The following is a 72,089-nucleotide window of genomic DNA, read 5'->3' as shown; positions in this document are numbered from 1 at the left end:
ACAAGGCAGGTGCTTAAATGGAAGGCACCACTGCCTGCAATACCTTTCTCCCAAAAATAGCCTCCGAAGAAGCAAAAGTATCAAATTTATAGAATTTTGAAAAAGTATGAAGCGAAGACCAAGTCGCCGCCTTACAAATCTGTTCAACAGAAGCCTCATTTTAAAAAACCCATGTGGAAGCTACCGCTCTAGTAGAATGAGCTGTAATCCTTTCAGGAGGCTGCTGGCCAGCAGTCTCATAAGCTAAGCGTATTATACTCCTTAGCCAAAAAGAAAGAGAATTTGCCGAAGCCTTTTGGCCTCTCCTCTGTCCAGAGTAGACAACAAACAATGCAGATGTTTGACTGATCTGAATGAAAAATGAGATAAGGGGAATCACATTGTAAAGCAGATAACTCCGAAACTCTTTGAGCTGAGGAGATAGCTACTAAAAACAGAACTTCCCAAGATAAGAGCTTAATATCTTTGGAATGCAAAGGTTCAAAAGGAACCCCTTGAAGAACCTTAAGAACTAAATTTAAACTCCAAGGCGGAGCAACAGGTTTAAACACAGGCTTGATTCTGACTAAAGCCTGACAAAACGCCTGCACGTCTGGAACCTCAGCCAGACATTTGTGCAAAAGAATAGACAGAGCAGAAATCTGTCCCTTTAAGGAACTCGCTGACAAACCCTTCTCCAATCCATCTTGGAGAAAAGATAATATCCTAGAAATCCTGACCTTACTCCATGAGTAACCCTTGGATTCACACCAATGACGATATTTACACCATATCTTATGATAAATTTTCCTGGTGACAAGCTTTCGCGCCTGTATTAAGGTATCAATCGTTCAATCTGCAAGCAGTCAGCCGCAGAGAAATTAGATTTGGATGGTTGAAAGGACCCTGAAGTAGAAGGTCCTGTCTCAAAGGCAGAGTCCATGGTGGAAAGGATGACATGTCCACCAGATCTGCATACCAAGTCCTGAGTGGCCACGCAGGTGCTATCAAAATCACCGATGCTCTCTCCTGCTTGACCTTGGCAATCAGACGAGGGAGCAGAGGAAACGGTGGAAACACATAAGCCAGGTTGAAGGACCAAGGCACTGCTAGAGCATCTATCAGCGCTGCCTTGGGATCCCTGGACCTGGATCCGTAACAAGGAAGCTTGGCTTTCTGGCGAGACGCCATGAGATCCAGTTCTGGTTTGCCCCAACGTTGAATCAACTGTGCAAACACCTCCGGATGGAGCTCCCACTCCCCCGGATGAAAAGTCTGTCGACTTAGAAAATCTGCCTCCCAGTTCTCTACTCCTGGAATATGGATAGCTGATAGGTGGCAAGAGTGAATCTCTGCCCAACTAATTATCTTTGAAACCTCCAACATCGCTAGGGAACTCCTTGTTCCCCCTTGATGGTTGATGTAAGCTACAGTCGTAATGTTGTCCGACTGAAATCTGATGAACCTCACTGCCGCTAGCTGAGGCCAAGCCTGAAGAGCATTGAATATCGCTCTTAGTTCCAGAATGTTTATCGGAAGGAGAGCCTCCTCCTGAGTACACGACCCCTGAGCCTTCAGAGAGTTCCAGACTGCCCTCCAGCCCAGAAGGCTGGCATCTGTTGTTACTATTGTCCAATCTGGCCTGCGGAAGGTCATACCTTTGGACAGATGGACCCGAGATAGCCACCAGAGAAGAGAATCCCTGGTCTCTTGATCCAGATTTAGTAGAGGGGACAAATCTGTGTAATCCCCATTCCCCTGACTGAGCATGCAGAGTTGCAGCGGTCTGAGATGTAGGCAGGCAAACGGAACTATGTCCATTGCCGCTACCATTAAGCCGATTACTTCCATACACTGAGCCACCAAAGGGCGAGAAGTAGAATAAAGAACACGGCAGGAATTTAGAAGTTTTGACAACCTGGCCTCTATCAGGTAAATCCTCATTTCTACAGAATCTATCAGAGTTCCCAGGAAGGAAACTCTTGTGAGAGGGGATAGAGAACTCTTCTTTTTGTTCACTTTCCACCCATGAGACCTCAGGAATGCCAGAACAATGTCCGTATGGGACTTGGCAATTTGAAAATTTGACGCCTGTATCAGAATGTCGTCTAAGTAAGGGGCTACTGCTATGCCCCGCGGCCTTAGGACCGCCAGAAGTGACCCCAGAACCTTCGTAAAGATTCTTGGTGCTGTAGCTAACCCAAAGGGAAGAGCCACAAACTGGTAATGCCTGTCTAGGAAGGCGAACCTGAGAAACCGATGATGATCTTTGTGTATCGGAATGTGAAGATAAGCATACTTTAAGTCCACGGTAGTCATGTATTGACCCTCCTGGATCATAGGTAGGATGGTTCGAATAGTCTCCATCTTGAAAGATGGGACCCTGAGAAATTTGTTTAGGATCTTGAGATCTAAGATTGGTCTGAAGGTTCCCTCTTTCTTGGGAACCACAAATAGATTTGAATAGAAGCCTTGCCCCTGTTCCTCCTTTGGAACTGGGTGGATCACTCCCATAACTAGGAGGTCTTGAACACAATGTAAGAATGCCTCTCTCTTTATCTGGTCTGCAGATAATTGTGAGAGGTGAAATCTTCCTTTTGGGGAAGAAGCTTTGAAGTCCAGAAGATATCCCTGGGACACAATTTCCAACGCCCAGGGATCCTGGACATCTCTTGTCCAAGCCTGGGCGAAGAGAGAAAGTCTGCCCCCTACTAGATCCGTTACCGGATCGGGGGCCGATCTTTCATGCTGTCTTAGAGGCAGCAGCAGGCTTCTTGGCCTGTTTACCTTTGTTCCAAGCCTGGTTAGGTCTCCAGACCGGCTTGGACTGGGCAAAATTTCCCTCTTGTTTTGTATTAGAGGAAGCTGATGCCACGCTCGTCTTAAAGTTTCGAAAGGCACAAAAATTAGTTTGTTTGGTCCTTAATTTGTTGGACCTATCCTGAGGAAGGGCATGACCTTTTCCTCCAGTAATATCAGAAATGATCTCCTTCAGTCCAGGCCCGAATAGGGTCTGCCCCTTGAAGGGAATGTTGAGAAGCTTAGACTTTGAAGTAACGTCAGCTGACCAGGATTTAAGCCATAGCGCCCTACGCACCTGAATAGCAAAACCTGAGCTCTTAGCCGTTAGTTTAGTTAAATGAACAACGGCGTCAGAAACAAATGAATTGGCTAGCTTAAGCGCTTTAAGCTTGTCAAGTATATCATCCAATGGGGTTTCTACCTGTAAGGCCTCTTCCAGAGACTCAAACCAGAAGGCCAGAGCAGCAGTGACCGGGGCAATGCATGCAAGAGGCTGGAGAATAAAACCCTGTTGAATAAACATTTTCTTAAGGTAACACTCTAACTTTTTATCCATTGGATCTAGGAAAGCACAACTGTCCTCGACGGGGATAGTTGTACGCTTAGCTAGGGTAGAAACTGCTCCCTCCACCTTAGGGACCGTTTGCCATAAGTCCCGTGTAGCGGCATCTATTGGAAACATAGGGGGAGAGAACGGTACACCTGGTTTATCCCATTCCTTAGTAATAATTTCTGAAAACCTCTTAGGTATTGGAAAAACATCAGTGTAAACAGGCACTGCATAGTATTTATCCAATCTACACAATTTCTCTGGCACTATAATGGTGTCACAGTCATCCAGAGTAGCTAAAACCTCCCTGAGCAACACGCGGAGGTGTTCAAGCTTAAATTTAAATGTTGACATATCAGAATCAGGTTGAAGCATCTTCCCTGAGTCAGAAAAATCACCCACAGAAAGAAGCTCTCCTGCCTCAGCTTCTGCATATTGTGAGGGGATATCAGACATAGCTACTAAAGCGTCAGAGTGCTCTGTATTTCATCTAGCCCCAGAGCTGTCCCGCTTTCCTTATAACCCTGGTAGTTTGGACAATACCGCTGTAAGGGTATGATCGATAACTCCCGCCATGTCTTGTAAAGTAAACGCCATGGGCGCGCTAGATGTACTTGGCGCGCCTCTTGAGCGGGTGTCCCTTGAGCGGGAGTCAAAGGTTCTGACACGTGGGGCAAGTTAGTCGGCATAACTTCCCCCTTGTCAGTTTCCTCTGGTGATAAATCTTTTAAAGACAGAATATGATCTTTATAACTTAAAGTGAAATCAGTACATTTGGTATACATTCTAAGAGGGGGTTCCACAATGGCTTCTAAACATAATGAACAAGGAGTTTCCTCTATGTCAGACATGTTTAAACAGACTAGCAATGAGACCAGCAAGCTTGGAAAACACTTTGATAAATGTAAACAAGCAAAAAATAAAACGGTACTGTGCCTTTAAGAGAAACAAAAAATGTCAGAAATTGAAAAACAGTGATAAAAAGCAGTAAATCTTACGAAATTTTTACAGTGTGTATAATAGACTAACAGAGCATTGCACCCACTTGCAAATGGATGATTAACCCCTTAGTTTCAAAACCGGATCAAAAAAACGATATAAACGTTTTTCAACAGTCACAACAAACTGCCACAGCTCTGCTGTGGCCCTACCTTGCCCATACAATGACTTTGGAAGGCACAAAAACCCTTTAGAGAGGTACTAAGTGTTCAGGGGACTCCTTCAGGGAAACTGGATGTCTCAAGCTGCAAAATCTAATGCGCATTTTTAGGCGCGAAAATAGGCCCCTCCCAACCTGTTTTCACAGTGAGAGGGCCTAACAAAACTATCCCTAGGCAAAATCTAGCCAGCCATGTGGAAAAAACTGGGCCCCAATAAAGTTTTATCACCAATATGTATAAATAAACGTTTAAACACTTCCAGCAAACGTTTTTTCAGTAATGTGAGAAAGTAATAAGAATATTACCCTTTACAGCAAGCATGATACTAGTCATTATTAAATCACTGCAATCAGGCTTACCTTAAATAAATCCGGTATTAACAGCATTTTCTACATATTCATTTCTCTAGAAAAATTTAAACTGCACATACCTCATAGCAGGAGACCCTGCACGCCATTCCCCCAGCTGAAGTTACCTCTCTCTTCAGTTATGTGTGAGAACAGCAATGGATCTTAGTTACAACCTGCTAAGATCATCAAAGACCACAGGCAGACTCTTCTTCTACTTTCTGCCTGAGGCTAAAATAGTACAACTCCGGTACCATTTGAAAATAACAAACTTTTGATTGAAGATAAACTAAATAAATTCCCCACATCTCTCTAGCTACTTCCTTTCTTGTCGAGAGCTGCAAGAGAATGACTGGGAGTGGCAGTTAGAGGAGGAGCTATATCGACAGCTCTGCTGTGGGTGATCCTCTTGCAGCTTCCTGTTGGGAAGGAGAATATCCCACAAGTAATGGATGATCCGTGGACTGGATACACCTTGCAAGAGAAATATGCCCACATTAGATCAGCCCCCCGGCACACATAGTGCAAAATATCAAAACAGAGGCGCTTACCAGCAGTACCTTTTGCAGGCCAGCATTTTTCATCGAGTGCACAATATCCTGCGTAGCAAACTAACTCCTGGGGTGCCTAGAGAACACTAACTCATGCTCATTTGGTCACTGGCATCTATAAATTAAGTTTATAAAACCATTGCAATTAAAAACAACAGTCACTATATGCTGGATAGTAATGCCTTTCACCAAATCCCCCGCCCCACGTTGGCAGTCCTGGATACTACTGTTGCGCATGGGGGTTAATAGGGTGTGCCCAGGCACTCCGGACACACCATGTGCACACATCTATGTGCTTAATATAAAATCAATAATCCACGTCACACAAAGGAAGTAAGACTGTGTGCTAAGCACACAAAACATAAATTATGCTTACCTGATAATTTAATTTCCATCGTGGGGAGGAGAGTCCACTGCTTCATTCATCACTTGTGGGAATTAAGAACCTGGCCACCAGGAGGAGGCAAAGACACCCCAGTCAAAGGCTTAAATACCTCCCCCACTTCCCTAAAGCCCAGTCATTCTGCCAAGGGAACAAGGAACAGCAGGAGAAATATCAGGGTATAAATGGTGCCAGAAGAACAAAAAATAATTTAGGTCCGCCCCCCGGAGAACGGGCGGGTGCGGTGGACTCTCCTTTCCACGATGGAAATTAAATTAACAGGTAAGCATAATTTATGTTTTCCATCTAAAGGGGAGGAGAGTCCTCTGCTTCATTCATCACTTGTGCGAACAAATACCCAAGCTCTAGAGGACACTGAATGAAGAAAACGGAAGGCTAAAAGAGGCGGATCCTATACGGAGGGCACCACAGCCTGCAGAACCTTTCTCCCAAAAGCTGCTTCCGCTCAAGAAAAAATTTAAAATTTGCTAAATTTTGCAAAAGAATGTAAGGATGACCAGGTTGCCATCTTACAAATCTGCTCCATAGAAGCCTCATTCTTAAAGGCCAAAGAAGAGGCCACAGCTCTATTTGAGTGAGCTGTAATCCTCTGAGGAGGCTTGTGTCCCGATGTCTCATAAGCCAGAAGAATCATATTGCGCCTTCCAGAATACACAACGAATAAGGACGACGTCTGTCTGACCTCCTTCGTGGCTTGAAGAAAAAACTTCAAGGCCCGAACCACATCCAGATTATGAAGTAACCTCTCCTTCTAAGAGGACGGGTTAGGACACAAGGAAGGAACTACTATTTCCTGGTTAATGTTACGTCTTGACACTACCTTGGGAAGAAATCCCAAACCGGTTTGCAGAATGGCTTTGTCAGCATGAAAAACCAAATAAGGAGGCTCAAATTGTAAGGCCGCCAACTAAGAGACTCTGCGTGCCGATGCAATAGCCAATAACAACAGGAACTTTCATGAGAGAATTTTAATGACCAGGGCATACATAGGCTCAAATGGAGCCCTCTCCAACACCTTAAGCACCAAGTTTAAACTCCAAGGAGGAGCCGGATTCCTGAAAACCGGTCTAATCCTAGCCAGAGCCTGAAAAAAGGACTGAATGTCAGGAAGCTCCACAAGCTTCTTATGCAACAGTACCGATAAAGCTGAGATCTGTCCTCTTAGGGAACTTGCGGCAAGACCCTTATCCAGACCATCCTGGAGAAAAGCCAAAATCCTGGATACCTTGACCTTATGCCATGGGTATCCTCGTTCCACACACCAGGACAAGTAGGTCCTCAGCACCTTGTGGTATATGCGTCTAGTGACCGGCTTCCTGGCCTGGATGAGAGTGTCTCTCTCCAAAAAACCTCTTTTGGCTAAGACTAGGCGTTTAATGTCCACGCAGTCAGCCTCAGAGAATTGAGATTTTGATGTAGAAAAGGACCTTGAACTAGCAGATCCTTGTGACAAGGTAACGACATCACCACTTGATCCGCAAACCACGTCCTCCGCGGCCACGACGGTGCAATCAGAATAGCCGAAGCTTTCTCCTGCTTGATGCGGGCCACTACTCAAGGTAGAAGAGGCAACGGTGGAAATATGTAGATTAGGTTGAAGTCCCAGGGTACCGCCAAGGCATCTATCAGTTCCGTCTGGGGATCCCTGGATCGCGACCCGTACAACAAAACAATTATAGGGATCAAATGGGTAGAGGGCCTTGCCAAGAGTTGCACTGTGTAGTCAGCTCTTAAGAAGGTGATCTACAAACAGCTGGACTCTTAGGCTTACATGCTAAGGGGGTTCAGGGGATAGCAATGGAGGAGAGGAACTGGTATAAAGAAAGGTTAGCGTAGGTTGTATGCATCCCTGAACAGTAGAGTCTTTAGGGAGCACTTGAAGCTTTTAAAACTAGAAGAGAGTCTTGTGGAGCGAGGCAGAGAGTTCCACAAGATGGGAGCCAGTCTGGAGAAGTCCTGTAAACGGGAGTGTGATGAGGTGACAAGAGAGGAGGAGACTGTAGGATGTCGTGAGCAGAGTGAAGGGGACGGGAGGGAGAGTATCTGGAGACAAGGTCTGAGATATAGGGGGGAGCAGTGCAGTTGAGGGCTTTGTATGTCAGAATGAGAATTTTGTGTTTGATCCTAGAGGTAAGAGGAAGCGCCAGTGAAGGGATTGGCAGAGAGGTGAAGCAGATGAAGAGCGACGTATAAGGAAGATGAGTCTGGATGCCATGAGATTTATTTCCGGCGTCCCCCATCTGGTGCAGATCTCCGCAAACATCTTGGGGTGGAGAGACCATTCCCCTGGATAAAACATCTGTCTGCTCAGAAAATCCGCTTCCCAGTTGTTACACACCCGGAATGTGGATCGTTGAGCGAATAACTGTGAGTCTCTGCCCATTCAAGAATCCGAGATACTTCCCTCATTGCTAGGGAGCTTCTTGTCCCCCCTGGTGGTTTATGTAAGCCACAGAGGTGATGTTGTCCGATTGGAATCTGATAAATTGGAACGACCCCAGAGGGGGCCAAGACTTCAGAGCATTGAATATCGCTTGAAGTTCCAGAATATTTATAGGTAGACTAGATTCTTCTCGAGTCCATCTGCCTTGTGCCTTTCTGGCACCCCAAACGGCTCCCCATCCTGATAAACTCGCATCCGTGGGTACAATCTCCCAGGATGGTCTCAGGAAGGAAGTCCCCTGGGACAACTGGCCCGGTCGGGTCCACCAAGAGAGGGACTCCCTCACCGGTCTGCCCAGAGATATCTGTGGGGACAAATCTGAATGATCCATTGTCACAACATGCACAGCTGCAGAGGTCTGAGATGAAACCTGGCGAATGGAATGACATCTATGCTGGATACCATGAGCCCGATTACCTCCATACACTTGGCCACAGATGTCCTGGAGGATGTCTTCAGGGCTAGACAGTTGGACGCAAGCTTGCAATGTCTCTGGTCTGTCAGAAATATCTTCATCACAGAAGAATCTTGTATCGTACCCAGGAACTCCACCCTGTTGCTGGGGACCCATGAACTCTTTCCTTTGTTTATCTTCCACCCGTGGGATCGAAGAAGAAGAAGAAGAGCTCTCGAATGATCCTCCGTCAGACTGTTGGACGGAGCCTGGACCAGGATATCATCCAGATACATGGCCACTGCAATCCCTCTGGCTCACTACTGCGAGAAGAGCTCCCAGAACCTTTGTAAAGACTCTTGGCGCCATCGCCAGACCAAACGGAAGGGCCACAAACTGGAAGTGCTGGTCCAGGAAGGTGAACCTTAGAAATTTCAAGTGATCCTTGTGGATTGGAACATGAAGGTAAGCATCCTTCAGGTCTATAGTCGTGATGAATTGCCCCTCCTGAACCAGGGGCAAAATTGACCTGATCGTCTCCATCTTGAACGATGGGACTGACAAAAACTTGTTTAGGATTTTTAGGTCCAGAATTGGACGAAACATTGGGACCACGAAAAGGTTTGAATAATACCCCAGACCTCTTTCTGCCGGAGGAACTGGGACGAATACCCAGAGAGATGAGAGGTCCCTCACATAGCCCAGGAAGGCGTCTCTCTTTTTCTGGTTTCGAAGAGATGTTTGACGGGAAGAACCTGCCTCTGGGCGGATACAATTTGAAACCTATCCTGTACCCCTGGGCGACGACCTCCAGGACCCAAGGGTCTGTAACGTCTCACCTCCAGGTCCCCACAAAATGAGATAGTCTGCCCCTTACCTGGTCCAAGGACGGGTTGGGGGCCGCCCCTCATGCCAACTTTGACTTAGCAGGCTTCTTGTTCTGCATGGACTTATTCCAAGAATTTGCTGGCTTCGAAGATCCGTTGGATTGCTCAGATTTTGAGAAAGGCTGCTGGCGCTGAGACTTGTCTGCACGAAAAGAACAAAAAGTAGATCCCTTAGGTTTGGCTTTCTTATCCTGAGGTAAAAAGGCGCCCTTGCCACCCGAGACTGAAGATATGATAGAATCCGGTCCAGGCCCAAACAAAACCTTCCCCTTGAATGGTAGGGAAAGCAAACAAGACTTAGATGTCATGTCAGCAAACCACGATTTTAGCCACAGAGACTTGCAAGCTAAAACAGAAAACCCTGATGTTTTAGCATTCAGGCGAATAATCTGCATGTTAGCATCACAAATAAACAAATGTGCTACCTTAAGGCTTTGATTCGATCCAAAATGCCCTCAATGGGGGTCTCCACCTCGACCATTGCTGATAGTGCGTCACACCAATAGGTAGCCGCACCAGCCACCGCAGTGACAGCCGCCACTGGTTGGAAAACAAACCCCGTCAGTTGGAACATCTTCTGCAACATGGACTCCATCTTTTTATCCATAAGTTCCTTAAAAGAGGAGCTATCCTCAAGCGGAATGGTTGTTCTCTTAGTGAGCGTGGAGATAGAACCCTCCACCTTAGGGACGGTTCCCCACAATTCAAGCTGAGGAGTCGAAGACCCCTGAGATGGATTGCAGTGTCGTACCTTCCGCTTCTGCTTAGTAGGACGAGGCATCGCATTTATGGCTGCAGAAGCCGCCGTCTGCAATTGATCATCGTATTCTGGAGGCTAAAGGGCCCCTCAGTGGGAGGGTTAGTAGTGCCCTGGGGAACTGCTTGTGTAATCGGAGATGCTTGTAGGGGACGGAGAACCCTCAGAGGTGGACAGCTCAGTTGTACTAAATACAGGGCTGTAATGGCGGTTCCACCGGAACCTCCTCACAGTATACACAGTAAGTAGTTTTAGATAAGGAAGGAGTATCATCCAACATATCAGAGTCCTCCATAGCTTGTGCCTTTATTACGGACTTGATTATAGATTAAATGGCACCTTTATATCCCAATGGCCGGGGCACTCACCACCTCCTATGACCCAAACTACAAGAAACAGCTTTTGTCTCCTATGACCCAGACTACAAGAAACAGCTTTCATCTCCTCTGAACACAGTTTGAGAAAGAGGAAGTTACTGAGGCCATGCAGGACCCCTGCCCCTGCACTGACCGAAAGAAGCGCCAAAAAGCCCGCCTCAAACTTGCTCTACCTGTTCCACATTGACAGAGCCTCATCTCACACAAGTGCAGCAAAAAACACAATAAACATTATAATGTATATTAAAATCCCCCCTGATCAATAACCTCCACCCGAGGGTATTACCCTAGATTCTATACAGATAAAAGCAGTCACACTGTGACCGTCTTCTTGCATCATCACATATATATATATATATATATATATATATATATATAATGAAACAATCTTACCAGAATCAACGCCCTGGAACAGGAACACGGCCCTTCAAGTGTGACAGGCTAGTAGCATCGCTCCTGACATGGACTTGAGAGAAGAAAAGCATGCAGCGAAACTCATCAACGCTGATTGCTTAAGGAGCTGTTAATATGAGTTGGGATGGTTTCGCAGAAGAACTCCCCGTGCATCTCCGGACTCTAACTTTCACCCATGCTCTCACTGAGAGGCTGATAGGACTACTTAAAACTCCAGTCCCATTGCAAAGAGTACTACCCTCCATAAGAGACTACTTCGAATCTTCCAACACTTCTCTGCCAACCTCCTGTGACGAAAGGCAAAGAATGACTGGGGGATGAGGGAAGTGGGGGAGGTATTTAAGCCTTTGGCTGGGGTGTCTTTGGCTCCTCCTGGTGGCCAGGTTCTTAATTCCCACAAGTAATCAATGAAGCAGTGGACTATCCTTCCCTTTAGATGGAAATAAACAATGTTCTTTTTAACAGAAATGGTCTTATAAACTCAATTCATGGATGCCGGTGGCCAGGTGTGATTAGAACATTTTCACTTTTCCTATACACCTGCATACATAGGCCTAGATTACAAGTGGAGTGCAAAAATACTAGTGCTATTGAGTGCCAACATAACACTAGTTAAATTAATAGTGCTCCTATTGTTGTGCCCATGTTACAGGTTGAAATTAAAAAGTTTGTGCATGAGTGAGACTAAGGCTCGCTAATATCTGGAGGTCGGATTGAGCAGCCACACTGACTCCCTTTCCCCACATACTTCTATGGGGCTACAAAAGATTGCTCTGGTTTTTGCTAGTGCACTAACCCAAAGGTAAGTAAGGCCAACTGCATAACTTTTAACTTGTAATGTGAAATATACTTAGCTCAGTTGCTCTATCAATTGAAAGTATAGGGCACCGAAAAAAGGATGTGGGCAGCACTAAACATTCTCTGGTTATTCATTTTTACCATGAACTTGTAATATCAGTTAACATAAAAATATGCAGGAATGAAATGTTTTGTTAAGGTGAATTAAAAATCGTAACAAAATTCTTTGCTAAAAATTATATTTTATCAATAATGTAAAATGTAAATGTAAAAATTTTAAATTTGTATGTTAATTACAGAGAAATAAATCGTATTAAATATGCACAACATAAATTGTAATTTAAAGTGAAGGTAAACTTTGATGAATGAAAGCCCGTTTTTTAAAAATACTATTAAAAACAGGGGCACTTTTATTCGTCAAAGTTTAGAAAGCAGCCTCAGGCAATGACTCCACTGGGGGGAAAGCCGTGATTGGAGGAAGCCGGATTAGTCATTGCGGACGTGTGTAGAGAGGATCTTCATGTGGGGAAGCTGCTCTGGCTGTAAAAAAATAAAGGTAAGTTTTTAATCAAAATGGCTGCTTTCTAAACTTTGATGAATGAAAGTGCCCCTGTTTTTAATAGTATTTTTAAAAAACGGGCTTTCATTCATCAAAGTTTACCTTCACTTTAAGTACACTGGATGTGCAAAATCACCTAGAAATTCATATTTATAAGTACAAAATACCAAAGCGTAACTATTGTTTTTTTCCATAAAATGTGCTGAACATATTGAATCATTGCAAAATGAAGGGAAAGTTCTTACAGATTATCAATATATGTTATCAAGAGCTGTACTCCCTTACAATTTCAAATAAATATCAGTGTGAAGACTTGGATTATCTATCCAACTCTTACATCTGAACTAACTGAAACTATGAACTCTCCTATCTCTGAGGCAGAAATAATGACAGCAATCCAAGATCTTTCTTCAAATAAGGCCCCAGGACCAGATGCACTACCCAATAAATTCTATAGGATGCTTTCCACACTTATTGCCCCACATTTGAGTAAGTTTTTTTAATGATATGTATATTGTTAACAATCTGATCTCTCCTTACTTTACTGCTTTATATACCACTTTAATTTTTAAGCAGGGGAAGGATCCCAGTAAAAAAGAATCATATAGGGAGCGTGCCCGAGCAGCGTACCTAATAGGACGTTTTCACTATAAGCTCTGAAAGAACACTCTATAATCCGCGGATTTATGAGCATTCAACAACAAAACCATCTGTATATTTCTACATACAACAGTCACTAGAGAAGTGGTGGCTATAATATATCTCTTGTTTGCTGTTTTTATGATTTTAGAGCTATAATTCGGGCGAACAAGACCTGAGGCGGCGGCCTATTTGCAGGTAACGACCTCCCCCGGCTCCTCCGGGTTATCAGTGCTGGCAGCAGGAGTCTGCCTTACTGACTTTATCAGTTATAACACATCGAGTTTTTTCTTATTAATATACTACCTTTTGGACTAATACTGTACAAGTGCATTTCAAAAAATTGAAGCAAAAACAACATAAGGGATTAAGCACTGCGCAGTTAAAATGGCCGCTGTGGGAGAATTTGATAAATTTCAAGCAAGATGGTGTAAACTTGAATCTCTGTTCCAGCAACTTATCAATAAAGCTCCTTTTGACACCCTATCAATGCGCTTCACATTTGATACTGCTGATAACACTGAGGTGCTCTCTATGGACATATCTAGCACACAAAATGAGCCCTCAGAAAGTATTTCACTCTGGGAGCCGCATCGGATTAAGCCGATGCTGGAGAATGCAAATGGCCCATACGCTATAGTATCGGAGCAGAAGAGCCCAACGAGAAATAAGACTTTGTGCTCACCCGGCAAGTTGAGCGAACTCCAGCGGATGAAGGGGCATAACCAACCGAGGATGGCTGCGGGGGTTCTTTGGGGGGAACTCCAGAAAGTCATGACAGAGTTGCAATTGTTTTCTGTGTGGGCGACCACGCTTGGTAAATATGATCAACCCCATCTCTCCTTGGAGATACCCCAAATAATACAGAATAATCACCGCAAAGGGTATGAACTGGGGACTACACATTTAAATCTCTTCCTCCCCCGGTGCCAGTTTCCTCACGCTTTACCTGGAGACTCGTGCAGCTCTGTTGGGACAATTCCAAACGGATAAACTAAGCCTTGGAGACAAAACGTAACTCAGAAATCCAGCTTGTAAAGTATTAATATTTAATCCAGTTGATTCTTTGCATATATTCCAGTTTCTTGTTTTTTTGTTATAAATATAATTGGTAATTGTCGTGCTTTGCAGGAATCCACAGGATTGTATCAAGAAACCTCAACGTGAATTTAGCTATGTACGAAACCATGTTATCGACACTAGTCCTGCAGATAATATTCATGTTCTAATAATACTTTGCTTGTTTGCCTGTTTCTACTGGGGGTAAGTGGGGGGCTCCTAGGGGAACATTTTGGACAAGGAAAGCACACACCAGGACAATATTGCATGTACCCACGATATGTCATAAAATATATTCGCTTGGTGGCCTGCGGCCGAGGCTATGGGCGAAGCAGGATAAACATTAGCTTTTAATACAATGACACGGGATTTGTTATAGATAATACTGGTCTATATGTATCACTATGTAGATAGTAATCCTTAAATATAGGTCCTTCCTGTGGAGTTTTTGTCACTCACGTATAATACAAACTTGGTTGTCATAGCTAAGTCCTTAAGTATTATCTATAATTTTATTGGACAGAGATGGAATAAATAGCACAATAACTTCTCTGCCATGTATAGTGCTATGCTTTCCCTCTAAACACAGAGTTTGCACTTCATATCCTTTTTCAGAAAGATATTTGAAAGTTTAGTCCAAGCATTTCTCCTTAAGGTCTCACTCTTTGTGTGTCTATTATACCTCTTTGTTTTTTCTTTTGTTTTCGTTATTATTGTTATCTTTATCCTGTTATACAATGGTCCCCAACATTATTCTAACTTAAATTGCAAGGTCCAAGAGTGACCTGAATTGTATCACTAGGGGCAGAAATTATAAGCAAAAAAAAAAAAATGTACATGTATACTATACAACATCTGATTTATCATTTATCATTAATGTACATTTTTTTAAGTATGATTGTTTATTGTACCATGCAGTTCCTCAATAAAAAAATATGAAAACAAAAAAAAAATAATCATATAGACCTATAGCGCTCTTGAACTCCGATGATAAGATACTTACATCCATTTTAGCAAAAAGTTATAACCTCTTCTTCCTAATATTATACATAAAGATCAAGCAGCGTTCCTTTACAAGCGGAATTATTCAGCTAATATAAGGGAAGTTTTGGTAACTATTGACTACTTTAAGACTCTGGAGAGATCAGAATCGGAGAGGAGAATAGCGTTCCAGATTTAGCAATTATTTGACTCAGTTCATTATGATCATTTACTATTTTTATTTTCTCAATTCGGTCTTAAAGGTAAGTTTCTTAAATTCATCAACAACTTGTACAATAAACCACATACAAAGATGATAGTTAATAATATTGTATCTCCAGAGATAATCTTAAATAAAGGAACACATCAGGGATGCCCTCTTTCTCCTCTCCTTTTCAATATCTATATTGAACCCCTGGCAATTATGATCAGACACAAACTGGAAGGTATGAAAATAAGTAAGAAGGAACTTAAATTAACTCTGTACGTGGATGACATCCTTCTTTATCTAGCAAATACTAGAGTTAATATACCAAAGCTCTTATCAATCATTGATCAATTTGGATGCCTTTCAGAATATAGGGTTAATGCCTCAAAGTCTGAGCTACTCTGGATTAGGAAGAATGAGGACTCCTTGCTAAATATACACTTTAAAATAGTCTCTTACTCATTTAAATATCTCTATATCACTAATATATTTGTTTAAACTTTCCCTACCTAGAAAGTATGTGGGGTGCTTGCACTACCAGATTTGCATATATATAATTTGGCTTTACTTGCGCGCATAGTGGCAGATTTTTACTAGAGATTATTTTACAGATAATGAACTGGAAAATAATGTACAGTAATCTATCAATTTATCCCTGTAGCTTTGATTCATTGTAACCCTAAAACATTACCCCAAGAAGTGAAAAGACTTAAATCAATTTATAACCCAATACAGGCATGGTGGAGGATTTGTAAACTCCTAGCACTGGACTGTAACATATCCAATTATCTACCACTCTTGGGGGATCCTATATTTCAAGCAGGTATGCAATCGGCATTATTTCAAAGATGGCACAATCTGGGTCTTGATAATGTCTCTCATCTAATAGATAAGGGTAGACAATCTGTCAAAACTTTTGGTACTCTCAAAGGAGAATTCAATCTTTCTAATAAGGATTTTTTTGCTAACTTTCAAGCAAGACACTTAGTTCTTAATCTAATAAATGAATCTGGCTTTAAATGGGGAACCTGGAGAATGGCTTGTTATGGTTAAAAATGGGCATATGTCGACCTCCCATCCTATCAAGTATTAAAGGGACAGTAAAGTAAAAAATAAACTTTTCTGATTCCAATAAAGCATGCAATTTTAAACAACATACAAATTTGCTTCTGTTGTCAAATTTGCTTTGTTCTCCTGGTATCTTTTATTGAAGAGTAAAACTAGGTTGGCTCCTAGGAGTTTAGGAGTTTGCATGTTTCTTTAGTACTCTAAGGCAGCAGTGTTTTGCAACATTGTATAACCAAGCTACAGATAATGTTGAAAAACACTGCTGCCATAGAGTACTATAGACAAAAGCACACTCCTGAGTTCTTAAGAGGCAACCTAGTTCTACTCTTCAATAAAAGTTACCAAGTGAACAAAGCAAAATTGATAACAGAAGTAAATTGGAAAGTTGTTTAAAATTGCATGCTCTATCTGAATCATGAAAGTTTAATTTTGACTTTACTGTCCCTTTAAGCTCCCTAAAAGGTACATTTAATCTAGAGAAGATAACTCAGGGTTGGAATGTACTGCTACCTCGAAATAACAGACACCAGTCCTATTCAAGCTTCTATTTCAAAAGCTATGTATGTTACTTTATCTACAACATGGAGAGAATCTCATATAAAATTACTATATAAGACATACTATACTCCTGAAAAAGATGCGGGAACTCTAATTTTAATAAATGCCCAAAATGCTCTCTTCCGTCAGCTAACCTTGTACACATGATATGGGATTGTTCAACAATTAGACAATTGTGGCTGAAATTAGAATACTGGATCAATAAGGCATTGAAGATCTCCCCTCTGGTATTTTCACTGTTCCATGTAGTTGGTTTTTTTTGGAATGCAAAGGAACTTCAGTCAAATAATAAAATTATCAATATGATTATCTTAGCTGCCTGCCAGGTATTTAATCTTCAAAAAATGGAAAGAGAAAACGTTTCCTAATATACTGGAGATTAAAAACTTCTTCAATAAACAATGTATTTTAGAACAGATAAATATTAACCTGAATGATGATTGAGACATTGGCCTCTAGTTATGAAGCTCCGTACTTACCTGCCTTCGCCGGACCCAATACGCTCGCCTAATTTCGCCTCACATCGCCGCCACGGACCTGAATACGCTCGCCAAAGTTATCAATAAATCTGTCAAAAAGCTGCGCACCAAGTACTGGGCGATGAGCAGCGGACTGTGATAGTTATCAATCATCAATCTCGCTGCTCTTCGGCTTTTTTACAGCCCCATCGGATGAAGACTTCGGCCTGGCTGGATGAAGACGACTCAAGGTAGGGAGATCTTCAGGGGGTTAGCGATAGGTTTATTTAAGGGGGGTTTGGGTGGGTTAGAGTAGGGGTATGTGGGTGGTGGGTTTTAATGTTGGAGGGGTTGTATTTTTTTTTACAGGCAAAAGAGCTGATTACTTTGGGGCAATGCCCCGCAAAAAGCCCTTTTAAGGGCTGGTAAAAGAGCTGGTTACTTGGTAATGTAGAATAGGGTAGGGACTTTTATTATTTTTTTTTATTATTATTTTATTAGGGGGCTTAGATTAGGTGTAATTAGTTTAAACTTCTTGTAATATTTTTTTTTCCTGTAATTTAGTGTTTGTTGTTTTTTTGTAATTTAGTTTAGTTTATTTAATTGTATTTAATTGTAGGTATTGGTAGCTAATTTATTTAAATAATTTAATTATAGTGAAGTGTTAGGTTTAATTGTAACTTAGGTTAGGATTTATTTTACAGGTAATTTTGTATTTCTTTTAGCTAGGTAGTTATTAAATAGTTAATAACTATTTAATAACTATTGTACCTAGTTAAAATAAATACAAAGTTGCCTGTAAAATAAATATAAATCCTAAGATAGCTACAATGAAATTATTAATTACATTGTAGCTATCTTAGGGTTTATTTTACAGGTAAGTATTTAGTTTTGAATTGGAATAATTTATTTAATGATAGTGTAGTGCTAGGTGTAATTGTAACTTAGGTTAATTTTTATTTTAAAGGTAAATTTGTCTTTATTTTAACTAGGTAGCTATTAAATAGTTAATAACTATTTAATAGCTATTGTACCTAGTTAAAATATATACAAAGTTGCCTGTAAACTAAAAATAAATCCTAAAATAGTTACAATGTAACTATTAGTTATATTGTAGCTATATTAGGGTTTATTTTATAGGTAAGTATTTAGTTTTAAATAGGAATAATTTATTTAATAAGAGTTATATTATTTAGATTTATTTAATTCATATTTAAGTTAGGGGGGTGTTAGGGTTAGTGTTAGACTTAGGTTTAGTGGTTAATAATTGTATTATTGTGGCGGCGGTGTAGGGGGGGCAGGATAGGGGTTAATTAATTTATTATAGGGGGGCAGGATAGGGGTTAATAGGTATTATGTAGGTGGCAGCGGTATAGGGGGGGCAGGATAGGGGTTAATAAATTTATTATAGGTGGCGGTGGTATAGGGGGGGCAGGATAGGGGTTAATAGGTATTATGTAGGTGGCGGCGGTATAGGGGGGCAGGATAGGGGTTAATAGGTATTATGTAGGTGGCGGCAGGGTCCGGGAGCGGCGGTTTAGGGGTTAACATATTTATTATAGTTGCGGCGGAGTCCGGGAGCGGCGGTTTAGTGGGTAATAAATTTATTTAGTTGCGGAGGTGTAGGGGGGCAGATTAGGGGTGTTTAGACTCGGGGTACATGTTAGGGTGTTAGGTGCAGACATTTCCCATAGGAATCAATGAGATATCGGGCAGCAGCGAACATGAGCTTTCGCTATGGTCAGACTCCCATTGATTCCTATGGGATTCGCCGCCCCGGATTGAAATCCAGGTACGCTGGCCTGGAATACTGGCGAGCGTACCTGCTAGTAGTTTGATAACTACCAAAAGTAGTCAGATTGTGCCGAACTAGCGTTTGGAACATCTGGAGTGACGTAAGCATCGATCTGTGTCCGGCGGATCGAAGCTTACGTCACTAAATTCTACTTTTGCCGGGCAGTAGGGCTCGATAACTAAAGCGAATCAGCCTCGCCAGAAATACGCTGCGGAATTCCAGCGTATTTGCGGTTGACGGCTTGATAACTAGAGGCCATTGGGCGGATTTATAAAAAGTGGTCAGTGTTTATTAAAACTCTTTCACCTAATGAGATAGACTATTATGGTACTGTTAGGGATCTAGTGATATATACAGTATCTCACAAAAGTGAGTACACCCCTCACATTTTTGTAAATATTTTATTATATCTTTTCATGTGACAACACTGAAGAAATGACACTTTGCTACAATGTAAAGTAGTGAGTGTACAGCCTATATAACAGTGCCAATTTGCTGTCCCCTCAAAATAAATCAACACACAGCCATTAATGTCTAAACCGTTGGCAACAAAAGTGAGTACACCCCTAAGTAGAAATGTCCAAATTGGGCCCAATTAGCCATTTTCCCTCTACGTTGTCATGTGACTCGTTAGTGTTACAAGGTCTCAGGTGTGAATGGGGAGCAGGTGTGTTACATTTGGTGTTATCGCTCTCACACTCTCTCATACTGGTCACTGGAAGTTCAACATGGCACCTCATGGCAAACAACTCTCTGAGGATCTGAAAAAAAGAATTGTTTCTCTACATAAAGATGGCCTAGTCTATAAGAAGATTGCCAATACCCTGAAACTGAGCTGCAGCACGGTGGGCAAGACCATACAGCGGTTTCACAGGACAGGTTCCACTCAGAAAAGGCCTTGTCATGGTCAACCAATGAAGTTGAGTGCCCATGCTCAGCGTCATATCCAGAGGTAGTCTTTGGGAAATAAATGTATGAGTGCTGCCAGCATTGCTGCAGAGGTTGAAGGGGTGGGGGGTCAGCCTGTCAGTGCTCAGACAATACGCCGCACACTGCATCAAATTGGTCTGCATGGCTGTTGTCCCAAAAGGAAGCCTCTTCTAAAGATGATGCACAAGAAAGCCTGCAAACAGTTTGCTGAAGACAAGCAGACTAAGGACATGGATTACTGGAACCATGTCCTGTGGTCCGATGAGACCAAGATAAACTTATTTGGTTCAGATGGTGTCAAGCGTGTGTGGCGGCAACCAGGTGAGGAGTACAAAGACAAGTGTGTCTAGCCTACAGTCAAGCATGGTGGTGGGAGTGTCATGGTGGGGAGCTACAGTTTATTGAGGGAACCATGAATGCCAACATGTACTGTGACATACTGAAACAGAGCATGATCCCCTCCCTTCGGAGACTGGGCCGCAGGGCAGTATTCCAACATGATAACGACCCCAAACACACCTCCAAGATGACCACTGCCTTTCTAAAGAAGCTGAGGGTAAAGGTGATGGGCTGGCCAAGCATATTTCCAGACCTAATCCCTATTGAGCATCTGTGGGGTATCCTCAAACAGAAGGTGGGGGAGTGCAAGGTCTCTTACATACACCAGCTCCGTGATGCCATCATGGAGGAGTGGAAGAGGACTCCAGTGGCAACCTGTGAAGCTCTGGTGAACTCCATGCCCAAGAGGGCTAAGGCAGTGCTGGAAAATAATGGTGGCCACACAAAATATTGACACTTTGGGCCCAATTTGGACATTTCCACTTAGGGGCGTACTCACTTTTGTTGCCAACGGTTTAGACATTAATGGCTGTGTGTTGAGGTATTTTGAGGGGACAGCAAATTTACACTGTTATACAGGTTGTACACTCACTACTTTACATTGTAACAAAGTGTAATTTCTTGTATATAGTTTGCACATAGCAGAATATGTTCTATGTATTTCTAAATAGATATTCCTATATATTTGTATATGGGCCAGATTAGAAGTGTAGTGGTATTTAATGTCGGAGTACCACTTGTATTACAAGTTGAAAATAAAACGTTTTAGCTCATGCACTAACCCGATGTGTGCAAAAAGCTGAACTTAGGATATTGAGCGTGCGTTAACGTATTCCCCCATAGAAGTCAATGGAAAAAAACACCCTACTCGCGCACAAACCCAATTGCATATTCTCAAGTGCACTAACCCGACATGAAAATGTTAATATTTTACATTCCAATGTTCTTCACATAGCAAAATATGTTTTATTTATTCATAAATACAAATTTCTACATATATCTGATGGTATGTTGGTACTATATATATATATATATATATATATATATATATATATATATATATATATATATACAGGTGACCCTCGGTTTACAACGGTTCAATTTGCACCGTTTCAGAATAACAACCTTTTTTTTCAGTCATGTGACTGCTATTGAAAAGCATTGAGAAGCAGTGCATTGATTAAAATAGCCAGTAGGTGGAGCTGTCTGCTTGTGTTGCAGCAAAGATATGCAAGCCAAGCAAGCTAAAATTAATCAGTTTAACCAGACCTGAGCTATCGAGCAGCTTGCAAAGGAACAAGATCTTCCTGTTTATAAATCAGTCCAGATTGGAATGCATAGAAAGAACTGTTTGCAGAAAAATGCAAGTAAAGTCTGTGTTGTGTGATTATTTTATTAGGTTTATAATGCTGTTTAGCTAATTTTTTTGCTCATTTAACTTAGTTTAATTATATATTCTGTGTTGTGTGATTATTGTATTAGGTTATAATGCTGTTTAGCATTTAAAGTCTTCATTTCAAAGCTTTAAAAATATTGTATTAGGTGTTACTTATGACAATTTTGAGAGGGGCCTGGAACCGAACTCCCTCACTTCCCATTGACTTACATTATAAACTGGATTTCGATTTACAACCATTCCTTCTGGAACCTAACCCCGGCGTAAACTGAGGGCTACCTGTATATCTATACATATTATATCAGGACAAAGGAACGCACTCGCCGGGTCTTATGTGCATGGTATTTTTTAATACATCAAGAGGTTACTTCTTGATGTATTAAAAAATACCATGCACATAAGACCCAGCGAGTGTGTTCCTTTGTCCTGATATAATTGTTATTTTATTTTTTCTCATGCTAGAGTGAGTAAGTGATACTGTGACTTAAACTACAGATCTGTATCATTAGGGTACATTAAGCATTATAGTTATATATATATGCAGAGACTTTGAGGGGTGATAGGCTGTGAGGAACAACCAGAAGAACTAAGATATTAAAAGTATTAATTATATAAGCAAAAAATAAATCTCACAGAAACATTAACTCAAGTATGTATTCAGAATGACCCAAACATGCAACTGACCTAAAAATGAGAAAACAAGTAGTATATGTTCATATCCAATTGTTACTTATCAAAGAATTATATGCATAACAATACTTATAGTGAATTGGCAATACCTATATATGTTATGGAATATGACCATTATATAAGTGATACCCAAAAGAGAGGAGCATGAAAAATGTCACATTGCAATAAGTTAGGTAACGCTTATCAGGAGCATATGAGGGTTTAATTGTATACCCCATAGTATAGATAGGTATTAGTAATAGGACCATGTACATGAAACGTTTACTGGTAAATGTAGAAAAGGTAAAAGCTGCAAGTTTTTTTCTACACATGAGGGGTAATAAAGTGAATCATATATTCAATAAATAAGAATAAAGCTGGTCAGACTGCAACACGTCTAATCTAAATTCAAGAGAGTTCTGGAGGCCATAACAGGATCCTTTTTAGTGGGCACGAAGAGCAGCTTAAGTTTATCCAATACCTCTTCTAAAGCAATAGAGGACAGCATGGTTCGTCAGTCGCTTTCTTCTGGGTTCCACGACTAAAATCTCTAACCTGTGAAACTTTATGGAAACGTTGGCAGCTGTTTAGCCGGATTTGCGCTGAGCTTTAATGAAGATCTCAGGTTAGCAGGGTGGTCGGTCTCTGTTAGGGCTAACAATGGCGAAGCATCAGAAAGCCTGGCTGGTAACGAGGAATTTACCGTATTAGACAAGGTAATTATGCGACAGTTAAATTTATGCTTCGGGTCTAGGAGTTCCTGAAGTCTTGTAGATTCTTGGGAGTCGGCTTTATGCTGTCGGGATCCGTCAGGAATGTGAACTCCGTGGTTTGTTCCCATGGTAGGTAGAGTGATTGCCGTCTTGGAAGTCTGCTCAGGCTTAAGTAGGTTCTCACCCGATGGTATAAGTTGGTCAGCCAGATCATGATTAGCTAGCTTCAAGAGTGCTGTGATTTCATTGAAGTTCTCCTCCATCCGCCATGTTAGATTTTCTAGCAGGGACTGCACCATAGTGTGGAAGTCTTCGATAGGTATAAGTGTCATTTTTGTAGATGCGGTCAGTTTTATGGAAGAAATTAATATAAAGATAGTCCAAACGACAAACTGTTACTAAGCCTTTAGAAATTGCAGCTGAGCTCTGTGACCTCGTGGCGGCTTCGAAACATGTAATTCGAGGTAAAGTTCCTCTCTCTTACTGCTAAGCCTAAATCATTACTCAGTTTCTAAAATGAGCTTGTAGGAGACCTTGTTAGGCATTTTGGGTTTTATAAAAATTATCGATAGTCCCTCAATAATAGGATTAAGAGCCAGAAGCTCTTGCTATATGCGTCCAGTCCATAATTGTTATTTTGAATGCACCCCGGGCAATTTGGATATTGGAAAGTGCGTGCAGGGCCCTGGTCGTTATTTATATATCTATACATATATATATATATATATATATATATATATACTGTACACATATATTATATATATATATATATATATATATATATATATATATATATATACACACACACATACATTATTATATATAGGTACATATATATATATATATATATATATATATATATATATATATATATATATATATATATATATATATATATATATATATAGGAAATTCTATTTAGAAATACTTAGAACATATTCCCCTATGTGAAGAACAAATATTTACAGTAAATACATAGTAAAACACTTTATTAAATATGAACATTGCATAACTATCGGCTAGATTTAGAGTTTTGTTGTTAAAGACCCGAGTAGCTAACGCTGCTTTTTTTCCCAGCGCACCCTTAAGACAACGCTGGTATTTAGAGTTGTCTGAATGGCTGCATTAGCCTCAGAAAAGGGTGCGTTGAGCCTAATTTAGCTCCACATCAACGCTTAATACCAGCGTTGCTTACGGTAGCGGTAAGATGGCAAAACGTGCTCGTGCACGATATCCCCATAGGAAACAATGGGGCAGTTTGGGCTGAAAAAAAACCTAACACCTGCAAAAAAGCAGCGTTCAGCTCCTAACACAGCCCCATTGTTTCCTATGGGGAAACACTCTCTAAGTCTGCACCTAACACCCTAACATGAACCCCAAGTCTAAACACCTCTAACCTTACACTTATTAACCCCTAATCTTCCACCCCCGCTATCGCTGACACCTGCATTATACTATTAACCCCTAATCTGCCGCTCCGGACACCGCCGCAACCTACATTATCCTTATGAACCCCTAATCTGCTGCCCATAACACCGCCGACCCCTATATTATATTTATTACCCCCTAATCTGCCCCCCCCAACGTCTCCCGCCCGCACTGTCTCCGCTACTATAATAAAGTTATTAACCCCTAAACCTAACTCTAACCCTAACCCTTACACCCCCCTAACATAAATATAATTTAAATGAAACGAAATAATATTCCTAAAATTAACTAAATTAATCCTATTTAAAGCTAAATACTTACCTATCAAATAAACCCTAATATAGCTACAATATAACTAATAGTTACATTGTAGCTATTTTAGGATTTATATTTATTTTACAGGCAACTTTGTATTTATTTTAACTAGGTACAATAGCTATTAAATAGTTAATAACTATTTAATAGCTACCTAGTTAAAATAAGTACAAAATTACCTGTAAAATAAATCCTAACCTAAGTTACAAATACACCTAACACTACACTATCAATAAATTAATTAATTAAATAAATTACCTACAATTAGCTAAATTAAAATACAATAAAATAAACTATTCTATAATACAAAAACCCCCCACTAAATTACAAAAAATAAAAAAGAATTACAAGAAGTTTAAACTAATTACACCAAATCTAAGCCCCTTAATAAAATAAAAAATCCCCCCAAAATAAAAAAAATGGCCTACCCTATTCTAAACTACCAAAGTAATCAGCTCTATTACCAGCCCTTAAAAGGGCTTTTTGCGGGGCATTGCCCCAAAGTAATCAGCTCTTTTACCTGTAAATAAAAATACAATACCCCCCCAACATTACAACCCACCACCCACATACCCCTACTCTAACCCACCCAAACCCCCCTTAAAAAACCTATCGCTAACCTCCTGAAGATCATCCTACCTTGAGTCGTCTTCACCCAGCCGAGCCGAATTCTTCATCCAAGGTGCACAGAGGAGGTCCTTGATCCGGTAGAAGTCTTCATCCAAGCGGGGCAAGAAGAGGTCCTCCATCCGGTAGAAGTGTTCATCCAGGCGGAGTCTTCAATCTTCATCATGATCGGAACAGCCAATAGAATGCGAGTTCAATACGATTGACTGATTGGATCAACCAATCGGATTGAACTTTAATCTGATTGGCTGATTGCATCAGCCAATCATATTTTTTCTACCTTAATTCCGATTGGCTGATAGAATTCTATCAGCCAATCGGAATTGAAGGGACGCCATCTTGGATGACGTCCCTTAAAGGAACCTTCATTCGTCGGGAAGTCGTCGGTTGAAGAGGATGGCTCCGCGTCGGCTCCTTTGAAGATGGCTCCGCTCCGGATGGATGAAGATCGAAGACGCCGTCTGGATGAACACTTCTACCGGATGGAGGACCTCTTCTTGCCCCGCTTGGATGAAGACTTCTACCGGATGAAGGACCTCCTCTGCGCACCTTGGATGAAGAATTCGGCTCGGCTGGGTGAAGACGACTCAAGGTAGGATGATCTTCAGGGGGTTAGCGATAGTTTTTTTTAAGGGGGGTTTGGGTGGGTTAGAGTAGGGGTATGTGGGTGGTGGGTTGTAATGTTGGGGGGGGTATTGTATTTTTATTTTCAGGTAAAAACAGAATTTATGTTTACCTGATAAATTACTTTCTCCAACGGTGTGTCCGGTCCACGGCGTCATCCTTACTTGTGGGATATTCTCCTCCCCAACAGGAAATGGCAAAGAGCCCAGCAAAGCTGGTCACATGATCCCTCCCAGGCTCCGCCTACCCCAGTCATTCGACCGACGTTAAGGAGGAATATTTGCATAGGAGAAACCATATGGTACCGTGGTGACTGTAGTTAAAGAAAATAAATTATCAGACCTGATTAAAAAAAAAAAAAAAAAAAAAACCAGGGCGGGCCGTGGACCGGACACACCGTTGGAGAAAGTAATTTATCAGGTAAACATAAATTCTGTTTTCTCCAACATCGGTGTGTCCGGTCCACGGCGTCATCCTTACTTGTGGGAACCAATACCAAAGCTTTAGGACACGGATGAAGGGAGGGAGCAAATCAGGTCACCTAAATGGAAGGCACCACGGTTTGCAAAACCTTTCTCCCAAAAATAGCCTCAGAAGAAGCAAAAGTATCAAACTTGTAAAATTTGGTAAAAGTGTGCAGTGAAGACCAAGTCGCTGCCCTACATATCTGATCAACAGAAGCCTCGTTCTTGAAGGCCCATGTGGAAGCCACAGCCCTAGTGGAATGAGCTGTGATTCTTTCGGGAGGCTGCCGTCCGGCAGTCTCGTAAGCCAATCTGATGATGCTTTTAATCCAAAAAGAGAGAGAGGTAGAAGTTGCTTTTTGACCTCTCCTTTTACCGGAATAAACAACAAACAAGGAAGATGTTTGTCTAAAATCCTTTGTAGCATCTAAATAGAATTTTAGAGCGCGAACAACATCCAAATTGTGCAACAAACGTTCCTTCTTTGAAACTGGTTTCGGACACAGAGAAGGTACGATAATCTCCTGGTTAATGTTTTTGTTAGAAACAACTTTTGGAAGAAAACCAGGTTTAGTACGTAAAACCACCTTATCTGCATGGAACACCAGATAAGGAGGAGAACACTGCAGAGCAGATAATTCTGAAACTCTTCTAGCAGAAGAAATTGCAACTAAAAACAAAACTTTCCAAGATAATAACTTAATATCAACGGAATGTAAGGGTTCAAACGGAACCCCCTGAAGAACTGAAAGAACTAAATTGAGACTCCAAGGAGGAGTCAAAGGTTTGAAAACAGGCTTAATTCTAACCAGAGCCTGAACAAAGGCTTGAACATCTGGCACAGCTGCCAGTTTTTTGTGAAGTAACACAGACAAGGCAGAAATCTGTCCCTTCAGGGAACTTGCAGATAATCCTTTTTCCAATCCTTCTTGAAGGAAGGATAGAATCTTAGGAATCTTAACCTTGTCCCAAGGGAATCCTTTAGATTCACACCAACAGATATATTTTTTCCAAATTTTGTGGTAAATCTTTCTAGTTACAGGCTTTCTGGCCTGAACAAGAGTATCGATAACAGAATCTGAGAACCCTCGCTTCGATAAGATCAAGCGTTCAATCTCCAAGCAGTCAGCTGGAGTGAAACCAGGTTCGGATGTTCGAACGGACCCTGAACAAGAAGGTCTCGTCTCAAAGGTAGCTTCCAAGGTGGAGCCGATGACATATTCACCAGATCTGCATACCAAGTCCTGCGTGGCCACGCAGGAGCTATCAAGATCACCGACGCCCTCTCCTGATTGATCCTGGCTACCAGCCTGGGGATGAGAGGAAACGGCGGGAACACATAAGCTAGTTTGAAGGTCCAAGGTGCTACTAGTGCATCCACTAGAGCCGCCTTGGGATCCCTGGATCTGGACCCGTAGCAAGGAACTTTGAAGTTCTGACGAGAGGCCATCAGATCCATGTCTGGAATGCCCCACAGCTGAGTGACTTGGGCAAAGATTTCCGGATGGAGTTCCCACTCCCCCGGATGCAATGTCTGACGACTCAGAAAATCCGCTTCCCAATTTTCCACTCCTGGGATGTGGATAGCGGACAGGTGGCAGGAGTGAGACTCCGCCCATAGAATAATTTTGGTCACTTCTTCCATCGCTAGGGAACTCCTTGTTCCCCCCTGATGGTTGATGTACGCAACAGTTGTCATGTTGTCTGATTGAAACCGTATGAACTTGGCCCTCGCTAGCTGAGGCCAAGCCTTGAGAGCATTGAATATCGCTCTCAGTTCCAGAATATTTATCGGTAGAAGAGATTCTTCCAGAGACCAAAGACCCTGAGCTTTCAGGGATCCCCAGACCGCGCCCCAGCCCATCAGACTGGCGTCGGTCGTGACAATGACCCACTCTGGTCTGCGGAATGTCATCCCTTGTGACAGGTTGTCCAGGGACAGCCACCAACGGAGTGAGTCTCTGGTCCTCTGATTTACTTGTATCTTCGGAGACAAGTCTGTATAATCCCCATTCCACTGACTGAGCATGCACAGTTGTAATGGTCTTAGATGAATGCGCGCACAAGGAACTATGTCCATTGCCGCTACCATCAACCCGATCACTTCCATGCACTGAGCTATGGAAGGAAGAGGAACGGAATGAAGTATCCGACAAGAGTCTAGAAGCTTTGTTTTTCTGGCCTCTGTCAGAAATATCCTCATTTCTAAGGAGTCTATTATTGTTCCCAAGAAGGGAACCCTTGTTGACGGAGATAGAGAACTCTTTTCCACGTTCACTTTCCATCCGTGAGATCTGAGAAAGGCCAGGACTATGTCCGTGTGAGCCTTTGCTTGAGGAAGGGACGACGCTTGAATCAGAATGTCGTCCAAGTAAGGTACTACAGCAATGCCCCTTGGTCTTAGCACAGCTAGAAGGGACCCTAGTACCTTTGTGAAAATCCTTGGAGCAGTGGCTAATCCGAAAGGAAGCGCCACGAACTGGTAATGCTTGTCCAGGAATGCGAACCTTAGGAACCGATGATGTTCCTTGTGGATAGGAATATGTAGATACGCATCCTTTAAATCCACCGTGGTCATGAATTGACCTTCCTGGATGGAAGGAAGAATAGTTCGAATGGTTTCCATCTTGAACGATGGAACCTTGAGAAACTTGTTTAAGATCTTGAGATCTAAGATTGGTCTGAACGTTCCCTCTTTTTTGGGAACTATGAACAGATTGGAGTAGAACCCCATCCCTTGTTCTCTTAATGGAACAGGATGAATCACTCCCATTTTTAACAGGTCTTCTACACAATGTAAGAATGCCTGTCTTTTTATGTGGTCTGAAGACAACTGAGACCTGTGGAACCTCCCCCTTGGGGGAAGCCCCTTGAATTCCAGAAGATAACCTTGGGAGACTATTTCTAGCGCCCAAGGATCCAGAACATCTCTTGCCCAAGCCTGAGCGAAGAGAGAGAGTCTGCCCCCCACCAGATCCGGTCCCGGGTCGGGGGCCAACATTTCATGCTGTCTTGGTAGCAGTGGCAGGTTTCTTGGCCTGCTTTCCCTTGTTCCAGCCTTGCATTGGTCTCCAAGCTGGCTTGGCTTGAGAAGAATTACCCTCTTGCTTAGAGGACGTAGCACTTTGGGCTGGTCCGTTTCTACGAAAGGGACGAAAATTAGGTTTATTTTTTGCCTTGAAAGGCCGATCCTGAGGAAGGGCATGGCCCTTACCCCCAGTGATATCAGAGATAATCTCTTTCAAGTCAGGGCCAAACAGCGTTTTCCCCTTGAAAGGAATGTTAAGTAGCTTGTTCTTGGAAGACGCATCAGCCGACCAAGATTTCAACCAAAGCGCTCTGCGCGCCACAATAGCAAACCCAGAATTCTTAGCCGCTAACCTAGCCAATTGCAAAGTGGCGTCTAGGGTAAAAGAATTAGCCAATTTGAGAGCATTGATTCTGTCCATAATCTCCTCATAAGGAGGAGAATCACTATCGACCGCCTTTATCAGCTCATCGAACCAGAAACATGCGGCTGTAGCGACAGGGACAACGCATGAAATTGGTTGTAGAAGGTAACCCTGCTGAACAAACATCTTTTTAAGCAAACCTTCTAATTTTTTATCCATAGGATCTTTGAAAGCACAACTATCCTCTATGGGTATAGTGGTGCGTTTGTTTAAAGTGGAAACCGCTCCCTCGACCTTGGGGACTGTCTGCCATAAGTCCTTTCTGGGGTCGACCATAGGAAACAATTTTTTAAATATGGGGGGAGGGACGAAAGGAATACCGGGCCTTTCCCATTCTTTATTAACAATGTCCGCCACCCGCTTGGGTATAGGAAAAGCTTCTGGGAGCCCCGGCACCTCTAGGAACTTGTCCATTTTACATAGTTTCTCTGGGATGACCAACTTGTCACAATCATCCAGAGTGGATAATACCTCCTTAAGCAGAATGCGGAGATGTTCCAACTTAAATTTAAATGTAATCACATCAGGTTCAGCTTGTTGAGAAATGTTCCCTGAATCAGTAATTTCTCCCTCAGACAAAACCTCCCTGGCCCCATCAGACTGGGTTAGGGGCCCTTCAGAAACATTATTATCAGCGTCGTCATGCTCTTCAGTATCTAAAACAGAGCAGTCGCGCTTACGCTGATAAGTGTTCATTTTGGCTAAAATGTTTTTGACAGAATTATCCATTACAGCCGTTAATTGTTGCATAGTAAGGAGTATTGGCGCGCTAGATGTACTAGGGGCCTCCTGAGTGGGCAAGACTCGTGTAGACGAAGGAGGGAATGATGCAGTACCATGCTTACTCCCCTCACTTGAGGAATCATCTTGGGCATCATTGTCATTGTCACATAAATCACATTTATTTAAATGAATAGGAATTCTGGCTTCCCCACATTCAGAACACAGTCTATCTGGTAGTTCAGACATGTTAAACAGGCATAAACTTGATAACAAAGTACAAAAAACGTTTTAAAATAAAACCGTTACTGTCACTTTAAATTTTAAACTGAACACACTTTATTACTGCAATTGCGAAAAAACATGAAGGAATTGTTCAAAATTCACCAAATTTTCACCACAGTGTCTTAAAGCATTAAAAGTATTGCACACCAAATTTGGAAGCTTTAACCCTTAAAATAACGGAACCGGAGCCGTTTTGAACTTTAACCCCTTTACAGTCCCTGGTATCTGCTTTGCTGAGACCCAACCAAGCCCAAAGGGGAATACGATACCAAATGACGCCTTCAGAAAGTCTTTTCTAGTATCAGAGCTCCTCTCACATGCGACTGCATGCCATGCCTCTCAAAAACAAGTGCGCAACACCGGCGCGAAAATGAGGCTCTGCCTATGCTTTGGGAAAGCCCCTAAAGAATAAGGTGTCTAAAACAGTGCCTGCCGATATTATTATATCCAAATACCCAAATAAAATGATTCCTCAAGGCTAAATATGTGTTAATAATGAATCGATTTAGCCCAGAAAAAGTCTACAGTCTTAATAAGCCCTTGTGAAGCCCTTATTTACGATCGTAATAAACATGGCTTACCGGATCCCATAGGGAAAATGACAGCTTCCAGCATTACATCGTCTTGTTAGAATGTGTCATACCTCAAGCAGCAAGAGACTGCTCACTGTTCCCCCAACTGAAGTTAATTGCTCTCAACAGTCCTGTGTGGAACAGCCATGGATTTTAGTGACGGTTGCTAAAATCATTTTCCTCATACAAACAGAAATCTTCATCTCTTTTCTGTTTCTGAGTAAATAGTACATACCAGCACTATTTCAAAATAACAAACTCTTGATTGAATAATAAAAACTACAGTTAAACACTAAAAAACTCTAAGCCATCTCCGTGGAGATGTTGCCTGTACAACGGCAAAGAGAATGACTGGGGTAGGCGGAGCCTGGGAGGGATCATGTGACCAGCTTTGCTGGGCTCTTTGCCATTTCCTGTTGGGGAGGAGAATATCCCACAAGTAAGGATGACGCCGTGGACCGGACACACCTATGTTGGAGAAAGAGCTGATTACTTTGGGGAAATGCCCCGCAAAAAGCCCTTTTAAGGGCTGGTAATAGAGCTGATTACTTTGGTAGTTTAGAATAGGGTAGGGCATTTTTTTATTTGGGGGGGCTTTTTTATTTTATTAGGGGGCTTATATTAGGTGTAATTAGTTTAAATTTCTTGTAATTGTTTTTTATTTTTTGTAATTTAGTGTTTGTTTTTTTTGTATTATAGAATAGTTTATTTTATTGTATTTTAATTTAGCTAATTGTAGGTAATTTATTTAATTAATTTAATGATAGTGTAGTGTTAGGTGTATTTGTAACTTAGGTTAGGATTTATTTTACAGGTAATTTTGTACTTATTTTAACTAGGTAGCTATTAAATAGTTATTAACTATTTAATAGCTATTTTACCTAGTTAAAATAAATACAAAGTTGCCTGTAAAATAAATATAAATCCTAAAATAGCTACAATGTAACTATTAGTTATATTGTAGCTATATTAGGGTTTATTTGATAGGTAAGTATTTAGTTTTAAATAGGAATAATTTAGTTAATTTTAGGAATATTATTTTGTTTCATTTAAATTATATTTATGTTAGGGGGGTGTAAGGGTTAGGGTTAGGTTTAGGGGTTAATAACTTTATTATAGTAGCGGCGACGGTGCGGGCGGGAGATTAGGGGTTAATAATTGTAGGTAGGTGGCGGCGATGCTAGGGAGGGTAGATTAGGGGTTAATAACATATTTTATAGTGTTTGAGAGGTGGGAGTGCGGCGGTTTAGGGGTTAATACATTTATTATAGTGGCAGCAAGGTCCGGTCGGCAGATTAGGGGTTAATAAGTGTAGGTAAGGTAGCGGCGATGTTGGGGGGGCAGATTAGGGGTTAATAAATATAATATAGGGGTCGGCGATGTTAGGGGCAGCAGATTAGGGGTTTATAAGTATAATGTAGGTGGCGGCGGTGTCCGGTCGGCAGATTAGGGGTTAACATTTTTTATTATAGTGGCGGTGAAGTGGGGGGGCCTCGGTTTAGGGGTACATAGGTAGTTTATGGGTGTTAGTGTACTTTGTAGCACAGTAGTTAAGAGCTTTATGTTCCCGAGTTAGCCCATAAAGCTCTTAACTACTGACTTTTTTTGGCGGTAGGAGTCTTGTCGGTAGAGGGTCTACCGATCACTTCTCCCAAGACTCCAAATACCGGCGTTAGACAGATCCCATTGAAAAGATAGGATACGCAATTGGTGTAAGGGGATCTGCGGTAGCCTGGAGTTGCGGTGAGGAAGTGAGCGTTAGACCCTTTCCTGCCTGACTCTAAATACCAGCAGGCAGCCAAAAGCAGCGTTAGGACCCCTTAACGCTGCTTTTGACGGGTAACGCAGAACTCTAAATCTAGGTGTATGATTTTTCATGTTTTCATCTACTTGACAGTAAAAACTCCAATGCACGTTAAATACGGCACCACTTCTAATCTGGCCCTTAATGGGTTGTAGTTTCAAAGAACAAAAACATGTATTTCATATAATAAAATAAACCTAAAGAAGCAGCATAAAAGGAAAACAATTTACAGTGTACTGTCCCTTTAACATAGCTGCTACTCCTGAGGGAATATGCAAATTATCCTGGATTAGGAATTTGCAGGGTATGATGGCTACATAATTGTACACAATATAAAAGACACATACACTACAATTTTTAGCAGAAAAAAAGAACAGCAAAGTAAAAAATATTTGCGAGCCTTCAGACTGCTTTGGAAGATATAATTAGTTTGAAAACAGTCTAATTATTAGTGAGCCAATATCTTGTGTGCAGATGGTACAAGATGTGATTCTGGAACTGTTGGTGAAGTTGTAAATACTCAAGATAACCTCAGCTGTGCAGAACCAGATATCTACCCATAATGCAAAGCAAAGCCTATATTTCTTCAGCAGTTTTTTTTTCTTTCTGCACTGTTTCTTGTTTGCTCACAGTTTTATTCATTGTTGAACAAATCTGAGTTTAAACGAGCTGATGAAATCTGACAGTATTGTGACAGAACTGTCAGTAAAATATTGCAAAGAAGTGTATATCTGATACAGTGTGGAGAAGATCACTATAATTTTAACATTGTACAAATGATTTACAACACAAGCATAAACAATGAGAATGCTAGTTTGTACATTTTAGCCATAAATATCATGAACATGCTTGGTTTTGGATTAAATTGTACCCATGTTGCTGGATCTCTACAAAGGTCAGGGCCGTCTTTAACACAGGACAAAAGGGGCAGCTGCCCATGGCCCAGTCTTTGTTGTGGGGCCCAGGAGTCCTAACAAATGTTTTATTTTTTTTTGGTTCATACCAGACTGCTGTTGACAGTCCTAACACACACAGTCAGTCCTAATTCTGTCACAGTCAAAAGTTCTCTGCTTATATTTATTTGTGAGAAACTGTGCCAGTGTCATGTGACATGCCAAGCTAGAGTCATGCGCTGTTTTAGGTGTGCACTGCAGCACTGAATGCTAAGCCCTAACTCGGCATCCAGCCAATCCCACTGCATCAGAAAAGATTCTTCTGGGGTTACCACTGTTACCAGGTAACTGCTCTGGTGATGGGGAAGGTTCAGGGTAGAGCTGACTGTAGGTGCATGCAGCAGAAAGCTGGAGCAGCAGGCACGTGAGGATTTGAACATCTGTGCAGCTGCAGACACTGCTGCCTTCAGTCTTGAGGCTGTGTGACTCGTCTCACACTGTATCCATGCAGCCTTGGACAGACAGCATCCAGTCTGCTTGCCCCCATAGCCCTGCTCTTTCTGCTGTGGCCCTAAGATCAACTAACTGAAGCTTGTAAGGGGAACAGTGCTTTGTAAAAAGGTGTCAGTGGGAAGAATGAGTGAGTGCACACACGCCCCTCCCCCATGCAGCATCGTCTAGTGCAGGGTGAGAGGGAAGTAACATGCGCTCCTGTCGCTGATGTATAGTGTCATGCTGATACTTCACACATTAAGGTAAGGTTTATTTTTATAGATTCAATTTTTTTTCTCTCTGTCTCAGATTTTACAGCTTTCCATAGTAGTTCTGCTATATATATATATATATATATATATATATATATATATATATATATATATATATATATATATATATATGTCTGCACCTCCATGCTTCCTCCTCAGTCTTTACCTTGCTTTGCGCCTGTTGGCTGCCCTAAATCCCTTTAACCAGCCCTAAATCTCTTTAACCAGCTAACCTCACACCAGAATCACATTAAAAAGCATCAGCTTGATTAGATGATTCATAGCTGATCTTGTTCTCCCCAAGTGTCAGGATTCCCCCAGGTCAGACACACCTAAGTATACACCTCAGTATACTGCACAGTTCACACATACTTTGTATTTTTAATATTGGCCACAGTATAGATAACTAGAACCTCTTCCACTTTCATTGGAAATAAAAAAACACCCCATCTAAATTAATTTTTTGAGATGCCATTTAGTTGTCGTTTATTTACTGTGTGCTGTTTGTTATGCCAAGTGTGGTTATATTATTATGTATACTGTAAAGTATGTGTGTGTAAGAGGGAATGTGTGTGTATGTAGTATTTGTATATATACATGTATAGGATTATATAGAGTGTGTGCATAAATATGTGTGTGCTCTGTAGTGTGTGTTTGTACACATGTGTATGTTCTGGAGAGTGTGTGTTTGTGTGTACATGTGTATGTGTATGCTCTGGAGAGTGTGTGTTTGTGTGTACTTGTGTATGCTCTGGAGAGTGTGTGTTTGCGTGTACTTGTGTATGCTCTGGAGAGTGTGTGTTTGTGTGTACATGTGTATGTGTATGCTCCGGAGACTGTGTGTTTGTGTGTACTTGTGTATGCTCTGGAGAGTGTGTGTTTGTGTACTTGTGTATGCTCTGGAGAGTGTGTGTTTGTGTGTACTTGTGTATGCTCTGGAGAGTGTGTGTGTGTGTATGTACATGTATATGCTCTGGACAGTGTGTGTTTGTGTGTACATGTATATGCGTATGCTCTGGAGAATGTGTGTTTGTGTGTACATGTGTATGCTCTGGAGAGTGTGTGTTTGTGTGTACATGTATATGTGTATGCTCTGGACAGTGTGTGTTTGTGTGTACATGTATATGTGTATGCTCTGGACAGTGTGTGTTTGTGTGTACATGTATATGTGTATGCTCTGGAGGGTGTGTGCTTGTGTGTATATGTGTATGCTCTGGGGAGTGTGTGCTTGTGTGTACATGTATATGTGTATGCTCTGGAGAACGTGTGTGTATATGGGTTAGGGGAGTTTGTTATGTTAGGCATTCCCTTGGTATTCATGAAAGTGGTAATTTTGCTGTACAGTGGCTGTCTAAACAATATATATGTAGTGAATATCCCAAAACTGGTGAGATGCTTTTAGGGGGGCCCAAAATGAATTCTTGCACCGGGGCCCTGTAGACATTAGGTACGCCACTGATTTTTACTATGTGATGTCGTGCATTGCATTAAATATTTATGTACTTAAAAAAAATATTTAAATAAATTAAAAAACAACATTTAATTAATTAATTAATTAATTAGTAAATATATTAAATTAATCCACAGTGGAGGAATTTATATATTTATTTACTTATTAGTACTGCTTAGGTCCAGTTTCACATATTGCAATTTATTTCATTTTCTTTTTTAAATAAATAGCCCAGCAGTGGATGAAACACTGCTGAGCTAATCATTTAAAAAAAATAATAATTATAAAATAAATTGATTTAGTTGTTTTTGGGGATGTTGGGGTGGAGAGCGAAATTGCATGGGGTAGGGGCCCAAGAAAATGTTTGCCCATGGTCCAGTCAGCATTAAAGACGGCCCTGACAAAGGTATAAATGTGATTATCTTTATTAAATTGTCTGCAACCTTACATTAAAAGGGCTATGCATTGCAATAATTATTTAGGGCCAGATTACATGTAGAACAGTATTTAACGCTCCTGCTCGAGCGCTAACTCCACTAGAAAACATAAATTATGCTTACCTAATAATTTCCATTCCTTCTGTATGAGGAGAGTCTACGACATCATTCTTTACTGTTGGGAAATACTGAACCGAACCTGGCCACCAGGAGGAGGCAAAGACACCCCAGCCAAAGGCTTAAATACTCCCTCTACTTCCCTTATATCCCAGTCATTCTGCCAAGGGAACAAGGAACAGTAGGAGAAATATCAGGGTATAAATCGTGCCGGAAGAGAAAACAAATTTTGGTCCACCCATCGGAGCATACAGGCGGGGGCTGTGTACTCTCCTCATACAGAAGGAAATTAAATTATCAGGTAAGCATAATTTATGTTTTCCTTCTTAATATGAGGAGAGTCCACGGCATCATTTCTTACTGTTGGGAAAACTATACCCAAGCTCTAGAGGATACTGAATGATAACGGAAGGGGTAAAAGTGAGGCAGACCCTAATCTGAGGGCAACACAGCCTGTAAAACCTTTCCCTCAAAAACTGCATCGGCCGAAGAAAAAACGTCAAACTTGTAGAATTTTGAAAAAGTATGTAAGGAGGATCAGGTAGCCACCTTACAAATCTGATCCATAGAGGCCTCGTTCTTAAAGGCCCAAGAGGAAGCCACCGCCCTAGTGGAATGAGTCGTAATCTTTTGAGGAGGTCTAAGTTCCGTTGACTTGTAAGCTAAGCGTATAACACTCCTCAACCAAAAAGATAAGGAAGTCGAAGAAGCCTTCAGACGCTTACGCTTCCCAGAGTAGATAACAAACAAGGAAGAATTTTGCCTAAAATCCTTAGTAGCTTGAAGATAAAACTTCAAAGCTCGAACCACATCCAAATTATGAAGTAAACGTTCCTTCGAAGAAGAAGGATTAGGATATAAGGAAGGAACCACAATCTCCTGAATGATGTTACGATCAGACACCACCTTAGGTAGAAAACCCAAGCGGGTACGTAGGTCAGCCTTATCAGTGTGGAACACTAGATAAGGAAGCTCACATTGCAAGGCAGTTATTTCAGAAACTCTGTGTGCAGACGCAATAGCCAATAGAAAAAAAACCTTCCAGGACAACAATTTAATGTCAACCGATTGCATAGGCTCACACGGAGCCCGTTGCAAAAACTTAAAAACAAGATTCAAACTCCAAGGTGGAGCGTTAGATCTAAACACAGGTCTGATCCTAATCAGAGCCTTAATGAAAGATTGCATGTCAGGGAGCTCTGCGAGCCTCTTGTGCAGCAAAATAGAAAGGGACAAAATCTGTCCCCTCAGGGAACTGGCAGAAAGGCCCTTCTCCAGACCCTCCTGGAGAAAGGAAAATCTCCTGGCAGCCTTAAACTTATACCAGGCTAAACCACGCTCTTCACACCAGAATAAGTAAGTTCTCCACACCTTATGATAGATGTGACGGGTAACAGGCTTACGAGCCTGAATGATAGTGTCAATGACCCTCTCGGAGAAACCTCTCTTGGTTAGGACTAAGCGTTCAATCTCCACGCAGTCAGCCTCAGAGAATCTAGATTTTGATAAACAAAAGGACCCTGTTCCAGCAGATCCCTGCGACAAGGTAACTTCCACGGAGGACATCCCCACCAGGTCCACGAACCACATCCTTCACGGCCACGATGGAGCAATCAGTATCACTGATGCCTGCTCCTGCTTGATGCGGAACACTACATGAGGAAGAAGTGGTAACGGCGGAAAAATGTAAATTGGATTGAACCTCCAAGGCACTGCTAATGCATCTATTAGCTACGCCTGAGGATCCCTGGACCGCGACCCATATCTGGGTAGCTTAGAATTGAGCCGGGACGCCATGAGATCTATCTACGGCATCCCCCATTTGTTGTAAATCTCCACAAACACCTCGGGATGGAGAGACCATTCCCCCGGATGAAAGGATTGTCTGCTGAGGAAATCCGCTTCCCAGTTGTCCACGCCTAGAATGTGGATCGCTGACAGCGAGCAGATGTGGGCCTCCACCCACTCCAGAATCCAAGATACTTCCCTCATTGCCAGGGAGCTCCTTGTTCCCTCCTGATGGCTGATGTAAGCCACCGAGGTTATGTTATCTGATTAGAATCTGATAAACTGGGACGAACCCAGAAGAGGCCAAGCCTTTAGAGTATTGAAGTTCCAGAATGTTGATTGGGAGGAGGGATTCCTCTTGAGTCCAAAGGCCCTGTGCCTTCCTGGCACCCCAAAAAGCTCCCCATCCTGATAGACTTGCGTCCGTAGTCACAATCTCCCAGGATGGTCTCAAGAAGGATGTCCCTTGGGATAGGTGATTTGGACAGAGCCACCAGGAGAGCGATTCTCTTGACCGGTTGTCCAGAGTAATCTGTTGAGACAGATCCAAAAGTTTGCTGTTCCACTGTCTCAGCATGCACAGCTGAAGTGGTCTGAGATGGAATCTGGCAAAAGGCATGATGTCCATGCAGGACACCATGAGACCAATCACCTCCATACACCGAGCCACAGAGGGCATTAAGGAGGTCTGGAGGGCAAGACAAGCGGAAGTTAGCTTGTAACGTCTCCGGTCTGTAAGGAATATCCTCATGTATATGGAGTCTATTATAGTACCCAGGAATTCCACCCTGGTACTGGGAATAAGAGAACTCTTTTCTAAGTTTATCTTCCAACCATGAGATAGAAGAAGAAACAGAAGAGATTCTGAATGGTCCTCTGCCAGACGACAGGATGGTGCTTGAACCAAAATATCATCCAAGTATGAAGCTACTGCTATACTTCTGGTTCTGGCCACTGCAGAGCCCCTAGAACCTTCGTAAAAACTCTTGGAGCAGTAGCTAGACCAAATGGAAGTGCAAAAAACTGGAAGTTCTGGTCAAAAAACGCAAACCTTAGGAACCTGAAGTGTTCCTTGTGGATTGGAACGTGAAGGTAAGCATCCTTCAGATCTATAGTGGTCATGAACTGTCCTTCCTGATCTAAGGGAAGGATAGACCTTATCGTCTCCATCTTGAACGAGGGGACACATAGGAATTTGTTTAAGCACTGTAGGTCCAGAATCGGGCGGAAAGTGCCCTCCTTCTTTGGGACCACAAAAAGGTTTGAATAGTATCCCAAACCTCTTTATGCGAGAGGTACCGGTACAATGACTACTAGGGAGGAAAGATCCCTCACGCACCCCAGAAAGGCTTCTCTCTTTTCTGGCCTGGAAGACAGGTTTGATAGGAGGAATCTGCCCTTGGGTGGATGAGACTTGAAACCTATCTTGTATCCCTAAGCGATGACCTCCAGGACACACTGGTCTTGCATGTCCCCAAACCAAGCATCCGAAAAGAGCGACAGTCTGCCCCCTACGTGATCCAGAACCGGATCGGGGGTCGCCCCTTCATGCCGACTTTGTCTTGGCGGGCTTCTTACTCTGCTTGGATTTATTCCAGGACTCAGCCGGTTTCCAAGTACCCTTGGATTGCTCGGGCTTTGCAGAGGGCTGCTGACGTTGGGATTTATCAGAACGAAAGGAACAAAAAATTAGGACCTTGTTCTTCTTATCTTGTGGTAAAAAGGCCCCCTTGCCTCCAGTAACCGTGGAGATAATTGAGTCCAGCACTGGACCAAATAAAATCTTTCCCTTAAAGGGAAGGGAAAGAAGTCTGGAATTAGAAGTCATGTCCGAAGACCAGTACTTCAACCAGAGTGCCCTACGGGTTTGAACAGAAAAACCAGAAGCCTTAGCATTCAGGCGAATAATTTGCATATTAGCATCACAAATAAAAGAATTAGCCACCCTTAAGGCCTTAATTCTTTCCCATTCATTCGCCATCATTATGGGAACCAGGAAAGTTTGTGGTACAACCCTGTCCTCGTGGACTTTATCTAATTTAGGAATCAATTTGGGCTCTGGAACCTCTAACGTAGCCAAAACTTCCTTCAACAGAAAGCATAAATGCTCAATCCTAAATCTGAAATCTGGTTCCTCCACAGCTGGAGGTTTAGAGGCAGCAGATTCCGACCCAGAAAGAGCGCCCTCTGAAGTATCAGAGGCGCCTTCATCATCCGATAATTTTGTATCAGATATATCCAATAAACTAGTAGATGAACCCTGGGAAGGATAGCAATATTTTACCTTTTGCTTGCGCTTAGCAGGGTGACGTAAACCAGTAAAGGACGCATACACTGCCATTTGTAACTGCTCAGTAAAGTCTGGCGGTAACAGGATTAGGTGTGTTACGGGAAGCTGCATGTGTATTAGGAGATGACAGTAGGGTGCGCACATCACGGGACGGAGACTCCTCAGAGGTGGATGGCTCAGTGGTATGAAACATATTAACCTTCTTTGACATGATTACTTTATCAAGGCATGTGGAACATAGTTGAGCGGGCGGGTATACCGCCACCTCCTCGCAATATAGACAGGTATTAGACTTAGGTAAAGAGGGAGTACCCTCTAACGCATCAGAATCCTCTATAGCATGCGCTTATAAAAGCAGACTATTGATAATAAGAAAAAACGGCACCTTTATACCCCCAATGGCTGGGGCACTCACCACCTCCTATGACCCAGGCCAAACAGAGAAAACACTTCTTCTCCGGTAAACCGCAAGGTCAGGAAATAAGAAATAAGTGTGACCACACCCGGTCACCTGGTGAGCAACGCAGGACCACCCCTGCTATAATAGCAAAAAAGCGTGCAAAGCCTTTCAGGCCTCCAAAAATGAAAGTAAAAACCCTGTACGTTCCAACATCAGCCTGAGCCTCATCTCACACATGTCGCAGAATAATTAAATAAACTTATGTGATTAATCCCCACTGTTCAATAATCCCCCTCTGTAAATATTAACCCTTGATTCCATACAGATAGAAGGAGCCACACTGTGACCCTGTCTTCATGCCTTATCATATGAGTAAAAAAAAAATAAACAATCTTACCGGAATCTAAGCCGTGGAACAGAAACACAGTCTCTCAAGTTTGCCAGTCTTGTAGCATCGCTCCTAACATGGACTTGAGTGATGAAAGCAGGCAGTGAAACTTGTCAACACTGATTGCTTAGGAGCTGTTAATACGAGTCTGGATGGATTCACAGAAAGACTCTCCCTGCAACTCCAGACTCTAAAATTCGTCAATGCTCTCACTGAGAGGCTGACAAGACTACTTAAAACTCCAGTCCCATTTCGAAGGGTAGATACCCTTCATAAGGAACTACTCCGAATCTTCTGACACTTTTCTGCCAACCTCCAGTGACAAAAGGCAAAGAACTACTGGGATATGAGGGAAGTAGGGGGAGTATTTAAGCCTTTGGCTGGGGTGTCTTTGCCTCCTCCTGCTGGCCAGTTTCGGTTCAGTATTTCCCAACAGTAAGGAATGATGCCGTGGACTCTCCTCATATTAAGAAGGAAATAAGCTTTTTCCGTGCCTAGGCTAGCACTTGTATTACAAGTTGAAAGTTAACTGTTTTTGCTTGTGCGCTAACCCTACACATGTAAAAAGTCAAACTTAGAATATTGCGCGCGCATTAATACATTCCCCTGTAGAAGTCAATGGAGCAAACAAAAATGGAAAAGAAATCCATTCTACTCGCATATTTTCAAGTGCACTAACCTGACATGAAAAAATGAATATTTCACATTCCAATGTTCTTCACATAGCATAATATGTTCTATTTATTCATAAATACACACACATCTATGATTAGGTATAGATATATACAGGTATATATAGGAATATATATTTAAAACTACATAGAAGATATTCTGCTATGTGCAGAACATTGGAATGTGAAATATTTACAGTAAATACACAGTCTAACACATTATTAAATATGAATATTACATACATATGTTTTTACATGCTTTCATCTACTTAAAGTGATGGTAAACCTTAACTAATCAAATGCCATATATTTAATATAGTAAATGTGTACCTTTTTTGTTTTTAATCCATCTGCGAAAGGGTAAAATTAGTGCATATAGTAATGCTTCTATTGCAATGTTATGCCGGCCCACTTGGATTAACTCTTTTTTTTAACTTTTTTTATGACAATTCCAGTGAACATCCAATCAACGTGTGTGCCATATGACAATCTTGAAATCCAGCTCCTTTAAAGCCCTTAGAAAGCCTATGTAGGAAGTGGGTGGGACTTCTCTATATATAACAGCCCAGCCAAAAGAGAAAATTAAGGGGGGCAGAGCAACAGACGATACCAATTAGGATTAAAAATCTTTTATTATAATATATATATATATATATATATATATATATATATATACAGTATACACACACACACATATTATGTGAGTTTACTTACAGTCTTTTTCTTATAGTCTGAAATTTACCATCACTTTAACCATACCTCCCAACATTTTCAAAATTAAAAAGAGGGACAAAAGTGTGATATGTGGTGGGCAGGAGCAGGGATGGGGCTTAAAAAAATCATAAGACCAAAGTAATATTAATAAAATTCTTAATAAAGTCATATATTTTAATATTCTTAGGCAGAAAATCAAACACAAGCTTAAACCACTGTATAGCTATGTTAGCTCTGTATCTAATTAGCCTTTGCAGAGACAATGCTAAATATTTTTATCTTAATTGGACATTTAAAAATAGTTTCTTTAAAACTGCTCTCTGCATTTCCCATTAATATTCTTGATTCTGGCCTTTAAAAGGGCAACCAGCTTTATTGCAGCCCATTAAAATAAAAAAATCCCTAATCTAAAAAAAAAAACACCCCAAACAATAAGAGGTCCTCGCGCTGGATGAAGATGTCGCAGCATGGAAGAAGATCTTTACCGCCTGGAAGAAGACCTTCTCCGCCGGACTTCAGGAACGGTGAGTACCTATTTGGGGGTTAGACTTAGGCTTTTTTTATTTTTTGGGTGTTTTTTTTTTTTAGATTAGGGATTCTTTTATTTTAATGGGCTGCAAAAGAGCTGATTGCCCTTTTAAGGCCAATACCCATACAAATGCCCCCTTAGGGGCAATGGGTAGCTTAGGTTTTTTTAGTGTTTGATTTTTTAATTTTGGGGGGTTTGGTGGGTGGGTGAGTTTTTTACTGTTAGAGGGAACATATTATTTTTTTTAGGTAAAAGAGCTGTTTAACTTAGGGCAATGCCCTGCAAAAGGCCCTTTTAAGGGCTATTGGTAGCTTAGTGTTAGATTAGGGGGGTATTTTGGGGGGCTTTTTTATTTTTATAGGGGTATCAGATTAGGTTTAAATGTTTTATTTTTGATAATTTGGTTTCTTTTTTCTGTAATTTTAGACTTATTTTTTTGTAATTTTAGATGTATTATTTTAATTTAATCTTAGTTTTTTTTAAGTAATGTTAGGATTTTTTGTTTTAATTTTAACTTAGTATTTTTTTATTTTATGTAATTGGGGTTAATTTAGGAGGTGTTAGGTTGGGGGGCTTAGTTATAAAATAAGTTTATTGCATTGTGGAGGATGGCGGTTTACGGTTAATAGTTTAATTAGGTTTATTGCGTTGTGGGGGATGGTGACTTAGGGGTTTATAGGTTTATTTTATTAGTAGCGATGTGGAAGGCCGACGAATTAGGGGTTAATAGGTTTATTATAGTAGTAGCGATGTGGGGGGCCGGCGGTTTAGATGTTAATAGGTTTATTTAGGTGTTAGCGATGCGGGGGGCAGCAGTTTAAGGGTTATCAGTTTTATTATAGTAGTAGCGATGTGGGGGGCCGGTTTAGGGGTTAATCACTTTATTAAGTGTTAGTGATAACGGGGGTGGCGGATTAGGGGTTAATCACTTTATTTAGAGTCGGCGATGTCAGGGGGCGGCGGTTTAGGGGTTACTCACTTTTTTCAGTGTTGGCCATGTCGGGGGGCGTCGGATCAGGGGTATTTAGACTAGGGGTTTATGTTCAGGTGTTAGGTTTTTACATAACTTTCTTTTCCCCATAGACATCAATGGGGATTGTGTTACGGCGATCGCCATTCCGCGTTTGCAGGTGTTAGTTTTCTCTCCATTGATGTCTATGGGGGAAAACGTGCACAAGCACGTCAAAGTCAGGCCTTGGGTTTTGTGCGGTATGGAGCTTATCGCACCATATCGCACAATAAAAGAAGCTTTTTCAGTAACGATACCTCTCTTTCTTTGCGTTATTTACGCACCCGGTTTAGCACACAACTTGGTGTTAATTAGGTGTGTGTGTGTTCGGAATACATTATGGGCTAGATTACAAGTGGCGGGCAAAATAATTTTTTCCGCTTTCACGCAAAAACTGCTAAAGGTAAGCTTTTAACGGAAGTAGGATAGCGCATGTATTACAAGTTGAAAGTCAATTGTTATCGCGCTAACAGCTCGATTTAAGATATCGCAATTGCGTTAACTTCTCTCTATATACTTTAATGGAGCAAGCCAAAAAAAAAAAAAAGGACATCGCCTCCATGCTAACCCAACACTGCATTGGAGACCTACAGACATTATATATATATATATATATACATATATATATATATATATATATATATATATATATATATATGTGTGTGTGTGTATATGTATGTATATACATATGTATGTATATATATATATGTGTATATGTATGTATATACATATGTATATATATATACTGTATATATATATATATATATATATATATATATGTGTATGTATATATACACATATATATTCACACATACACATATTTAGACAATACACACGCAAGTTAGTTCAGTATGGATATTGCTTATTGCGACTCGCTCTAGCAAAAGCGTGTCACTTGTAATCTGTAATCTAGAGATGCCTTCCATAGAAAGTAAGGATATAGCTGACTTCATAAATCAGTGAGACCAGCTTGTTTAAAATGCTTACATTATTTCACAAGAATTGTGAGAGAGCTTCAGACATATCCTAGAAACTCCTCTGCTCAACACAGGGAACTGCCCTGTCCCTCCCACTTTCTGAAACTGTTGGGTTTCCTTTACAATGGAGCAAATACAAAGTGCAATGTAATTCGTCAAATGTACACAGAAATATACAAAGTATGGTTAATGTAACATAAAAACATATATTAAGCTTACCTGATAATTTCCTTTCCTTCTGTACCGGGAGAGTCCACAGCTGCATTCCTTACTTGTGGGAAATACTGAACCTGGCACCAGGAGGAGGCAAAGACACCCCAGCCAAAGGCTTAAATACCTCCCCCACTTTCCTCATCCCCCAGTCATTCTGCCAAGGGAACAAGAAACATTTGGAGAAATATCAGAGTGAAAAAGGTGCCAGAAAAATAAATAAAAATTTAGGGCCGCCCATTGGAGAACACAGGCGGGAGCTGTACAGAAGGAAAGGAAATTATCAGGTAAGCATAATTTATGATTTCCTTCTTAATACAGGGACAGTCCACAGCTGCATTCCTTACTTGTGGGAAATTATACCCAAGCTACAGAGGACACTGAATGCTAACGGGAGGGTAAAAAAGAGAGACGGCCCCTAATCTGAGGGCACCCCAGTCTGCAAAACCTTTCTCCCGAAGGCTGCTTCAGCAGAAGCAAAAACATCAAACTTGTAAAATTTGGAAAAAGTATGTAAGGAGAACCAGGTAGCCGCCTTACAAATCTGATACATAAAGGCAACATTTTGGAAAGCCCAGGAGGAAGCGACAGCTCTCGTAGAATGAGCCGTAATCCTCTGAGGAGGCTTAAGACCAGCTGACTCATATGCTAAGCGGATGATATTCCTCAACCAAAAAGATAAGGAAGTCGAAGAGGCCATCTGATCCCTACGCTTCCGAGAATAGATAACCAACAGAAAAGAAGTTTGTCTTAATTCCTTTGTAGCCTGAAGATAGAACTTCAAGGCACGAACCACATCCAGATTATGCAGTAAACGATCCTTCGATGAAGAAGGATTTAGGACATAAGAAAGAAACCACAATTTCTTGATTGATTTGATACAACCTTAGGAAGAAATCCTAACCTGGTCCGTAGAACATCCTTATCAGCATGGAACACCAGATAAGAAGGGTCACATTGCAAGGCAGCAATCTCAGAGACTGTGCACGCAGAAGTCATAGCTAGTAGAAAAAGAACCTTCCAAGACAAACAACTTAATGTCAACCTCATGCATAAGCTCAAACGGAGCCCGTTGCAAAATATTAAGAACAAGATTTAAACTCCAAGGAGGAGCATTAGATCTAAACACCAGTCTGATCTTAGTCAGAACCTTAAAAAATACTGTACATCCGGAAGCTCAGCGAGCCTCTTGCGCAGTAAAAACAGACAGCGCCGAAATCTGTCCCTTCAAGGAACAAGCTGAGAGGCCCTTCTCTAGTCCATCCTAGAGAAAAGAAAGAATCATGACAACCTTTACTTTGTGCCAGGACAAACCACACTCTTCACACCAGAATAAGTAGGTCCTCCACACCTTATGATAGATGCAACGAGTAACCGGCTTACGAGCTTAAATGAGAGTATCAATAACACTCTCAGAAACCCCTCTCTTGGCTAAGACTAAGCGCTCAATCTCCACGCAGTCAGCCACAGAGAATCTAGATTTTCATGAAGAAAGGGGCCTTGTTCCAGCAGATCCCTGCAACAAGGTAACCTTCAAGGAGGAGATGATGACATCCTCACTAGATCAGCGAACCATATCCTTTGCGGCCACGATGGAGCAATCAGTATCAGTAACGCCTGCTCCTGTATGATTCGAGCCACCACTCAAGAATGATGTAAGCCACTGAGGTTATATTGTCTGATTGGAATCAGATAAATTGGGACAAACCCTGTAGGGGCCAAGCCCAAGAGCATAGAATATTGCCTGAATATCTAGAATGTTGAACGGGAGGGAACTCTCCTCCTGCGTCCACAGGCCCTGCACCTTCTTGGTGCCCCAAACAGCTCCCCATCCTGACAGACTTGTGTCCGTAGTCACAGTCACCCAGGATGGTCTTAAAAAGGATGTCCCTCTGGACAGATGATCCTGACAGAGCCACCAAGAGAGCGATTCTCGACCGGTTGTCCTGAGAAATCTGTTGAGACAGATCCAAATGATCGCCGTTCCACTGCCTCAGCATGCACAGACGCAATGGCCTGAGGTGGAACCTGACAAGGAGAACGATGTCCATGCTGGACAACATGAGACCAATCACGTCCATACACTGAGCCACAGATGGCCTTAAGGAGACCTGGAGGGCAAGACATGTTGAAGTTAGCTTCCAACTTCTCTGGTCTGTTAGAAATATTCCCATGACTATGGAATCTATTATTGTGCCCAGGAATCCCACCCTCGGGCTTGGAAGAAGAGCACTTCTTTCTCTATTTATCCTCCCTCCGTGGGATTGTAAAAGACAGAGGAGAGATTCCAAATGGTCTTCCGCCAGACGAAACAATGGTGCTTGTACCAGAATATCGTTCAAGTAAGGAGCAACAACCTGGGTTCTGGCGACTGATAGAAGAGCCCTTAGAACCTTCGTAAAAATTCTTAGAGCAGTAGCTGGACCAAACGGAAGTGCAATGAACTGGAAGTGCTGGTGCAGGAACGCAAACCTGAGGAACTGGAAGTGTTTCCTGTGGATTGGAAGGTGAAGGAATGCCTCCTTTAGAGCTATAAAACTGCCCTTCCTGAACTAAGGGAAGGATGGACCTTATTGTCTCCATCTTGACGTGGGGACATTTAGAAATTTTTTTAAGCACTTTAGGTCCAGAACTGGACGGAAAGATCTCTCCTTCTTTGGGACCACAAAAAAGTTAGAATAGTATCCCAAACCTCTCTCTGCGATAGGCACTGGGACAATGACTCCAAAGGAGGACAGATCCCTTACACGCTCCAGAAAGGCTTCCCTCTTTCCTAATCTTGAAGACAGGTTGAGAGGATGAATCTGTCCCTGGGTGGATGAGATTTGAAACCTATCTTGTAACCCTGAGCTATGACTTCCAGGACCCAAGGATCCTGCACGTCCCTGAACCAACTCTCTGAAAGAGCGACAGTCTGCCCCTACACAATCCAAAATAGGACCGGGGGACTTAGTCTTGGCGGACTTCTGGCTCTGCTTGGATCTTTTCCAGGACTGAGCCGGCTTCCAAGAACTCTTGGTTTGCTCTGGCTTAGCTGAGGCCTCTGACGCTGGGTTTTTATCAGAACTAAAGGAACAAAATTTCTTAGATTTGTTCTCCTTATCTTACGGTTTGAAGGCACCCTTGGCCCCTGAAACCGTGGAGATAGTCAAACAAACTCTTTCCCTTAAAGGAGAGGGAAAGAGACTAGACTTAGAAGAAGTTATATCTGTCAGAGCGCCTTACGGGCCTGAACAGAAAACCTGAAGTCTTAGCCATAGGCTAAATAATCTGCGTAATAACAGCACAGGTAAAAGAATTAGTAACCCAGGAGGCCGTAACTCTTTTCTGAAAAATGTCGAGGGAACCCTCAACCTCGATCATTTTCACGAAGAAGACGTACCAAAAGGTAGCCACTCCAGCAACTGCACCGACAAACGCAGCCAGTAAAAGCAAATATCCCATAGGTTGAAACATCCTCTTTAACAGAGTTTTCATCCTTATATCTGGCGGCTCTATGAACGACGAACTATCCTCACATGGGCTAGTATTACGTGTGGCAAGCGTAAAATAGCATCAACCAAGTAGGGATGGGAAAAAGAAAACCCACCCTCACAGAGAGCCCGGAACCGGGATCCTTAAAATGCAGACAACGGCAAGGGGAATCTAATCCTGTCCCACTCGTCCTTAATAATTAATGTCATCAAATTTAGGACCCGAAGTTCGTCTGGCAGCTCGGCCTTTGGAACCTCTAATGTAGTCAAAACCTCCTTTAGTAGAAAGCGTAAACACTCTGTCCTAAATAAAAAAAAACTGGATCCTCCACAGGCGGAGGATTATAGGCAGCAGACTCCAACCCTGAAAGTTCATACTCTGAAGTTTCTGAGAGAAACTCATCCACGGATAACTGATCACATATATCCGACAAATTACATGATGTCACCTGGGCAGGAGTGCAAGATTTAACCTTTTGCTTGCGCTTAGCAGTGCGAGGGAAAGCACTAATGGCCGCAGACACCACTGTATGAAACTGCGCAGTAACGTCTGGTGAAAAAAAGGCCCCCTCCAGATGGAGGATTAGCAAAGCAATGGGAAGCTGCATGTATATAAAAAGATGCATGTAGGGTGTACACCTCACTGGACGAGGACTCCTCCGATGTGGGCGGCTCAGTGGTATCAAACATGTCAACCTTATTTGATATAATCCACTTATCAAGGCATATGGAACATAATTGAGAAGGCGGATATTCCAGAGCTCCCTCACAATATAAACAGGCATTACTCTTTGAAATAGAGGGAGACCCCTCTAATGAATCAGAATCCTCCATAGCTAAAGTACAATATGCGGAGGACTACAGATAAAACAAACTTTATTTTAAATTTAAAAAAAAACTGCACCTTTATACCCCCAATGGCTGAGGCACTCCCCACCTCCTATGACCCAGACAGAACAAAGATAAAAACTCCTCTCCAGTAGTAACTCGGTCAAGAGAAAGGAAATGGAAGACTCGACCATTCCGGTCACATGGTGCGCAATGCAGGACCGTCCCTGCTATGAGAAAAAGTGCGCCAAGCTTTTAAGCTGTGCAACCCTCAAAGTGAAACCTTTATGTTCCATCTCAGCCTATGAGCCCATAAACATCTTACACATAAAGCAGCATAAAATCAAATAAAGCATATATGATTAAACCCAACTGTTCATAATCCTCCTCAGGAGATATTAACCCTTGATTCCATATAGATAAAAGGAGCCACACTGTGACCCTGTCTTCTAGCGCTTGAAATATGTGTAAAAAATTTTACGATCTTACCGGAATCTATCCCGTGGAACAGTAACACGGTCCTTCAAGTTTGACAGATTGTAGCAGCGCTTCTGACATGGACTTGAGCGAAAAAAGCAGGCAGCAAAACTCATCAACGCTGATTGCTTAAGGAGCTGTTAATACGAGTCTAGATGGATTCACAGAAAGACTCTCCCTGCATCTCCAGACTCTAACTTTCGTCAATGCTCTCACTGAGAGGCTGAGAATACTACTAAAAACTCCTGTCCCATCTCGAAGGGCAGATACCCTTCCTAAGGAACTACTCCGAAATCTTCTGACACTTCTCTGCCAACCTCCTGTAACGAAAGGCAAAGAATGACTGGGTGATGAGGGAAGTGTGGGAGGTATTTAAGCCTTTGGCTGGGGTGTTTTTGCCTCCTCCTGGTGGCCAGGTTCAGTATTTTCCACAAGTAAGGAATGCAGCTGTAGACTCTCCCTGTATTAAGAAGGAAAACTATCAAAACATAATAAGAATTTGTGAAATCACTGCTGGTTCTAAATCTATTAAAATATAAAAGAAAAACTTAAATAATATTGAAAGGACCCAATCTGAAATGTAAAGTTATATAAAATACAACTGTGTAAATATAACAAAACTCTTGTTTTATGCAATGCTAAATTGCACTGGGCTTGCCTCTCCTTGGGATACAGAAATGAAAGAGATCTTGCAGTCCAGCAGATTTTCACCCTCTTTTTTCTTTTGAGCATTCCGTGAGTTCAGCCCCTGTGAAATCTAAACTACAATTTCTCTCCAAGCTGGAGAATCTTTGATTATGAGGACTTAAGTATTGGGCCTTTGTCATGGGCGTATTATAGCTTAGGCCAACAAGGCCAGTGCCTAGAGCGGCAACATTGTGGGGGCGGCACTTTTTTATATTACCGCTGGGTGCCTTAAAATATTCCCCATACACCCATCAGTGCACTTCACTTATCCCCACCAATCACCACTTGCTGTGCTGCACATAAAATACAGGAACCTTTCTAGGACAATGGGCATCCAGAGGGGAGGACTCTGCTTCATTGACTTTCCTTACTACATGTGATTAAAGTGTAGCAAGGAAAGCTAGCAGTAATGTGTGGTGCAGAAATGGTTGATAATCCTCCTGCCACTCGGTGCGCCCAACTTGAGTAAGGCGGCGAAGTGTCAGTACTGGCAAACGGACATAGGACCAGAGCCAGCTGGAGGAGCTCTTCCTAGTCAGCAGTGCTCCAACCATTTTCTCCTGCTAGTGTGGAAAACCAGGTATGCGAAACTCCATTAAGCCTGCCTATTCTCATTGCAGTGCAAGGGTAAATAACATCTTGTTAGCATTCCACAATTATTACTGTGTTATATTTTATTTTTATATTTTTATATATATTGCACAAAACTCTGTCTTAACTTATTGCTTAGGGCAGTGGATCTCAATCTTTTCTGAAAGCAGATCTACACTAACATGTCACACTGTATGACTTGGCATCTCTGTTATCAAATATTTCCATATATAATGCCCTAATTGTTATTTCAATATATATTTATATAACAAGCTGCAATACTGGATTGGAAAAAAAGTAGGCATTTCTGTTGACTTGACACCTGCAACTGTAATATTCTTGGACTGGGCACGACAAAATAGCCAGTATGACTCGGAACTGACCTTATTGATATTATTAGCGAGAAAATGCATACTTAAGCACTGGACAGCATCTAAAACACCCACAATACCTTACTTTCGCAACATGCTAAGATCGCAATTATTTATTGAACAAATAGATGTCAGAGTAGATGTAGGTGGCAGGCTAAATCTATTTTTAAGGAAGTGGCGGAGACTGATCCTGACATTTGAGTTAGAGATTCAAAGGCAGGTTCTGCTGCCGTTCCGCAACACTGTTGCATTTTTGGAGGAATCCCTGAGGGGGGACTGGAACCATCTCAATATCTGAACCCCCCCCCTTTTTTTTTTCCCCTCTCTCTCTCCCTTTTTTTTCTTTTCCTTTCTCTTCTCTTTTCCTCTTCTCCTGTTGCCAGATCACGCCGGAGAAATTAGACTTAAGTAACATGATGACCAAAGTTGTAAGAGCTGGGGTAGATTATATAGGTGTTATGCCCGCAAGGTGCTCCCTGGCGGGTTAGTTTAGGTTAGTTTAAGTTAATTGAGAGAGAAGTTTTAATCTCTCAGAAATGATAAAATATGAGAGTGGAACTCGTGTGAGTAAAACTGTACTTTTGGAAATAAACTGTTGTACAATGTTTATATCTCAAAAGGACAAGAAGGTTTATCCTGATGTTGATGCAATATTGTCTTGTTTAACTTATGTACTTGACTTATATGATGCAATGTGATGTTCACTTTTTCTTATGTACTCACATGAAGATTGCTCTCTTAATAAAAAGAATTTAAAAAAAAAAAATGGATGATTATTGAAAAAGTTAAAAAATCAATAAGGGGAGGTGATCTGAATAAAATTCTATTAAAGAGAGAGGCTTTTTGGATCTTCTCCCTGGCAACTCGTATCCCAAACGGATTTAATTCCATATATGATGTAATACATTTTTAGGATTAAGTAAACTACAGTCCTGTTGTGACATCACTAGTACAAAAACTAACATATAGATATTATATTATACTGCCCATTTATAACCATTGAACATATATTATGTGCACTGGATAAATATTGTTTGGGCGAAAATTATATTCTTTTAGATGGAGAAAGCATTGAAAAAAATTTTTGGTGGGTAATCTACACAGATTTGTTTGAAAAATGTGATATAGTATCTCCAACTATCTTTATTTAGGGGTCTAGGGCCGCCTTACTAATCTTATGGAAGTAAGATTACCTATGTATTTGAGACTAGCCTTTATAATTGTAGATAAATCTAAGATATGTAGAGTTTAACTTCACACACAGAGTAGTATACAAGTACTCTTTAGAAGGAGATGAATCTAATACATCTTTCTGTACATAGGGATTTAGGGCAACTTTATCTATTATTTATTATCTATTAACTGTTTGGAATACAGTCTATTGATGTACATGTGAAAAGCCTACAGAAACTTAATTGAGTTAATAGCTAAATAGTATGTGTTAGATCTGTACTAAACGCTATGCATATATGCAGTAGGAAGTATACAGGGATACAGGGCCACCTCATCATTATTATTTATTTATTATTATTTATTATTTATCAGGTATTATTTATCTATATCAAAACAAGATGATTGATGTATATGTACAATGTTTAATAATATGTGACAAGCCCTTATAATCTGAGTCATGCTAAGCTATGCTTCGTCTGGTTACAATATGGGTTACATCTGTATATAACATGCTTTAGCATATTTGCCATAGTACTATTGATCACTATCAACATACATTGAGAATATATAGGGTTAATGGGGTGTATATACTGCTTAATTAGGACACATGACTATAGCAATCCAATTAGGAAACAGCCACAGGTCTAAATTTTTAAAGGCTTTTATTACGAGTTATGTTTATGATTAAGGCCTGATGGCCGAAACATGTTAAACAACTCATCCTGTGAGATCTGCTAATTTGCGTTTTTAATCCAAGATGAAATAAAGGAACTTTGTTTTTACATACCTTTGTGTGGGCTGGACTATTGTTTTCTCTTCTATATATATATTTATATATATCAATCAATCAGGGCTGGGCGATATGGGGGGGAAATCTAGATTTAAAAAAAAAAAAATGCGTTTTAATTGCGATATTCCTTTAAATTACTATACCACCTTAAAAGGGACAGTCTACACCAGAATATTTATTGTTTTAAAAGATAGATAATCCCTTTATTACCCATTCCCTAGTTTTGCATAACCAACACAGTTATATTAATATACTTTTTACCTCTGTGATTATCTTGTATCTAAGCCTCTGCAATCTGCCCCTTTTGACAGACTTGCATTTTAGCCAATCAGTGCTGACTCCTAGGAACTCAATGTGCGTGAGCACAGTGTTATCTATATAAAACACATGAACTAACCTACTCTATAGGTGAAAACTGTCAAAATGCCCTGAGATGAGAGACAGCCTTCAAGGGCTTAGAAATTAGCATATAAACCTCCTAGGTTTAGCTTTCAACTAAGAATACCAAGAGAAACAAAGCAAAATTGGTGCATATTATTTCTATATATTAATTTCTGATTATGGATTATTGGATTACATCACACCTTGTGGTATTGCGCTCCTAGTGTCAAAAGCTTATATCCCCACTAGTTGGAGATATATTCTACTTTGTTCATATATATATATATATATATATATATATATATATATATATATGAACAATGTGTGTATGTATATACTGTACATATATATACAGTATATATATATATGAGTGTGTGTGTGTGCATGCGCGCGTGTATGTATATTTATATATATATATATACACAGTATATATATATATATATATATATATATATATATATATATATACACACAAACACACAGTCGTGGCCAGAAATATTGGCATCCCTACATTTCTGTCAGATAATGCACCACTTTGCCCAGAAAATTGTTGCAATTACAAATATTTAGGTATTCTCATATTTATTTATTTTATTTGTATTGGTATGACACAAAAAAGTGGAGCAAAAGAAGCCAAATCTGACCCATTCCACGCAAAACTCCAAAAATGGACTGGACAAAATTATTGGCACCTTCTCAAAATTGTAAGAAATAATTACATTCCAAGTTTGTGATGCTCCTGTAATTTGTAATTAAAAACTCACCTGTATCAATTAACAGGTGTTGACAATATAGAAATCACACCAGCAACCAGTTAAAATTGTGTAAAATGTACTCAATCTTTATGTTGTGTGTCTCTGTGTGCCACACTGAGCCTGGAGAAGAGAAAGAGCAGCAAAGAATTGTCTGAGGATTTGAGAACAAAAATTGTGGAAAAGCATGGACAATCTCAAGGTTACAAGTCCATCTCCAGAGATCTTAAAGTTGCTGTGTCCACTGTGCGCAACATTGTCAAGAAGTTTACAGCCCATGGCACTGTAGCTAATCTCCCTGGACGTGGAGGAAAGAAAAACTGTGTGCATGGCATTATGAAATCTGAAGACTACCAAAGCAGTTGGTGCAATATAGGGCCCAGTGTCGGACAGTTGGGTCTCTGTCAGAGGTCATGGGTCTTACAGCAGGACAATGACCCAAAGCATACATCAAAAAGCACCCAGAAATGGTTTAAGACAAAGCGCTGGAGAGTTCTGAACTGGTAAGCAATGAGTCCAGATATGAATCTGATTGAGCACCCGTGGAGAGATCTAAAAAAATAACTGAAATCTATTGCTTCCTGTAACCATCAATGAGTTTCTTACACCTCTCTACTAGAATTTTGAACCACTCTTCTTTCGCCAACTGCTCCAGGTCTCTCAGATTGGAAGAGTTCCTTTTCCCAACTGCCGTTTTGTGATCTCTCCACAGGTGCTCTATGCCTATGGGACTGAGATCTGGACTCATTGCTGGCCAGTTCAGAACTCTTCAGCGCTTTTTCTTAAACCATTTCTGGGTGCTTTTTGACAAGTGACAATTCTTTGCTGCTATCTCTTTTCTCCATGCTCAGTGTGACACACAGAGACACACAACAGAAAGGTTAAGTCCATTTTTCACTATTTTAACTGTTTGCCAGTGTGATTTCTATATTGTCAGCACCTGTTAATTGATACAGGTGAGTTTAATTACAAATTACAGGAGCATCACAAACTTGGAATGCAAATATTTCTTACAATTTTGAGAAGGTGCCAATAATTTTGTTCACTACATTTTTGGAGTTTTGCGTGGAATGTGTCATATTTGACTTTTTTTGCTCCACTTTTTTGTGTCATACCAATACAAACAAAAGAACATGATAATGCCTAAACATTTGTAATTGAAACAATTTTCTGGGCGTAGGTGCATTATCTGACAGAAATGCAAGGGTGCCAATATTTTTGGCCATGACTGTACCTTATAGTGTTTTTTTTTCAACCCTTACACATTGTACAAGGTATGCACCCATACAAACCCGATGCAGGCTAATTTAGTTTGCACTTGAACGAATGAGCACAAGTTAGTGTGGTCGCGATATTGCTTATCTAGCCCTATAATAGCATGTGATGTACTAGCATTAGTTTTATGCAATTTGTTTAATAATCAAAATAGACTGACCCTGAAGATCAGAGCTGCCTATCTCCCCCCGAATGCATTCAACTCTCGCACAGATCAAGATTTCTTATCAACCATAATTGAACACCATATTTTCTAGATCAGACCCTCTTGTTGTACCCATAATAGAAATGTTTGCGCATTTTAGGTCATACTCCTCTGATATCAAATCCCACAAAAAGGATCCTATTCCTTATATATCCTACCCACATGTCCGTCAATCTATATTTGTTTCACCACCAATATTGGCTTTTCCTTCAAACCAAGCATGTTTATTCTGCCTAAATAACAACTACATAGCCCATAAAATCAGTTTGCTACCCCAGACATTAATTTAAACCCAAACCACTTGCTTGATGAGACCTGTATCCACTGCAGTACAGACCTGCTTGTCTTACCATATCATACACCAACACATAGCCAAGATCAATCTGTCAACTCTTGTTTGTCTTGACTTATAACAGTTACTTCCAGATCTGATCTCCTGTCCCAAAACTGGAACAAATGCGCCCAGACAGTGCTGCCCTTCCACCCCTAACATTTAGTTCATATTTGTTTCATAGTGCCACATGTACTCCACTAGTACAGGGATCCCTTATTTGGAATACAATTAATAAATGAAACATGTAAAAAGCATTGGAGTGAAAGGCATTATGCCCAGACCTACATTGCAAAACATACTACCCATCTAAATCCTGCTGCCCTAGGCCCAAGTCTGGGGTGAACTAAAAACTTAATGTTTCCCCCTAGGATAATGTACACCAGAGGATATATATTTGCACAGCCTTCATTTACAAATATGGTGGCTATTTGTCTGTACAGTAACACTGTGGTGGTCATCTTGGAAACTCTGCCACCATCTTGTAAAGGCAAATCTATACACTGTCCCTAAACTGTGAGCCCTGCTTTCTAGACCCCCCTGTAGCAATGCCCTTAATGATTGTAGGGGCAATATGGGCCCCCTAGATATGTGAACCTACTCTCAATTAAGACCTCTGAGACCCTTATAGTTACACCTCTGTCCGTAGTTCAAACTACTCCCTTGTCCCCAATTCAAGCTTTCACATCACAATCTAAAGTTAGAGGGTAGCAGATTAAGGAGAAATTTGAGGAAGCATTTTTTTTACAGAAAGGGTGGCGGATTCATGGAATAAACTTCCATTTGAGGTGGTAAACACAAAGACTGTAAAGGAATTTAAAAATGCCTGGGACATGCATAAGGCTATCCTAAGGAAAAAGTAACATGTATTATGGGTAGACTTGATGGGCCTTTTTGATTCTTATCTACCGTCAAAAATGCCTGGGACATGCATAAGGCTATCCTAAGGAAAAAGTAACATGTAATATGGATAGACTACATGGGCGTTTTTGGTTCTTATCTACCGTCAAATTCTATGTTTCTATGTTTCTCCTGAACAACCCAATTTGCTCTTTTGTATAAGACATCCCTCCTGTCCCCCACCCCATAAACCTGCAACCTGTCCATAAGTAAATGTTGCTTGCCCTCATAAGTTAAACCCAAGTCTCCACCAATAAGACCTTCATTAACTTTACACACAGAATATTACAGTGTTTTAAAATAACACCTGGTTGTCTCCATATAATTACCACCGTTGAATTAACATCTCAGACAGACAATCTCATGCTGATCGTCTCTTTTTGATCTAACTATTGAACTGGCACTCATTTTTCAAATATTATTCTGTATGCTGCAACACATTCTATTTTAAACACACTGGCATATGATGATGGTCATGCTGTATTTAGATGTATAAGGATATTAGGCAAGACCTAAATTGCAAGATTAGCAGGTAAATAAATTACATGACTCTATGCTGTCACAAATATTGAGAGTGAAAGGTGGGTATACAATTGGCTTTAAACTAGTCTCTCTCATGAGTATATCAGATTGTATATAGGAAAACACTATATGAAGGCTTTTAAAAATTCCTAGATACCTACACAGTGTTTAAGAAACACCATACTCATATTAATAATAATGCACTTTGATTAATGAGCATTAGTAAGAATACCAATATATTAGTTTAAACAAATATTTTCCTTCTCCATATTACTGCATATAACATACAAGAAATTACAGAAAATGTCAGTGTCCCTTTAATTAATCTAGTGTAATATTTTGCAGGCTGATAGAAGTGAACCGGTTAATTCTTTAGTCCAGTATACTGATTCTGGGCCAGAGATTCCTACTGAAATGCTGTCATGTGTGCTGGAGTATATTTCAAAATAGATTGTGGTCTAAGTAACCTCCATTAAATCTCTTTCACCATTACATAGTTTAAAAATACCCTTCTGATTTACAGAACCTGCCTCTGTACAAACATATAGGAAAATGCAGTGCTAAATGGCTCAGAGGTGCTATTATAACATCTCTATCACATAAAAATGCCATTGCTAGGTAAGAGAATGAGTGAAAATCAATAGAAGTCTGACGTTTATATCATCACTAGAGATATAACACTAAACATTATACTGCATATTTGATGGACAACACTATCCCAGACATCTTCCACACCATCTGCCCATTAGGCTTATAGTCTGATCTGCTGTATAGATCTGACCTTCACATGATCCCTGACACTTTTTAATCTCTTTTTAGTATCTAGTTACACCATTTCTAATGGAAACTTATTGGAATCTTCTCCCAATATCCTACTACTCCCTATTGGGGCTTTTAATTGCTTTTCACTGGTTCAATACAAAAAACAAACAAACAAACACATGAAACACCATGTGGACTTTAGATCACCCTAAAGGGAAAGCCAAAGAGTTGTCTTTCAGACCAAGTTTTCTAAAGTGACCCCTATTGTTTTGTTTCTCCCCTTTTTATCTTTTCCTTCATTTTTGCATGTTATGCCTGTGTTTCTCTCTTTCCCCACAACAGTGTAATGCTTAAACTGTTTGTGTACCATAAGGCTCTAAAATAGACAGACATCTATTGTTAGGTAGGCTCATCATTTTTCCCTATAAATGTGCAGTAGTAGAGCATGATATATATTAAAAAAGATAATAACTTTCAGTTTGTAAGTTTATATTCTCTTCTTAATTCAATTAGACATAAAGCTTTGACAACTTAGCACAACAAGTCATTTTGACTCAAATCCAGCTGGCAAGTCTCACCATCAGGAATTCAATGAATAATCTAGTCACAGGGCCAAATGCATTACTACCTGTGCCAATACCTTAAGGGATATTTAGATGGTAGTGTGTCATTCTTATTACCTGTATATAAATGTAGTGCTCACGATGGGTCATTGCCTTGCTAGTTTCCCATTCAATGCTTAGGATTGCCATTAAACCCAACAAACTGGCTTTTGGAATCTGTTTTAGTAATGTTACTCATGGAACGAAAAGAATTCACCTGATCCAAGGCAGTCACACCCTCTACTGCAAGATGAATAAGGCAGCTACTTATAAGTAGCTTGCAATTAGACAAAACTATATGCATCTTATTGATCTTGCCTGGAGATACAAGGCTGGCATGTGTCAGGCTCGGATAGGAAGTTTGTCAACCCTATGAGTAACCTCAATCACATCCTGTCTATCCACATAAACGGATACCACATTGATAGACTGCATACATGTCTATCTTAATCACTTTAAACCAACTTGCAAAATCCTAAAAGGAGTATCTCCAAGGGAAGGTGTGTAACATAGATATGAAACAAAAACAAATAGGTTGTATTAAGTTGGGGAGCACATAGTATAATTTGGACAAGAGTGTCAATTTTATAAAATGTAAGAGATATTAAAGGTCATAAGTTTGAGAGGCTCTCTGTGTATGAAGACTTCATATTCTTGTTCTGTCCTTTACCAAACCCTATAGTCCTAGTGTTGAGTTGACCAATGTAGACCATTTTTGATGATGTAGACCAATATTGATGATGAAAACAAAGAAGAAAAAAACACAAGAAACATTTTGCAGCATAAACCTATTTCCTGCAAGCCTGTAGATATGTCTCTGACAGCCAATAGAGCAGTGAGAGTTGTCTCTATTAGCCAATAGGCGATTGATAAACACAAACATAGATTTCCTGTTAGCTTCAGTTAAAATATAAGCTATTTTTGCATATAAAAACTACTTTAAAATATCTAATAGATACTCTTTCTTGTGCACAAAAAGTCATTTATTTTTTATTGACAAGAATTTGTTTCTCATTCCTAGATAAAAGCCATCCTTAAATGTGCACTGCTTATTTTCTAGTTTGGTGAAAGAGGCAAAACAGGTTTTTCATATTATAAAAATAACTTGGTGGGAGTTAACAAAGAAAACAAGTATGTCAATCAGATGACAATAAAATTACACTTGATGAATGAGTAACCAAGCTGGAAATCAGAACAGGTTTAATTTTGAAAACAAAACAAAACAGAACAAACTCAATGTTTTCTGTGTAGAATCTTTGCGAGCAAGTGTAAAAGTCTTCAGCTGGGGACTGATGTCACGCTACATTCTTTACCTGACCTTCTGTAGATGCCGTCACAAAACACAAACAACACTGTAAATAAAGTTTTAAGCATACAAAATATCTGCTCAGGTCAGCTCTTGGTTAGCTATGAGAACAATGTTTTTCCAAGGTGAAAGTAACTTTTACCAGGTCTCCCAGAAATGTTAATTTTCAAGTTGATGTTTCTACACTTGTCAAATAAACAACAACAAACCTCCCCTCTGCTACTCGATTAGTGCAGGAGCTAAATTGTATTTGTCCACAGCAAAGGAGATAACATGCTAAAGAGGCTTTTAAATGGACATTTTGCTAACAACCACTATTACACTACATACAGTATATATCCTTACTATTTAGTATAAACATATACAAGACAGTACAAATAATGTTTACCAAAATTACTAATAACAAACACAAATGACACTATTTAGATCCCAGATTCAGCAAAATGACATAATGGTGACATTTAGTGATTCAGAATTTAGTTTTATATAAATGCATCTAGTGATTCAGTTCAGAAAATGTAAACAGGTTGTTTACTTGGTGTCAGAATTAAAGTATGTTAAAAAATATGTTAAAGACTTACACCAGCATATTAGCCCATTCCACCCCACCCAAAAACCCCTTAACTGACTGTTTAACAGAGGAAATGCAGGCACTAATGTTATATTTAGTTGCCTTTACAATATACTATATAAAAGGACTTTTAATATTTATAACGTACAAAACAGAAACAGACAAAAAGATTCTTAGTATGGGCCGTCAATTTGTTTGATACCTTATTACTGAGTAAGAACAACTGATACTGTTAAAACAAGTATATTTAATATTTCAACATGTTTTTTACCACTTAGATAAAAAAAAAACTGATATTCATTCATCTTTTATTTATTTATATATATATATATATATATATATATATATATATATATATATATATATATATATATATATATATATATATACACACACATACATACACACACACACATATAACCCCAATTCCGAAAAAGTTGGGACAGTATGGAAAATTAAAAAAACAAAAAACAAAGAGTCATTTAAAAATTCAATTCATCCTGTACTATATTGAAAACCCAATATTAACACATTAGTTGATGTTTAACTTTGTGAATTTAATGTATTTTTTTAAATATACATTTATTTCAAATCTGATGACTGCAACACACTCCAAAAAAGTTGGGACAGTTGACTGTTTACCACTGTGTAACATCACCTTTTCTTTTAATAACATTTATTAAGAGTTTGGGCACTGAAGACACCATTTGGTTAAGTTTAGCAAGCTGAATTTTCTCCCATTAATCCATTATGCATGTCTTCAGCTGTTCAGCTGCGCAACTGTACAGGGCCTTCCTTGCCTTATTTTGCACTTCATAATGCGCCACACATTCTCAATCGAACACAGGTTAGGACTGCAGGCAAGCCATGCTAGCACCCACACAGCCATGGGCTTGTATACTGGGCAGAATGTGGTTTGGCGATGTCCTGCTGGAAAAGGCAGGGACGTTCCTGGAAAAGACTACCTCTGGATGGCAGCATATGTTGCTCCAAAATGTATACATATCTTTCTGCATTAATGGTGCCCTCACAGATGTGCAAGTTACCCATGCCATGGGCACTGACATACTCCCATACCATGACAGTCACTGGCTTTTGGACCTGACGCTGATAACCGTTTGGATTGTCCTTTTCCTCTTTGGTCCGTAGAACACAAGGGCTGTTTTTTCTCAAAACATATTTAAAATGTTGACTCGTCAGACCACAAACATGATTCCACTATGCTACAGTACATCTCAGATAAGAACGAACCTAGAGAAGTTGGCAGTGCTTCTGGACAGTGTTGGTGTATGGCTTCTGCTTTGCATAGTAAAGACTTAACTTGCAGCAGCGGATGGTGTTGAATGACAAAGGTCTACCAAAGATTTCCCGAGCCCATGTCAGGATATCCATTGCAGACTCATGACGGTGACATCTGAGGGATTGGAGATCACGCGCATTCAGAAGTGGTTTTCAGCCTTGCCCTTTACGTACCAAGATTTGACCGGATACCTTGAATCTTTTAAATTATATTGTGCACTGTAGAAGGTGAAATGCCCAAAATCCTACCCATTTGTCTTTGAGGAATGTTGTTCTCAAAGTGTTGGATTATTCGCTGACGCATCTATTGGCAGATTGGCGAGACTCGACCCATCCTTGCTCTTGGAGGCTCCTTATATACTATGATTACACGATTGACTGACCTGTTCCACATAACCTAATTTCAACTAGTCACTTCGCTATGAGTCCTAAATTGCCCCTGTCCCAACTTTTTTGGAATGTTTTTGCAGTCATTTGAAATGAGTGTATATTTTCACAAATACATTAAAGTCACAAAGTGAAGCATCAAATAATGTGTTAATAATTTGCTTTCAATACAGTACAGAGTGAATTGAATTTTCAAATGACACTTTTTTTTTTTGCATTTTCCATACTGTCCGAACTTTTTCAGAATTGGGGTTATATATATATATATATATATATATATATATATATATATATATATATAAAATGATTCAAACAAGCTAGCACTCAAGATTCATATTCTTTCATATTCATATTATCTTCATATTATCTAAGACGTCTCGTGGGTACTACAAGGTCCCTCAAAGACTTTTTATAAAACACATTTTAGCTTGAGAGATGTTTATCTCACTATGCAGATTTCTGAATATGACATAAATGATTCTGCTCTGTGCTTGCATTGCATATGATTAACTATTATGCCTGGAAGATGGGGTCCCCTTGGTATAGATCCATATTGTCAATTTAAAAAAGTGACACTGACACCAGGCATTATATATCACATACTGTTGTACAGCTAGAACCTTTACAAACAACTACATAATGCCCTGACATTTTGTTCTACGGTATCTGATAAGAACCCCTATAATCTAACATAGTATATTTTCGTACCAAATTCACACTGAGTTTGTCATGTACTAAAAAACATAATAATACCACAGAATTCCTCATGTTGCTTTATATTACCGTTTAAATCTCTGGATTTACAGGAGGGAAGAAAGCACTTTATATTGACTGACAATTACAGTTATGTTCAACTTAGCTCAATATGGATTGACTTCATGTCAATAAGCACTTTATGGAAGTCTGATACATAGCTTGAATACAATGGATTGCTGTGCCCTAGATTTATACCTACTTGCCTGCTAGTTGTAAGCAGTTGTTTTCACCGAAATATTCAGCACATTGAAGGTCTTGTCAGGGAGAGTTTTTTTTCAGAAGAAAGGAATTGGGAGTTGTGTGAAGTAATGGTAATAATAGTATTAAATGAAACAGAAAGCCTTTTAGGTACTAAGCCTCAAATGGATGTTGTGTCAACACTAACCAAAACAGTATCTGTTGCCATCAAGGGCTGAGAACGTCCATGCCCATAGAATAACAACCATTTTGGATGGATATATAAATATATATATATATATATATATATATATATATATATATATATATATATATGTGTGTGTGTGTGTGTGTGTATTTTCAGGATCCTCGTTGTCATTGTGTGCTGCTTATATGCAGTTTCTCAATAGGTGTGACCCCAGTACATCCAATTCCAATCTCTGCAATAACTGCAGGCTTCATCCAAACATGACTTACTGTCCAGGTCCTAGAAACAAGTGTCTGTGTTGCTCCCAGTGTAAGGTTCTTTGCATAGGCTACAGAATAGCATTATTATTATTATTTTTAAACCAATATGATTGTTTGTATGAGTGATCAATTGACTGAAGGGGGTTAGTGAGAATAAAGTATCTGAGTTCAGGATAGCTCAACAAGGGTGGGTAAAGATATATGGACACAAGCTGAAGCTTTTAGTCAAGATGAGACTAGACTACTAGCCAGAAGTGAGGTTAGGACTAGGATGACCTCTCAATGAGCAAGTTTAGTTAAATATAGGTAAGATTGTAGTCCATTTCAAAATGCTCATGAGAGTTCTATATTTTAACCATGATTACAATGTTGTATTGATGCAGAGTGTTATCATACATTCCAAAATAGTGTTGCTGTTCCAGAGTTATGTGTCAGTTCACAAAGTTAAAATGTTTGGTATGATAAATGCATAATTTCTCAGGATTTAAGCAGCAGTAAATACAGAGAATGCAGGTATGGAGGTTTGATCTGACTATGTAACTAAAGTGATAGATATGATTAGGGCTGTTTACCTGCCATGGCTAGTCTTTAGAAAAGTGTTGGATTCAAAAGCAACTGATTAAAAAAAAAAGATCACTGTACAGACAATATTAATTAATGTGGGCTTCTCCAATGTCACTATTTACTGTTATTTTATGGAGGCTGTAAACTAAAAATGGTGACATGACTGAGGTTTATTGAACAGGCTTATTTAACAAGCTTATGACTTGGAGATGCAAACTATGGGAGAGAGGCCTTGGTGTGGTGGCCTGCTTTGTTTAACATAATTAAAAATGCTATTAGACTGTACCATGACCTGTATTCCTCTGTTCATGTCAACAGAAATACCTAAACGCTTTACTGTAACAGTGATTTAAGTCTAACTTTCGTTTGTCTCATAAAAAGAACTGATGAATGAACTTTAAACTAAAATGTAAGACTTATTTTGATTATTACTTCTACATTGGCAACATTTATTTCACTTTAAATAGCAATACATTTATATGTGGCCCTTAAGGCTTCGAAAATATGGATCAGTGACCCTTGTGTGTTGGAAGGAAGTTGATCATCACTGGTTTAATGGAATAATCAGCTTAGTTTAAATGAAGAGAAAGCTTAGCATGGTTACATTAGCAGCCACAAAATCGACAAAATGTGTCACATTCACCTAAATTACAAGTTTTGCGCTAAACAGGGTGCGAAAATAACCATAGCGCTACCATTACGAGTTACTGAAAAACCTCCTTGTGCTATGCGTTATGGTGCATTAAGCTCCATACCGCACAAAAGTCAAGGTCTGAGTTTACGTGCTCGTGCACGCTTTCCCCCATAGACATCAATAGGGAGAAAGCGTTAGAAAAAAAACTAACACCTGTGATCACAGAATGGAGATCGCTGTAACGCAACGCCATTGATGTCTATGGGGAAAAGAAAGTTAAGATTAACCTAACACCCTAACACAAACCCCAAGTCTAAACACCCCTAGTCTGACACTAATAAAAGTTATTAACCCCTATTCCGCCGCTCCCCGACACTAATAAAATTTATTAACCCCTATTCAGCCACCCGACACCGCGGACACCTAAATAAACCTATTAACCCCTAAATCGCCGCCCCCCCACATCGGCAACACTATAATAAAGTATTAACCCCTAAACCTCCAGCCCCTCACATCTTAACTACTAAACTAAACCTATTAACCCCTAAACCGCCGGCCCCCACACATTGCAAAACACTAAATTAAACTATTAAGCCCTAAACCTAACACCCCTCTAACTTTAAATTAAATTACAATATAACTATCTTTAAAAAAAATAAAAACTTACCTGTGAAATAAAAAAAACTAAGTTTAAACTATAAATTAACCTAACATAACTTTTCTAATAAAATTTAAAAAAAACTACCAATTAAAAACCTAAATTAAACATTTAAAAAAACATAACACTCCGAAAAAAACATTACAAAAAATAATAAACACTAAATTACGAAATATAAAAAACTCTAAGGATTACAGAAAATAATAAAAAATAAATGATCAAAAATAAAAACAATTGCACCTATTGTTATACCCCTATAAAAATAAAAAAGTCCCCCCAAAATAAAAACACCCCCTAACCTACAATAAACTACCAATAGCCCTTAAAAGGGTCTTTTGTAGGACATTGCCCTAAGTTAAACAGATCTTTTGCCTTAAAAAATTACTTAATCCCGCCCTAAAAGTAATCCCCCCCATCCAACCAACCACCCAAAATAAAAAAAAAACTAACTCTAAAAATTACTAAGCTACCCATTGCCCCTAAAGGGGCACTTGTATGGGCATTGCCCTTAAAAGGGGATTCAGCTCTTTCACTGCCCTTAAAAGGGCATTCAGCACTTTTACTGCCCTTAAAAGGGCATTCAGCTCTTTTACAAGTGCCCATCCCTAAGGTTAAAAAAAAAAAAAAAAAACACCCCAAAAAAATTAAACAACCTAACTCTACTCTATCAGGCCCATTTATCAAAGGTCTTGCGGACCTGATCCGACACTGCGGATCAGGTCCGCAAGACCTCGCTAAATGCGGAGAGCAATACGCTCTCCGCATTTAACATTGCACCAGCAGCTCACAAGAGCTGCTGGTGCAACGCCGCCCCCTGCTGACTCGCGGCCAATCGGCCGCCAGCAGGGAGCTGTCAATCAACCCGATCGTATTCGATCGGGTTGATGTCTGGCGATTCCTGTCCGCCTGTTCAGAGCAGGCGGACAGGGTTATGGAGCAGCGGTCTTTTGACCGCTGCTTCATAAGTTGTGTTTCTGGCGAGTCTGAAGACTCGCCAGAAACACGGCCCTTCAAGCTCCATACGGAGCTTGATAAATGGGCCTGTATGACTTGCCAACTTTTCATGAAATACCAGATGTGCCCTATATATACACTGAAGTACATTATTGGGGAAACACTTTCTATTTTTCTGCTAAGTTTCTCCTTAGCTTAGTTTGTCACCACAGCTGCAGTGCTTGACAACTGGTGAGAGTGGATCAATACTTTCAAAAAATGTCACCCACCCAAGCTAATAAAATGAGCCACAAATCAAAAACGCGTCAGTCAGCTGACTCACATATAGATGCACCTCAATAATCTGACCAGCATGCATCACTTACCAGGGAACACTCAACCCTTATGCAGGAGCTGAAATCTTTTTTTTAGTAAGGTGAGACAATTTTCCTCTCGTCTCTCAGCGGCTGAGGGTCGTATTTCGGAGGTAGAGGACAGGCAATCTAGTGCAGACATATCAATTAAGCAAATTGTGAAGCAGAACCAATATCTCCTAGACCGTATAGAAGATTTGGAAATCAGGAGCCGCCGCAATAATCTTCGCATAGTGGGGGTGCCTGAGTCAATAAAGGGCAAAGCACTCCTGACTGATGCGGAGAGAGCCCACAGGGTGGGCCCTGACATCTTGCCAGACACAAGAAGTTAACCCAGACAGGTGATTTTCAAGTGCCTTAACTTCCTGGAAAAGATTCTCCTTCTACAAGCTTACAGAACACAAAAATAAGTAAAACATGACACTATTTGCCTCCTGTTGTTCCAAGACTACTCGATGGAGGTTACTCAAAAAAAAAGGAAGGACTTTGCTCCACTCTGCTCTAGGCTACACGAGCAGGGGCAGCAGGTGGCCTGCCAAACTTTGACTGGCTACATCTACAGGCCCTAAATACTTCCACTCTCCGCAAGCTTTGGAAGCCTACTTAGCCACAGAGATCAGAAACCAGCAATCTCCTAATTCTGGAAACAGAGACTTAGGCTGACCTTTCTTCCCATCCTAGAAGCTGCATCTGTCTCCTGAGAAAGATATGTACTGTATATTTACAAACAGTTTTCTTATACTCTCTTGGTTACTAAAGCTAGGACTTACCCTAGTTTATAGTTTTGCGCATAGCATACCTAAGCTGCGCAATCCACAAGTTAGCTCTTCAGTTATAATTGATATGTCACAGTTTACAGTTTCTTCTGAAATATATGAGATCCACCCCTGTTAGTGGGCTAGTAATAAGGTAATTGTTTATGCAATGTTTATTACAATTATTTGTGGATTTCTGTGCTATTTGCTGACAGGTGACATTTTTGCCCGTTGCCTTGAGCAACTATGCACTACTACACCTACCTCACTTATATACGGTTACAGTTTACACCATACCTCACATGCAACACTAGATCCAGTGACACTAAAGGGAGAAGCCTGTGTCATGCTTTCTGACCCCACCCATCCACTCCCTTTTTCATCCCAGATACCGCATCTTTTATTAACCAAAAAAAAGAGGCCCTTACTCCAACATATTTCACGCAAGAATGGTTAGTATTTTTACTACTTTGAGAAATTGTCATGGAGTATTACACTTCTTGCCATGCACAGAATCCATACCTGTTAAATGGCATGCTACATCAAATACCCTATCCACTCACTCCACTTCTATAGGCCTAATATATAGCAGAAAGACTTTAGATGTTCCTTCACAGACCATGATGGTCAGAAAGTCCCTGACTCCACCTGAAAGCAATCTTACCATGTCTTCTAATAACCACAGGTCTCCCACCAATGTTAGAACTCTCTACCATGATAATTTGTTGTCCCCATCTAAGCTGGCCAAACACTACTCTCATGACACTTTGTTGTTTATGATACTGTTGTTGTGTGTGATTTTCTGTTCTAATCTACAATATAGTTTTCACACACAGTTTGAGCATCACACTTTGGTTGGGAGCTCCCAACATAAGTCACAACACACATACATTGGTAGCAATCTGCCCCCTACCCCATTGCTGCCCCTTAGACCATTGATAGTACAACAAGGGCCCACCACCCTCTCATGCAGAGATTCCCTCCTTATTCTGTGCAATGTGAATGTCTGTCACCCACATATTCTAATATATGGTATGGTCTCTTATAATATTTTGATGTTTATGTTAATATTGTTATTATGTATTATGTTATATTTGAATGTTCAATCTTGTTTTCACATAGAGCCTGAACGTCCCACTCTGTCTCCCAACATGTGTCACACCACATACACTTTGGTATTAGTCTCCCCCTCCTTTTGTGGTCTCTTGGACCTTTAGTAATGCAAGTCTACTCTCTTATGTAGACTCCCTCCTCCTATTGTGTAATGTGAATATCTGTCGCACCTATCTGCTGACACCACCCCCTCCTCTCCCACTATCTATGTCTCCCCTCTTTTCCCCCCTCTCTCTCCGCTTTTCCTGCGACCCGGCAGGATTGCTTATCCCCATCCTTACCCCCACTGACATTTTTTAAATACATTTTTATCACTATACGACTACTTGCGTGCATATCTGCCTTACATTTTTGGGATTCTCCACTATATGGGACAAGTTCCAGTCTGTGCTTGAAAGACAGTCTGCTGGGCAGCTGTGAAGTTCCTGTCTGCTTTGATTAGCAACCATTGTCACGGATACCAGATGGCTAAGGCTACCCCCCACCCCTCTACAACCTCACCCCTGTTGCTTCTCAGTGGTTTTGGGCTCCTCAGAGCAACCACAATCTCTGGAATATTTTGGTTGCATGATTTTGTGTTCCAAACTTGTTTAGAAGAGAGCTGGTGTATGACCAGGAAAACCCTCCTAGGCTGGACGGGCTCCTGGAACTCCCGGTCGGCCGCCTCACAACGGACATCTGCCTAACCCCTCTCAGGCTGTCCAGGCTCCTGGAACTCCCGGTTGGCCACAGGACAGCAGGACACCCGCTAACTTTACCCCTGGTCGCTCTAGCAACCATGTGCCCCAGAGCTCCGCTCTTTTGGGGATTAGTAGCCCCTAGGGAGGACAAGAGGTGGGCAAATTACCGGAGGGGAGCTCCTTTGGGAACTGGGTGTTTTCGACACCCCTAACCCCCATAACTTCAACGGACTGTAACTCCGGTCCCCAGTAATGAATCATGCTGATTTTTTGATTGTGAAATCTGGATCGAGAGCTTTAAAATGACACCCTGGAAGTGCCACCGCTCCACCGGGATCATCCACCTCTAGGTCTTGCGATTATGTGGGACTGTGGCTCCTATGGAGGTGCTGGTCAGTCTGGAGGGGCGGGAATGGCGGGAAAATAGTGGGATTGTCCTTTGTGTTATCAAGATTAGCTCTGTGTATAAAAGGAGTGTATGTTTTACAATAAAATGAGTTCCTGTTTAACCTGAAAGCTAGTATGTCTAGTTATTTGGGTGAGCTCCAGCTAAAATCACTTTCCTGAGCTACATAGCAGCCTGTTCCAGGCAGAGGAAGGACACGCTGGAAGAGCTACCTAGTCGGGGTAGCTGGAGTCTGCCACAGGGTGGGACCCTGGGTACTGATTCTGTCGGGCATCAGGGGTGGCTACAGGCTGTGGTCACTTGCCAGCTACATAGCTGCAGTCGGCAGGGAGGAAGCAGGACCTGTTTGGCGGAGCTACCCAGTCGGGGTAGCCAGGGGTATCCGTCACAACCATATAGGTGCTTTACGTCTTGTAAGTATTCTGTATACAATACAGATTACTACTGGTTTATTGCTGTGCTTGGTCATGTGTTTTTTTGCACTTTCCCTACATAGGAATTGTGAGTGCATTAACAGTTGATGCCTACACCAGCCACTGTCAGTCGGCTAGATTACTGAGAAGTTCCAGCCTGTGTCTACTGCACCGGAGAGGTGCGCCTCAATTGTGAATTATTCTTGTTTTATACCCCATTATCATAGCTGTGCTAGGCCATTTGGCACCTTTGTGTTATTGTTTCCTAGATTATCATCATCAGAGGATTTGACCACCCTCAAGACAAAAAGCT

Source organism: Bombina bombina, chromosome 1, assembly GCF_027579735.1.
Source record: "Bombina bombina isolate aBomBom1 chromosome 1, aBomBom1.pri, whole genome shotgun sequence".
In the NCBI taxonomy this organism is placed as follows: domain Eukaryota; kingdom Metazoa; phylum Chordata; class Amphibia; order Anura; family Bombinatoridae; genus Bombina; species Bombina bombina.
The sequence above is the reverse complement of the archived record's forward strand: the minus strand, read 5'-3'. Positions refer to the sequence as shown.